Raw genomic sequence first — 60860 nt, forward strand, 5'->3', positions numbered from 1 at the left:
GCATTGAGAAGTTTTCCAGGCCCCACCCACGCCTTGGGGGCCAGGGTGTTAGGAGGGCTGCCTTTCCCATCAGCCATGGGATCTCATCCTGAAGGCCTCTCCTCCCCCAGCAGGGAGCCTGGGCCATGTGGCCCTGGGCATGCACTCAAGGCTTGGTTGGGATTGGCTGGTAGGGGCAGAAGGAAAGAGGACTGTCCCCTCCTCTGCCCTTGTGAAGCTGGCGAGAGTTTCTGGGGTAGTTGTTCCAACTGGGGCAATGCAGGCATTTCCCAATCACAGGCATGATCAGCCATATGGCGTTTAGCCATCTGACCGCGGGGACCCAGTGTAGTGGAAGCTTCTGGGAAATGCATGGGTCAAAAGCTCTTACCGAGTTTCAGATCTTTGTGAGCCCAGCATGCACTGCATGGCTTTTCTCCTTCCTTGCAGGAACCAATTACCCTTGGTAAATGGTCCACTGTCTATTGTTCCTAAATCATGCCAATCTCTCTGGGCTCCTTTTCCAACAGGCAAATTATACATATTAAACCAGGGAGGAAAACACATCTTGCTTGAAGCATTCCTGGAAGAAGGCTTTCTCTGGCCTGAAATAATTCTCACTGGCTGTTTAATGTGCCCTATTAAAGACGTTGAACCCAATCTGTGGTGTCTGCCCCTTCGAAGCAGGTGGGGCTGCAGACAAGTTTGTCTGGTTCTTTCTTCTTCAGTGAAGTCAGTACTGCCAGCTTGGAGAGTCTTGCCTATTGGAGGGACCCAGACCTCCCCAAACAATGACAATATACATTCATCCCACAAAAATTCATTAAATATTTACTACAAGCTTGGCCCTACTTAGCATGCTGAGGACACAGCAGTGACCACAATAGACAAAGTTGCTGATTGTGTGGAATAGACTTTTTTTTTAATGAATTTATTTATTTTATTTATTTTTATTTTGGGCTGCGTTGGGTCTTCGTTGCCGTGAGGGGGCTTTCTCTAGTTGTGGTGAGTGGGGTTTACTCGTCGTTGCGGTGCGCGGGCTTCTCATTGTGGTGGCTTGTCCTGTTGCAGAGCATGGGCTCTAGGGGTGCGGGCTTCAGTAGTTGTGTCACATGGACTCAGTAGTTGTGGCGCACGGGCTTAGGTGCTCCACTGCATGTGGGATCTTCCCGGACCAGGGCTCCAACCCATGTCTCCTGCATTGGCAGGTGGATTCTTAACCACTGTGCCACCAGGGAAGTCCCTGGAGTGGACATTTTTTGAGAACTTACTTTCTCCTTAAACCTCATAGCCTCCCGTGACTTGGGTTCGCTGTGTGCCCACTTTCCAGACTCTATCTTTGTAGAGATTTGGGAAACCGAGTGTGTCAGACACAAAGTGGGTAGTCATTTATTCCTCAGGCATTTATCGTGCAACTACTGTGGGCAAGACACTGTTCTACATGCTCTATGTACACTCACAGAAGTCTCACAGCTGAAGTAAGGATTACCACCCATTGTACAAATGAGGAAACCGAGGCCCCGAGAGGATGAGCAACTTACCCCGGGTCAGGCAGGTGAACCACGAGGATGGGTAATGCTCTTAAGTCTACGGTAAACAGTCTCTTACGAAGAAAAAATCTACAGAATTGAATTAAAGCCTGGATCAGGGATGCAGGTGAGACCTAATTTAGAAAGTTCTAGAACACTGGTGTCCATTTGGTGTGGCATATTCCACCATTCTCCCAGGCTCTCAGGGAACCTCCAGTGGTTCTGTTCAGCTCTCTCTTGGCTGGGGGCGAGCTCCCCCCCTTCACATCTTCATTCTTATACCAGGTGTCCACATCCCTGCCCCCAACCCAGGGGCTCCCAGGTGTCCAGGACGGGGGATATCCAAAGGTGAGGGGCTTGAGTTTTCTTGAGTTTCTTTTCTTTCCTTTTTAATTTTTTTTATAACAATAAGCAGAATTTATTTATTTATTTATTTATTTATTTATTTATTTATTTTGTGGTACGCGGGCCTCTCACTGTTGTGACCTCTCCCGTTGCGGAGCACAGGCTCCGGACGCGCAGGCTCAGCGGCCATGGCTCACGGGCCCAGCCGCTCCGCGGCATGTGGGATCTTCCCGGACCGGGGCACGAACCCGCGTCCCCTGCATCGGCAGGCGGACTCTCAACCACTGCGCCACCAGGGAAGCCCCTATTTATTTATTTAGACCACACTGCAAGGCTTGTGGGATCTTAGTTTCCGACTAGGAATCGAACCTGTTCCCCCTGCAGTGGAAGTTGTTAGCGTCCTAACAACTGAACCATCAGGGAATTCCCTTGAGTTTCTATTTTGACTTGGAGGTGGGTCCAGGAAGGGAAAACTGCCCTTGGGTACCGATAAGCAGCAGAGGAGGCAGGAGAACAACTAGTGTGGGGTCCTTTGGGATACAGCCTTGCCACCCAGTGAACTAATGGATGGAGTCAAAAATGGATGCTTAAAAAAAAAAAAAAAAAAGAAAAGAAAAAAAAGGGCTTCCCTGGTGGCGCAGCGGTTGAGAGTCCGCCTGCCGATGCAGGGCACATGGGTTCGTGCCCCGGTCCGGGAAGATCCCACATGCCGCGGAGCGGCTGGGCCCGTGAGCCATGGCGGCTGAGCCTGCGCGTCCGGAGCCTGTGCTCCGCAACGGGAGAGGCCACAACAGTGAGAGGCCCGCGTACCGCAAAAAAAAAAAAAAAAAAAAGAAAAAGAAAAAAATGGATGCTGAGTGAATGAGTGATAGCAGGAATTCATATCTCATGCACCTGATCCCTCCACCCACCCCAGTCCAGGTCCCCCAAAAGAAGAATGATAAGCATTTGCTCAATAATTAATAATGAAATAAATAAAATAAATTTGAGCACCTACTGCATGGCTCACTTTGTTGCTGGGGACACAGCAGTGAACAGGATGGAAACGCCCCCTCATGGAGTGGTTATTTACTGTAGCCACGTTCACCTGGACTCTCTCTTTGAATCCTCTCAGCACTATAATGACCCACTGACCCATTTTGCAAGTGAAAAAATCACAGAATGAAGTGTCCTGCCCAATACTGTACAGCTAGGTAACTGAGGCACAGAGAGGTTAAGTGACTTGCTCAGGGTCACACAGCAGGTAAAGAGATGGAACTGAGCTTCTGAATCCAGGTTTAAGAGGGAGCCCAAATTAGCAGATACAAACCATTATATATAAAATAGATAAACCACGAGGTCCTGCTGTATAGCACAGGGAACTACAGTCAGTATCCTCTGATAAACTGTAATGAAAAAAATATGAAAAATGGGCTTCCCTGGTGGCGCAGTGGTTGGGAGTCCGCCTGCCGATGCGGGGGACACGGGTTCGTGCCCCGGTCTGGGAGGATCCCGCGTGCCGCGGAGCGGCTGGGCCCGTGGGCCATGGCCGCTGAGCCTGCGCGTCCGGAGCCTGTGCTCTGCAACGGGAGAGGCCACAGCAGTGAGAGGCCCACGTACCGCAAAAAAAAAAAAAAAAGAAAAAGTATATATATATAATCACTTTGCTATACACCAGAAACTAACACAACATTGTAAATCAACTGTACTTCAATAAAGCAAAACAAAACAAAGAGGGAGCTCAAAGAGGGTAGGAGGTCGGGAGAGTAGCTATGGGCTCCACCAAGGTCTGCTGGCCGCTGTCAGTGGTCAAGTCCAACCTCTCGAACTTGGCCACGAGAGGGCGCCAGCGAACCTCCGGCCAGACGCAGAGTAGCGCTCGGCCTCCTCCCGCAAGAATGTCAGTGGAGAAGGGAGGGGACTTTGGCCTCTAGCTTAGAGCAGCTGCTGCTGCAGCTCAGATTCCGTCCGCCTTCCCCTCCCTGGGACAACAGGTTTGCAGCGAGCCCGGGGCGGGCGGGACGGCCTTGCAGGGATGTGTGCCCTCTGTTTTCACCCCATCCTCCTGGGCTCCCAGCCCGAGGCTTCCCGGGAAAGGCTGGGCAGGACCCAGGTGTCAAGGAATAACACCCATAGCCACATAACAGCGAACGTCTGTCATTGATGGTACACCTACTAAGTTCCTGCACTTACTGGGACTTTCTCTCCATCAACTCTTCCATTCTACGGATGAGAAAACTGAGGCTCAGAGAGGTACAGTTGATCGCTCTGGTAGGAGGTGTCAGGAGCTTCTTAGCATGTACGGTATGCCGGGATGTGCCCAGTTTGGTCACTTCCAGTCCCAGCCACGGCTCCTTGGGTCATTTCTTGGTTTCCTCAGGGCTTCAAGAACTGGCTTTGCTTCCAGATTCCTCAGGGAATCGCATGCCTCCTCTGCGGCTCAAAGGAGGTTTCTGAAGGCAGTGAGAGTTTTCAAGAGAAGCTTATTGCTAAGAGGGGATAAAGAATAATTTAGCAATCATGTTTGGGGTTGATTACTGGGTCTGAAAGCACCATGGAATTTCAATGATATGTGTCCCCACAGAGCTCACAGCCGGGCCAGGGAGAACTACCCATAAATAAGAAGCTGCAAGGGCCCAGAGGAGCCTGCTCATCTCATCTAGCCTGGGGAGTAAAGGAAGGCTTCCCGAAGGAAGTGGTATTTAGGTTGAGACCAAAAAGTTTCAGTAAATTAAGAATAATTGGATGGGACTTCCCTGGTGGCGCAGTGGTTAAGAATTCGCCTGCCAATGCAGGGGACATGGGTTTGAGCCCTGGCCCGGGAAGATCCCACATGCCACGGAGCAACTAAGCCCATGTGCCACAACTACTGAGCCTGCACTCTAGAGCCTGCAGGCCACAACTACTGAAGCCCACTTGCCTAGAGCCCGTGCTCTGCAACAAGAAAAGCCATGCAATGAGAAACCCACACACTGCAACAAAGAGTAGCCCCCACTCACCGCAACTAGAGAAAGCCCGTGCACAGCAACGAAGACCCAACACAGCTAAAAATAAAATAAATAAATAAATAAAATTAAATTAAAAAAAAAAAGCAGGTTCAGGGGATAGAGAGGGGGCCTCTCTGAGGAGGTGACATTTGTGTCCCTATGTCAGTTGAAGGAGGGAGACATGTGGATATCTAGGAAAAGTATTCTAGGCAGAGGGAAGAGCAAGTGCAAAGGCCCTGAGATGGAAGTGTGTGTGGAGTGTTTAAGAAACAGCAAGGAGGTCCGTGTTCTGGGAATGGATTGACTGATAGGGAGAGAGTGGGATATAATCTGAGCTGAATATTCAGGGATCAGATCGTGTAGGAGGCCACATCTTTGTGGATCTGAATCTAAGTTAGAGAGAGAACCAGTGGAGAGTTTTGAAAAGGGGAGTGACATTTTCTTTCTGTGTTAAAAAATTAGTCTGGGGATGTCCTTTGTTCCTATGACTCAAATCCAAAAGTAACAACGCCGAAAAAGATGAATAATTCCACAGCATAAAAATAAGACCAAACACCACCACAGAAAAGTTTAAAAAAAAACTGAGAAAAAGTATCTGCACTTCCTACTATAGACCCCTTAATGTTCATAATATGTAAAGAGTTTCTAAGAATTAATAATAAAATATAAACAATTCCATAGAAAAAAATTGAGCAAAAGTTGTAGTCAGAATGTCCACAAAAAATGAAACACAAATATTCTTTAACGCACTAAAAGACACTGGGCTTTACTCATGATAAGAGCAATGCAAGTTAAAATAAGAGAAATGTGAGATACTAATTTTTATGCATTAGATCAGCAAAACTTTAGAAGATCAATGATGCCCAGTTTGGTGAGGCTGTGGGGAAGTAAGCATGTTCACATGTGGACATCAGTCCTCCCCAGTAGAGGTGAAATTGATGATGTTCATAAAAATTACAAATGCTTAGTTTCTTTGGCCAAGTAATCCCATGACAGAAATGCTTGCACATGTGTGAAACGAAGTATAAACACAAGGTTATTCATTGCAGTCATTTCTATCATAGCCAAAGATTGGAGAGAGCCCAAAGATTCATTACTACACGATCAGTTGCATAAATTATTGTCCATCTACACAGTGGAATATACTGCAGCTGGACCAAAGAATGAGGAAGTCTTTTCGGGCTGCTGTGAGAAACTCCTAAGACGTATCACTCAAGGAAAGAACCAAAGTTCACACTTACGTGTATAGTATGTCGCTTTTTGTGAAAAAGTTAAAAAAAGTGAATATTCATGTTTTTCCACTCCCAAACTAAAGTTCTGTCCCCGTTAAACACTAACTCCCCATTCCCCCTTCCCAGCCTCTTTGAACCACTATTTTACTTTCTGTCTACAAATTTGCATACTCTAGGTACCTAATATAAATGGAATCACGCAATATATCTGTCCTTTTATATCTGGCTTATATTGCTAGGCATAATGTCTTCAAGGTTCATCCATGTTGTAGCACATGTCAGAATTTCCTTCCTTTTTAGGGCTGAATACTATTCCTTTGTGTGTATATACCACAGTTTATCCATTCATCAGGGTTTTTTTTCCTTGCATAATCAGAAAGAAAACCTGGATAAATAACTCATGCAAGTTATAACAGGCAGTGGTGGGGGATCAGGAATTGGGCAGTTGAGGAAAGATGAAGGTAAGAGAATTGTTTAACAAATATTTCTTCATATATATTTTTTATTTTTAAAAGCATTGTGAGGGCTTCCCTGGTGGCGCAGTGGTTGAGAATCCGCCTGCCGATGCAGGGGACACGGGTTCGTGCCCCGGTCCGAGAAGGTCCCTCATGCCGCGGAGCAGCTGGGCCCGTGAGCCATGGCCGCTGAGCCTGCGCGTCCGGAGCCTGCGCTCCACAACGGGAGGGGCCACAACAGTGAGAGGCCCGCGTACCGCCCTAAAAAAAAAAAAAAAAGCACTGTGAATGTTTTACCTCTTTGAAATATATTTTTATATCTATAGGCAGGGAGGAAAATGCAGAAGAGGAGGAGGCTGGTGCGATATTCCAGGCGAGAAATCATGGCGGTTGGAGTAGGTTAGGGGCCAAGAAGGTGTTTTGAAGTGGTTCGTTCTGAATATACTTTTCAGGTCAGGTGAAAAGGATCTCCTGATAGATTAGCTGTGAGGTGTGAAAGAGAGAAAGTAGAGACGACGCCAAGATTTTTGGCTTGAGCAGCTAGGATGTAACGATGAGGTGGGGGGGGGCATGAGTGTAGAAATAAAGAGTCAGGGCTTCCCTGGTGGCGCAGTGGTTGAGAGTCCGCCTGCCGATGCAGGGGACGCGGGTTCGTGCTCCGGTCCAGGAAGATCCCACATGCCGCGGAGCAGCTGGGCCCGTGAACCATGGCCACTGAGCCTGCGCGTCCGGAGCCTGTGCTCCGCAACGGGAGAGGCCACAACAGTGAGAGGCCCACGTACCGCAAAAAAAAAAAAAAAAAAAGAGTCAAGGGTTCGCTTGTTATTATCACCTTCTGAGCTTTGGCCAATCTCTGCTGGTCACCAGCAGCATCCACCTGGAATTTAATAACAGTATCCCTCCCCACACTGCATTTGTTTTTAGAGTTGCCACCTGGATTGATGATGATTCTTCCTTATATGCAACAGAAACTGACTCAGTGTGATTTAAGCTGCAAAGGAATTTCTTGGGTAGATCCTGAGGGCTCACAGAATCACCAGCCTTGGAAGATTGAAAGGGGACAAAGTGGCAGCTCAGGGCAGCAGCTAAGATCCCAGCTTAAATCATCCCCCTGAAACCAACCAGAGGCTCTGGCTTTTGCTGCCAACGCTGGCAATGCCACGCTCCTGTCCCTTCTGCTACCTCCTCTTCCTGACCCCTTCTGTGGGTGGCCAACTCTCAATTCTAAATCCTGTGCATCTGCAGAGTGGAATCAGGGTCACATGCTCACCCTCTAGCTGCAAGAGAAGCTGGGAGAGAAGGCCTGGTGTTTTCTTGCACTAAGAGTCTATACGTAGGGGGTTTGGAATACTGTACGCGCCATGTGCAAATAAATATCGAGTTCAGCTTCACTCATGGTGGGTATGATGGCTTTTCCTTCTTGGTAAGGAGGTAAATGTGTCTTTTAAAATAAATTATTTAAAGGAATTTTTAAAATACTTTTTCAAATTTAATTTTTATTTTTTATTGGAGTATAGTTGATGTACAATGTTGTGTTAGTTTCAGGTGTATAACAAAGTGATTCAGTTATGCATATACATGTAACCATTCCTTTTCAGATACTTTTCCCATATAGGTTATTACAGAATATTGAGTAGAGTTCTAAAGGATTTTTTTTTTAAAAAAACAAGAGAATGCTGGACATAAAATTCAGGACAGTGGAGACCTTTGGGGTGAGGCAGACAGTGAATATCGATAATGTTCTAATGGTAGAGTCTGATGGTGGGCTAGTGTGTATGCATTTTGCTCCTCTGCTCTGTCAAGTGCATATGTTACATCAGTCAGCACCTTGGATGGAAAGAGACAGCACACTCACAGTGGGTAATTTGGGAAGTGATGAAGACAGGAACAATGGTTAAGGGAAGGGTCGGGGGTAAGGAGACGTGCCGCCCTGCTGGCAACCGTGGGGTCCCATCACCATCTTTAGTTGAAAGGGGCAAAAGGAGGGAGTAGTTCTCAGAAACTGGAGCTGGGGCTGAGATAGAGGGATGCCGCGAATCCACAGTGACCTGCATGGAAGGAGCGTGAGGGACAAACACCGTGGCCTTTCCTCTCCCACTGGCAGAACCCAACGTAACCCGAAGCCAAAGGTGGAGGAAATTGATTGATGTAATCCTGGGGTGAGCCTCCTGGGTAAAGACCTCTTGCACGTGTGCATTTCATCTATTCTTTTAAAAAATTAATTTAATTTAAAAATTGACACAGGGAACTCTACTCAATACTCTGTAATGACCTACATGGGAAAAGAATCTAAAAAAGAGTGGATATATGTATATGTATAACTGAATCACTTTGCTGTACACCTGAAACTAACACAACGTTGTAAATCAACTATACTCCAAAAAATTAATTAAAAAATCAATATTCAGGTCATGTGAAATAGAATGACTGGGATAGACTCCAAAAAAATAAAAAAATAAAAATTGAGATATCATTCATATACCATAAAATTTGCCCGGTTTAAATGCACAATTCAGTGGTTTTTGGTGGATTCATAAACTTGTACTACCATCACCACTATCTACTTTCATATATTCTTTTTCAGGTATTACAACATTGCTTCAAAAGTCCAGTATGGGATAGGGGAAAGGAGGAGTTGATTTGAAAAATTATTCAATAGCCCCCATTATCTCTGCAATGACTCAAAGAGACCTCTTCCGAGGGTCCTGGACTCAGTTTCTCTTTTCTTAGAAAAGATCACAAGAGATCCCTAAAGACCAGCATAGACTGAGTTGGACAGCCCCAGACTTGATTCCTGCCCCTTCCCCTCTGCCCCTGGCAAATGGGGATGTTCTGAGTGGCTTCATCTCATAAAACTGCAGAGCAAACATAAATTAAAAAACTTTGCCCAGAGCTTGGCATTCTAAGGTTTGAACACAAACCACAACAAAAACTGCAAGTGAAAGGAAACAGTCCAGAGGACTTTCGCTTCAGCACTGTTATTGCTAACCCTGCTTGGTAGAAGATGACATCAGGGGAGTCACCTGCCTGGGGCCACCCACTGAATGAGAAGAAGAGCCAGCATTTATGCCCAGAGTCCATTCACTTCCGAATTCTCAAGAGGAGGGCCAAGAAATTTAGGGACACTGTCTCAGGGGTTCAGATGAGACCCCTATTGATTTAAATTTTTAAAAATTGGGCTAAAATACACAGAACACAAAATTGACCATCTTCACCATTTTTAGGGGTACAGTTCATTAGTGACAAGTACCTTCACATTGTTGTGTAACTGTCACCACCATCCATCTCCAAGAACTCTTTATCTTGCAAAATTGAAACTCTGTCCCCATTAAACACTAACTCCCCCAGCCCCTGACACCCACCATTCTACTTTGCCTCTATGAATTTGACTCCTCTAGGGACATCATATAAGTGGAATCACACAGTATTTGTCCGTTTTGTGTCTGGCTTCTTTCACTCAGCACAATGTCCTCAAAGTTCATCCATGTTGTAGCATGTGTCAGAATCTCCTTCCTTTTTTTTTTTTTTTTTTTTTTGGTACGCGAGGCTCTCACTGTTGTGGCCTCTCCCGTTGCGGAGCACAGGCTCCGGACGCGCAGGCTCAGCGGCCATGGCTCACGGGCCCAGCCGCTCCGTGGCATGTGGGATCTTCCCGGACCGGGGCACGAGCCCGTGTCCCCTGCATCGGCAGGCGGACTCTCAACCACTGCGCCACCAGGGAAGCCCAGAAACTCCTTCCTTTTTAAGACTGAATAAATATTCCATTGTATGGGTGGATCACATTTTGTTTATCCAGTAACCCGTTGATGGACATTTGGGTTGCTTCCACCTTTTGCCTATTGTGGACAAGGCTGCTCTGAACATGGGTATACAAATATCTCTTCAAGACCCTGTTTTCAATTCTTTCAGGTAATATCCAGGAATGGAATTGCTGAGTCATATGATAAATCTATTTCACTGTTTGAGGAACTGCCGTACTGTTTTCCATAGTGGCAGTACCATTTTATATTCTCACCAACAGTGCACAGGGTTCCAATTTCTCTACATTCTTGTGAACACTTGTTATTTTCTGGGCAATTTTTTTTTTTGATGTAGCCATGCTAATAGGTGTGAGATAGACCCTATTGCTTTTTAATTTTTTATTTAGATGTAAGAAATTGAACTTTATTAAATACAGTGATTGCTAGTGGTTACAAATATATATTTTGTGAAGACATATACATACATTGCTGGTGTATGCACAAACACATTTTACTGATGGAGTATGTGACCAGAAAAGTCTGGAGACCCCTTAGTGAAACCAGCTTTGGCTGTGTGTATAGGCGGGGAGGAGGGATGGTGATGTTTGGATCATCCCAGAATCCACAGACCGAAGATAGCAAAGTCCAGAGGTTGACTGAGGCAGTCTATCTCATCCTTCAAGGTCCAGCAACAATGCCCCCTCCTCCAGGAAGCCTCCCTTGCCTTCCCAGACACAACTCCAGCTCTCTGATCTGGGCTCCTCAGCCCAGGGTTCCAGAGTCCCAGGGTCCCCTCTCTCTGCCCCAGCCCTGACCGCAGAGGGGTCTGTGTCTAGAGGTTGAGGGCTCTCTGGGGTCCCAGCAATGCCCAGGCACAGAATGGGTCAAGCAGAGTTTGCTGAATGAATGAATGAATGAGTGGATAGTCTGTATGGCCTGAGATGGATGTGAACCAAAGAGGCTTGGCTGTTCAGGGGTGAGGAGGGTTGGGTGAGGCTCTGCTCACCGGGGCCACACTGGGGTACGGAAGCAGCTGCAGGCGAGACATCGAAGGCCAAGGTTGAGGAGGCGTGGCCAGCGGAAGAGCAGGCGATGGGAGGTTTGCACATACAGGCTGCCAGAGGGGTCCACGGCTTTGAGGGCGGTCAGCGGAGTGTAGCGGGCGTTGGTCTGTCTGCGCAAGGGTGGTCTGGCTGAGCCGATGACCTTGACAATTACCTGCGGGGTAGAGCCCTGAGCTTTGGGACCCACGGAGAGGGGGTTTCTGTAGGGAGGGGCCCCCTCACATACTTGAGCCATGTCCTGGGGCTCTGGGCCCCCCACTCACCTTGGCCACATCCTGTGGGCTCTGTCCCACAGAGTGAAAGAGCTCCCTGGAGGCCGGGAGGTACAAATCCCGAAAGTAGCTCAGGGTGTCAGCGTCAGTGCCTGGGAACTCGGCTGTGGAAACCTGCTCCAGGAGCTTCCCTTCAAATTCGGTGGCCACCGGGCCCGGCTCCACCAGGGAGATGCTGGGAACAGGGGTAGGGGGAGAGGGTCTTGAGCTCCAACACACTCGCTGCCCCATTTTACCCATTACTGCCCATCTCTCCTCTTCACCCCCCTGCTTCTCCCATCATTGTTTCATGCCTCCTTGCTCCCCCATCTCCTCGCTACTCCCCTTCCCTTGTCTGTCCCATCACTGCCGTCATTCCCCTGTCACTGTCCAAGTGCCCGCCTCACAAGATGTTGAACTGAAGCAGCTGGACAGCCAGACTCTCGAAGAATCCCTCCATGGCGAACTTGGAGGCCGCATAGACTTCATTGAACACGACACCTGAGAGGATTACAGGAAGGTGGGCTCTTTGGGGGTCTGGGTGATGGGCTTTGTGGGTCCAGAGGGATGGGGTCTTGGGAGACAGAGCAAAGAGGATTTAAGGATCACAGCAAATCTGGGGTCAAGCTGATGGGTGTATGTGATGGGAGCATATGGGGTCAGGATGAGGTTGTCTTGGGGTGCCAGGTCCCATCTCTTCCTGGCAGTGTTCCATCCACCCTCAGCCCAGGGAACTCTCCTATTTCCCTCTATCCTCTAAACCCTTGGGCCACTTGGGCATAGGATGCTCAGGGTCCCCAAGGGCAAGCACCATTCAGCAGGATCTTTACTGGTCCCTGTTGAGCAGTGAATGTGTCCCCCTTCCTTCCAAGATCAGGAGATCCAGCTGGAAGAGAGGCTGAAGGGATGGGGCTGAGTGAATGCAGCTTTTCCATGACAGGGTAACAAGTAGGGTGGATTCCTTAGGGGACTGCTGGGGAGGGGGGCAGATCTGAGGAAATTTCCAGGGAAAGGAAGGGAGTCTAGAGAGGTTCAAGGAGAAAGGGCCCGGGAGAAAGGATGGCAAGTAGATGGCCTCCATAGTAGGCCCATAGCAGACATCATTAGTCGATCACTGCTCTTTTTCCTGCAGAACCGCAGAGTCCCAAATCCAGACATCTCTGGAGCCTGGTGGGAGGTGTTTGGCAAGAAGGAGCCTCAGGAGGAGTGCTGATGGTTCCTCTGAGTTTTGTGGGATGGTTGGAAGAAATTTTTGGAGGTTTCCAGAAGTGGGGTTGAAAATGGATGTGGATGGCCTTTGGCAGCATCTATACCACCCCTGTCTACTCCTGTACCATGGTAGACATAGTTAATCTATCCCAGAACTTTTTTTTTTTTTTTTTTTGCGGTATGTGGGCCTCTCACTGTTGTGGCCTCTCCCGTTGCGGAGCACAGGCTCCGGACGCGCAGGCTCAGTGGCCATGGCTCACGGGCCCAGCTGCTCCGTGGCATGTGGGATCTTCACAGACCCGGGCACGAACCCGTGTCCCCTGCATCGGCAGGCGGACTCTCAACCACTGCACCACCAGGGAAGCCCCTATCCCAGAACTTTTTCCTTCTGAGCTGCAGAATGCTTCTCAGTGCAGGCATATTGAGGGAATATGAGCTAAAACCTAGTTGCCATCCTTCCAGCCGGGGGAGGGTCAGACGCTGGGAGGATTCCCAGGGGTGCATCCCCAGGGCTCACCTTGCAGCCCCATGACACTGCTGACCACCACGATGTGGCCCTGTCGTCTCCTCTTCATGCCAGGAAGTACAGCTTTGACCAGACGGACGGCCCCGAAAAAGTTGGTATCAAAGACGTTCTGCATGGCAGCTAGGCTGAGCCCCTCCAAGGGCCCCACCAGGCCCACTCCAGCATTATTCACTAAGGGGGTAGGGCTGAGGGTTATTTTGAAGTCCCCCAACCCTTCTAGTGTCACTCCCCCAGGGACACTCCCTAAATTACCCCACCCCTCCCCCACTCCAATTTCAGGGCTAGTCCAAGGTATCTTGGGCGGACAAATATGTAGCATTGATAATCTTTAAATATAGTTCAGCATTTGTTATAGGGGACTCTGAGCCCTGGGTGGGGAAGAGGGCTGCTGGGTACAGCCTCTACTTTAATGCATGAGCAATTCAGCTCTGACCCCAAATTGCATCAAAACAGCCACACCCTCCTTAGAAGACCGTTTAGGGACCATGAGTTTTTCTTCATCATGCTCCTTTCCCACAATGACTCATCAAATTAGTTTTCCCAACCACATATGGTTTTCTCCATATGTGAGAATTTCTATTTGATAAAATCCACCCTATCCCCAGGTCTCAGTATATTTCCTATATCTCTAATAAACTGAATGGTATCCTGGGCTCTTAGCCAACTGATCTACCCCTTCTCTCCAGGGTCAGAGGTTATTAGGGAAACAAGAGAGTTAGTGCCCAGACACTGGAAAGAACTTGCTGTGATGAGGATCTATGCTTAGGCCAGGGAGGGGGCGAGTGACCCCAGGGGATGCTCAGACTCACCCAACACGTCCACTTCTCCTCCCTGGATGCAGCTGAGACACTGGGCCACTGACTCATCACTGCACACGTCCAGCTGGGCCACGGTGAGGGTCTGACCCAGAGCCTCCCCAGCAGCTGCCTCCAGTGTCCCCTTCTTTCCCAGGTCCCTCATGGTGGCCACCACTGGGGACAGAGAACAGAGTTGGAGCAGGCACTAGGTTCCTTTACCCTGTGTGTGGACTTACATGTTCCTGTGATAGTTTGCATGAGTAGTCACAGAGGAATGGAGACCCACAGATTTATACACCTACATTTGCCATACAGCCACAAATGCACACTTGTGTACAGATATTTGTCTATACTTCCATCCATCTATCCACTCATCTAGCAAACGTTTATTGAGCATCTACTACACCCTATGCACTATTCTAGGTGCTGAGGCTATTGCATGAAATAAGATAAAGTCCCTGCCTTCACAGAATTCAAAACCAGTAGGTAAGACAATAAAATAAATACAGAACAGATGGCTTGAGAAAAGAAATGCATGCACACCTAAAGTCAACATAGGTGCAGATATGCACATGCAAGTATGGATAGCCCCATTTACATCGTCAACGTAGGTTCCAATTTATTGAACACCTACTATATGCCAGATAATATGCTAAACACATTTCTAAACATTAACTCTAATCCTTGCAAGAATCCTATGATCAGGTCACTGACTTATTTTCCAAAGATGGCCTCAACATCTTTTATCACACATGCTGTTCTAGAACCTAGCTGCTCACCCATCAGCCCATGAAATCTGATTCCTCTCTCCTTGAACCTTGTGGCTAGCTGGGAATCAATAGACGATGGGAAAGGTAACCCTGTGTGGCTTTTGAGATTAGGAGGGAAAAGATGTTGCAGTTTCTGCTTTGCTTGCTGGAATACTCACTCTTGTAGGCTTCAGCCACCCTATAGGAGCCCAGCTGTCCTGAGGCCACCCTGCTGGGAAGAAGCCCAAGCTGAGCCCAGATAGAAAGACCACATGTTCCAGTCTCCTCTGTGAGCCTTTCACCCTGAGCCCAAAGCGCCCAGCTGAGCCCTTCCAAATTCATGACCCTTGTAAACCACGAGACATAGACAATTGCAGCTGTTTCACGCCATACATTTTGGCGTACAGCTGTGTACGCCATACACCCCATGCATTTTGGGGTGACTTGCTTTTAGCGATAGGAATCAGAACACGTAGGCAATATTATTATCCCCATTAACACACTGAGGCTCAACACAGTGAGGTTTCTTGCCTGCTCCAACCCCTAGCAGGTGTGAGAACTGAGATTTCAACCTGGGTTCGTCTGAGTGCTGAGCTCACGCACCTGTACACATGTTTGCACCCGCCCCCCCCCCCCCCAACGCCTGCACCCACAATCACACACACATTTGCATGTTGTCTGTGAGCCCATGTAATTCGCAGGTGCTGCACACATGAATAGGACCACGTTCATCTACATATGGTGACAAGCATGGGCCCGGGGGCTGGGCTACCTGAGTTCAGATCCAGACTCTGCCAAGTTCCAGCTTGGGCAAGGACCTTTGTCAGTCGGTGCCTCAGTTTCCTCATTTCTAAGATGGGGCAAATGATAGTGTCCACCTTATCGGGGTGATGTGGGGATTAAATGACTTTCTAATATGCAAAACACTTAGATGGAAGCCTGGCACATTGCAAACAGTCAATAAACATCACCCTTCAGCAGTGTTAGACACTCATCTGCCAGCCCACAGGGGCACACGCTGCACAATTCCCTCTCTGCACACTGGCACCCAGACTGTCACACCCGAAGCTGTGCACGTCTCTAAGACAGAGGGTAGAGGGCTGGGAGAAGCAACTCTGCCAACTGGGGCAATGCCCTCACGCCTCCATCCTCCTCTTAAGTAATGGCCCTTTGCTTACTTCGACTCCAGTGTGCACTGGGTCAGAGGTTCCCATGGGTGGGGTGAAGATTGGGGCTATTGATCCCAGAGTGGCAGGGGGCCGAGTCTCTAGACCTAGAGCCCCCTCCTCCTTAAACCCTCAAGGTCAGGGTCACTTAAGAGGCTTATCTTGGAGCGTTAATCTGAGAATGAGTGGGGGTGGGGACTCTTAGGGAATGACTAAGTGAAACCTCAGAAAAGCCCTCTCCAGCCAGCTCTTCTAAAAAATAAATATCACCCACACCCACCCCACTGGCTTTATTTTGCTTCTGACCACTTATCTGCACTAGCCACCTAATACGATTTAAAAATCTGTTTATTGTTTGTCCTCCCTCACCTCCCCCACTACATCACTACCTAGAACAGAGATTTTTGTCTATTCTGTTCGCAGCCGTGTTTCTAGCACCTAGAATCTGGCACCCAATGGGTGCATTAGAAATATTCTTTGGATGAGGGGATGATTCACAAGCGGAGGTGGGAAGGGGGCCTCCGTGTGTCCTGGGTCCTCCCCAAGCCCCCAAATGCAGTCGAAGTCATGGACTAGTGGAACTAGTGCTGGGAGAGCTAAGGGTCTTGGGAAGCCATGCCCACTCCTGTCCTTCCCAGCCTCACCCTGGTCCCCTTACCCTGGTAGCGCTGCCTGGGGTCACGAGCCAGCTGCACTGCGAGCTCCAGGCCAATTCCCGAGGAGCATCCTGAGATCAGTACAGTCCGGGGTGCGTCGGCCATGTTGATCCCTTTCTGGACGCGTGACCTCTGCTGGCCGGCACCTGACTCCCGCCACCCATCCTCTGCTCATCTGTCCCCTCCTAAGCACACCCCACCTGCAGGATGAATGGGCCCTGGGAGCCCTCAATTATGAACTGACTTTGGGCAGGCAGCTGGGGGGAATCCCTTCACTTCAATATAGTGCCTTCCTTTTATCTGTCAAAAATGTCCTCTCGCTGCTACACTCAAAACTGGGTGCTTTTGTTACGATGATAAATTATCCAGGGCTGGGGGGAGTTTCAGGCAGTGTGGGGAATAAGTGGAGGTGTTCTCTTGCTGTCTCTACTCTGGGCAAAGAATCTGTGATTGGAGAGAGGTGACCGAGAGTGTGGTCCCGTTCAAAGAGAATGGGCAGAAATGTCAGAAGGTGCGATAGACTATAGGAAGAACTTCCCAACAGACCAAGGCAGGGCACGAACTTTATGAGCGTTTTAGCCAGAAAAGTCTTAGTCTCTGATGTCCCTGGAGAGAAAGGAGGAGCAGCTTGGGGAGATTCCCTCTCCTCCCCCTTCTCAGGGCCCCCCTCCCCCTCAGGCCAGATGGGGCCCCACCCCCTCCTCCCTAAGGACACAGAGTCCCTTTGTCTGAGGAGCCAGAGGCTGGGAGGGAGACACTGCCGGCTTCTCCCTCTTGGCCTCGGGGCGGGGGAAGTGGGCAGTTCAGGGCCCGGGATATGCCCCTTGGGTTCCTCCCTGCGGAAGCTCCTTCAGATCCAGCATGTCTGTGCTTGTTCAATCGCACAGACAGCTCCACCTGACCTGACCCGCTGGGGCCTCCTTACATGGGGGCGGGGGTGTCCCAGTGGGGTGAGGGGGGGTTCCGCCTCACCCCAGGAATGGCAGGGGTCCACCCCTCCCTGTGGCAGTGCCCTGCTTAGGGTAGGGCCATACTCCCTGATTTAATGGGCCATGTGTGAGAATGGAGCTGGGGCCTCCATCTGGGGCCTGAGTCAGGGAGAAGAGGGCTAGGGATGGAGGTGGGAGCCTTTATTTGAAGATTAAGAGTTTGGGGGAAAGAAAGAACTGTGTCTTGGAATCTGTGGTGAGGGTTTGGGGGTGGGGCTAGGGACCCCATTTTGGAATCTGGGGTGGAGTTTGAGGCGGGGTGAAGATCCCTTATTTAGGGACCTGCAGGGAAAGTATGGAGTGAGGTCGGTACCTCTTATTGTGGGACCAGGCAGGTGGGTGAGAATTTGGCATCAGAATTTGGGGGCCTGGCTGAGACAGAAAGGATCTGGTATAAAGCTGTACCCCTAATTCCAGGGCCTGGATGGAGGCTGAAGGTTAGGAGGCCTGTTAGGAGAAAAGGGTTTGGGCTAAGGCTGGGACCCCGGATTCTAAGGGTGGGTGGGAGTGACCCTCCTCCGACCCTGTGGGGTGAGGCAAGAAGGGCCCAGCTCCCGGCCCACGGCTCCACCCCTAGCTGGGCAATCAGAGCTCAGCACAAACTTTCCCAATTCCACCCACCAGCTGTCAGCTACCCCCCCCCCCCTTTCCGCGAGCTCCGCCTGGCCCGGAGCTGGAGCGCAGGGCGAGGCCAGGGCGGGGTCTCGGGCAGTCTCCTGTGGATCCCGAGTGGAGCCGGCCGCCGCGAGAGTGCCCTGAGCCCGTGGAGTCGCCGCGCCCCGCAGCCGCCCAGGCTGGTCCCCCGCCTTGAGTGTGGGTCCCGTGGGAATGGGGAGTCGCTGGGCCCTGGGCCAGCCGCGGGCCGGCCTCTGCCTGCTCCTGGTGTCTCTGCAGCTTCTCCCCCGGACGCAGGCCGGTGAGCCGGGAGGGAGAAAATAGGACCCGGAGTGCAGGATCCATCGAGGCCCCCAAAGACGGCGTGGAGTCGGGAGTCGGGGGCGTGCATGGGGGTCGTGCACGTTGCCCGTGGCTACGGTGTGGTGTTGCGGGGCGAGTGTCTGACTCTGGGCGGTTTGTGAGTGTGACAGCTTGGTGGGGGGGGGGGGGGCAGGGAAACGTGTGACCATGTTTCCTGGTGGGTGCGTGGCAATGAATGCAATTTATAGGTATACATGTGTGTAACAATATGCATGCGGCCATTTGGAGTGGAACTGTGTGTGTTGGGTGTGGGAGATGACGATGATTGTACACCTGGGTGATGGGATATGGCCTCTGGGCGAGTATGTGATTGAGTTGTGGGTAGGGGAGTGTGTCTGTGTGGGGGGCTGATTTTGAGAATAACCGTGTGTGTGTTATGCGTGTGATTGTGTGTCTCTGGGTGACCCTCTGAGGACTGTGGTTGTGGTTTGGGAAGCTAAATACTTGCCCATGAGGATGAGTCCCAGGGGGATGGGGGATGGTGAGCGGGGACTAGTAGGGAAGAGGGTTGATCTGGGATTCAGAGTTCCCTTTGCGTCTCCCCAGATAGCTTCACCTTATTCCCCCTCTTTCCCCTCTGCCCCTAATTAGCGCGCGCCCACCTCCTTACCCCGCCATCTTTGCCCCTTTCCCCCCTCCCCTCACTCCCCTGAGCCGGGATCAGCACCATGGACAGGGCCTCGGGAGGGCCTTGGTGAGGGGCGAGGCGGGGCGGGGCGCGGGGCGGGGCGGGGCGGGGCGCGGGGCGCGGGGCAGTGCACGGGCGGGGGCGGGGGGAGTGGAGGTTGCTCCCCCAAGCTGAGCGAGCCTCGGGTGTTTTTCCTGAGGAATGTCTCAGGGGCCCCCCAGGGGTCCCGGGGGCCGCCGGATGGGTGAGTCAGCGCTGACGCACGCCCAGCTGCACGAATCTGGCTGGACGCCGCGCCCCGCCCCCGAGGGTTCTGGGTCGGGGGCGCCCCGGGGTTCGGGAAAGTTGTGGTCCCTCAAGTGGTGATTGAGGGGGACTTCCCTGGTCTGAGATACCCCAGGTCAGGCCCTCCCCGTAATCCCTCCCTAAGGTGAACTCAGGACCCCAACACACCCACCCCCACTTTCTCACTTTCTCCTTTTCTCCGTAGTCCAGAGAGGTGTGTGTTTACGCGGATAATCCCAAAGTGGCCTATGCCCCACTCCCACGGTCACACATCCGCACAGTCGTGCGATCTCAGGCGTGCACTCAGAATAGAAGGCCGCTGGGACACGAAGAACGTTAAACACCTGGGGCCCACGCCAAGGCAGCCCCATCCGCCACCCGCCCCACGGTCACAGCTTTTGTCACCCACCTACACTTTCAAACTCTCACACACGCTTCCACTGGCATCCATACAACGTAGTCGATGTTCTCAACCCGTCACCCACTCGCCAACTTGGCCACACTCTCACGTATAACCACACTCCTCCATCTGGAGTCTGAGCTATTACTATCACAGGCTCCCGTGCACCACCTGCAGGACCTCGAGCTCACTGCCAGGACCCCAGGACAAGTCAAAGGACTGCACCTAATCCCTCCATCAGAGGCCAAACACCCACAGACATCGACACGCCGCAAAGCACACGCTCAGCTAGTCCCTGGTCCGTACAGAGTCACACACGTGCTCGCACAGTCTCATGCATGTACACAATCGCGCATGTACCTATTTGCACAGACACTCACACCTAGGCTCTCCTACTCATCTGAGAGGGTCCCAGCCATGTCCCATCCCGGTCCCTGCCTGCCTTCTTCCACATCCTAGACCCCCACCTAGCCTCTCCCTGGGGTCCTGACCAGCGCAGGGGAGAATCTGTGGGGGAAGGGCAAGCCAGTTACTTGACAGACTGCCGCCCCCTGGCCCTGCAGGCAGGACTCAATGCCTCTTGTGTGTCTCCTTGTCACAAAGCCAGCCATGGAAAGAAAGGGCAGTTGGTTTCTGAAAGGTCATTACAGAAGGAACACAGATTGAAGCAGGAGACATTTGGGTTAGATGCTGGGAAAGACTTTTAAAATGTTAACGAGCAGTTGCTCAAGGAGAGACCCCCTTCCCAGTGCATAGAAAGTGGAGTCTGGGTGAAAGGAGAGCCTGGGAGAGCCACACGGGGGGGAATCACGGACCTCAGCCCTCCCCTGGGCCCCCGCCCGGAGAGGGGGCAGCTGGGATGATCATTCCACGGGAGAATGACCCTTGTGGTCAGCAGAGCCTGGGAGCCCAGATTTTAGCCCCAGGGGGCTGTAACCCAAATACCTCTTAATAACAACCCAGCCACAGAACAGGCAATTAGAGATGGGGCCGGTGGAGGCAGCAGGGTTAGGGGAGAGAGAGAGAGAGAGAGATGGAGGGAGTAATCCACACACAGAGATATAGAGAGGCACAGAGATAGAGGTATGCAGAGAGAAACAGATGTGAGACCGAGGGAACTACCAATAGGCAGAGACAGAGAGCTAGAGAGTGAGGGAGAGCTGGGAAGTAAGAGAGGGAGGGAGAGAGAAAGACTGATTCAGAGTTGGACACAGAAAGTGGGACAGAGAGAAGGCAGGGAGGGGGAGAGAAGAAAAAGAGAGCAGAACAAGGTTGGGGGCAAGAGAGAGCTGAGGTTGGAACAGGGCTCTGGAGAGTCTGAAGACTGAGGGGTCTGACCCAGGAGGAGCTGGGATGGGGGCGCCCTCATCCAAACCCCTGTCTCCCCCAAGTCTGGCCCCCTACCCTGGATCCCAATGGTGAGATCAGTAGAGCCGCCCCTGGGGTGAGGTCATGGCAGAATCCGGCTCCTGCCAAGAGGCTGGGTCAGGGGGTCAGTGGGACAGTCTGCTGTGGGGAGGGGAGATCAGGCAGGAGTTTGGGGCTCAGGGGAAGACCCCGCCCACCCTTGCCCAAGCCATGTGGTTCCACTTAGCACTGGCCAGGCTGCACCGGGTGGGGCTGGTAGGACAGCCTGGGTTAGGATCTCACTGGACCAGTCCCTTCCTTTGCTGGGATCAGAGGGAGAGGGTCAGAGGGAGGAGGTCAGGAGGTTATCAGAGAGAGGTGATCAGAGGATAAGGTCAGAGGGGGTGATAAAGTGGGGAGGTCCACAGGTCAGATGGAAGAAACTGGGATAGGAAGAGGGAAGAGGTCAGGTGGTAGTCAGAGGGAGGTGGTCAGGGTCAGGTAGAGGAAGGTCAGAGGGGGTGGCCAGGAGAAATCAGCGGGGATCAGGGAAAGAATGGTCAGAGGGAGGAGGTCACGAGTGATGAAGGTCAAGGAGGAGGTCAGAGGGAGGAGGTCATGGGTGATGGTGGTCGAGGAGGAGGTCAGAGGGAGGGGAGCCCAGGGAAGAGGTGGGGAGAACACACTCAAGGAGCCCCTCCTCTCTAAGCGGGTTTCCCCTGGCAAGGGGGGCTTCAGGCCTGGGAAGCAGCCCCAGGGAGCTGGTGCGGGGGAGTGTGGAGAGGGGGACAGTTTGGCTCTGGGGCTCAGGCCAGGAAGCTTTGATTCATCCCAGAACTAGGTCAGCTTTTTTTTTTTTCTCACCGAAAACCAAGGGAAAAAAACAGGAGTCAACAGGCTGATGAGGCTGGAACAGCTGTGGAGTGGTGAGGGGGGTATGCGTCCCAGGCCTGCTCCTTCCCCCTGACCCACAAACATAGCTGGGGGGGGGCTGAGTCCCCCAAACCCGAGCCACTCACGCAGAGTGCTGGGCTTGTTGTAACTGCCCCGCACCCTGGCTTCTTTCCGCAGCAGACCCTGTGGATGTGCTGAAGGCCCTGGGCGTGCGGGGGGGCCAGGCTGGGCTCCCCGAGGGTCCCGGCCTCTGCCCCCAGAGGGTCCCACAGGGCGACCGGGCATTCAGGGTGGGCAAGGCCAGCACGCTCAGTGCCCCCACGTGGGAGCTCTTTCAAGGTGAGTCAGGGTGAGAGGGGCTGCGGTTCATCGTGGGAGCATGGGTCACAGTCGGGCCATCTGAGCTGCCCCTTTTCCCTCTGCCCTCCCAGCCGAGCACTTTCCCGAGAGCTTCTCCGTGCTGATCACTCTGCGTGGCCGGCCAGCCAACCAGTCTGTCCTTCTATCCGTCTACAATGAGGCCGGTGTCCGGCAGCTGGGCCTGGCGTTGGGGCCGGCTCTGGACCTCCTAGGTGACTCCTTCAGCCCCCTCCCCCAGCAGGTCAACCTCACGGATGGCAGGTGAATATGGGGAAGGTGGGAGTCCCGGGAGAGGTGGGATGAGCGCGCGCCCCCACTGAGACTGTCCCCTTGCAGGTGGCACCGTGTGGCGGTCAGTGTGGATGGTGGGATGGTGACCCTGGTGGCTGACTGTGCACCTCAGCCCCCCGTACTGAGCCAGGGACCTCAATTCATCAGCACGGCTGGACTTACTGTGCTGGGGACCCAGGACCTCGGGGAGGAGACTTTTGAGGTAGCGCTTCAGTGATGGGGGAAACTGAGGCAGGAGGCAGGAGGGAGATCGGTCCACAGCCTGAATCTGGAGAAGAGAATGGAGAAGGGAACTATCCAGCTTCAACTTAGCGCCAGGAAGCTGAGGAAGGGAGCGCCGGGCATCACGGGTGCATCTTGGTGGCATGTGCCTGCGAGACTGTAAAGCCGTGAACTGATCATTTGTGGTGGTGCCTACTTGGCTTGTGGTGGAAGGATAAGGTCGTGATGTGTGACGGCGCTGCTGGTTGTGATGGTGTGCGATGCCAGCAAGGCACGGAGTCGTGTGGCTCTGGGACAGATGTGTTTTCGATGTGGTGATTGTTATGCGTGTCATGACAGTCCAGGGACCTCATCCTCTTGCTTCCCTCCTTATCCCCAGTACCTTGAAGGGCACCTGGCACACAGTAGGTGTCACCATGTGCCGCGAGTGAAGGAACAATTGTGCCTCTGATGGGACAGAGGTTGTGGGGTGTGGCTTGTGGTTGTGGTTTGGTGTCACCCTGATAGAATCTTCCTCCTCTCAGTTTTTTGGGGCAGAGGGATTTCTGGGGCTGTGGTGGGGCTTCCTCCTCCCTATACTTAGCCTGCTTTGGGTGGAAAAACACCAGACCTTGATGCTTGGAATGGGGGTCGGAGTCAGCCTGCAGACCCCTTCCCAGACCCCCACTCTCTCCCCAGGGAGATATTCAGGAGCTGCTGATAAGCTCAGATCCTCAGGCTGCCTTCCGAGCCTGTGAGCAGTACCTTCCTGGCTGCGACGACCTGGATCCTGTAGCCACAGGGGTGAGTAAGGGGCTTGTCCTGAGGTCGCTGGCTGAGTCATCCCTGGCTCCAGGTCTCAGGAATGAATGAATTCTGAGCCCTATCCAGGGGGCTGAGTGACCCCTGCCCTTAAACTGTTCTTAGGCATGAATGACCTTGACTTCAGGTCACATAACTGACCCTTGGCCCCTCATCATATGATTTACCTTGACCCCAGGTCCCAGGGCTGAGTGAGCCCTGGCTTTAAAAGATAGGACCAGGGCTTCCCTGGTGGCGCAGTGGTTGAGAGTCCGCCTGCCGATGCAGGGGACACGGGTTCGTGCCCCGGTCCGGGAAGATCCCACATGCCGCGGAGCCATGGCCGCTGAGCCTGCGTGTCCGGAGCCTGTGCTCCGCGACGGGAGAGGCCACAACAGTGAGAGGCCCGCGTACCGCCAAAAATAAATAAATAAAATTTAAAATATAATATAAAATAAAAGATAGGACCAATGGACCATGTGCCAGCATGACCCCAGGTGATCTGAGCGATGGGGCCTCCACTCAGGGAATCTGGACCCGACTGGAGTCCTCTTCCCAGGTACCCCAGGGGGAGCCGGAAACCCCTCCCCGTCGGCGGAAGGGGAAGGGAAAAGGGAAGAAAAAAGGGCGAGGTCGTAAGGGGAAGGGCAGGAAGAAGAAGAACAAGGAAGTTTTGGCCCTGAGCCCACCTCCCGTCTCCCTGGAGAACCAGGTAAGGGGTCTACGGTATCTTCCCTCTGTTCTTTGAGATACCTCTGCTTCTGGCCTCTGATCCCCACCGATCCCTTGTGCCTCATGCAAGATCTCTGCCTCTTGTCTCCAATACTGACCTTTGACTTCTCTCAGCTGACCGATCACTTGTCGCGGGGGGGGGGGGGTCTGGTCCTGTCTTAGGAGCTCTTTCATATCTCCCTCCCAACTCCCAGTTCTGCGGGGGGACTAGAGAGAGGGAGCGCACCCCGTCGGGTACCTTATGATGAGGGGGCTCTTGATGAGGGCTACTGTTTAAGGGGAGCCACTAGCTGGGGTGAACGATGGGTTCGTTAGCTAGTGTGTCATTGTTTGGGGTTGACTGGTTGGGGTCATGGGGGAGGGGTATTCATTGGGGGTCGCTAGCTGGGGGGGACACTGATAGAGATTGCTGGTTGGGGGATCATTGTAGAGAGATACTGACTGAGGTTGATGTTCAGGGGTTCCCTAGCTGGAGGTCACTGTTAGAGGTCACTGATGGAGGCCGCTGTTGGTGTTATTGGGGTCTGTAGTTTAGGGTTAATGGTGTGGGGCTCATTGCCAAGGACCACTAGTCGGGCAAGTCCCCAGTGGGGGACCACTGATTAGAAGGCACTAGTGGAATCACCAGCTGGGGTCACTAGCTGGGGGAGTGCCTTTCAGGGGGTCATGGATGAGATGGTTAGTTTGGGAGTCCCTGATGGGTAATTAGTTGGGAAGTCATTGATGGGTCACTGGTTATAGGAATAACTGGTGGGAGGCCAATGATTTGGGTTATTCGTAGGTGTGTATGGGTCATTGGTTAGGTCCCTTAGTGGGGATCACTTGTCACGGGTCATTAATTGGGGGTCATTAATGGGTCACTGGCTGTAGGAATAATTGGGGGCCATTAGTTGGGGGTCACTGGGTAGGTGTCCCTGGTGTGGGCCACTGGTCAGGGTCCTTGGTTGGAGGGTCCCTGGTTGCACTACATCTGCTCGCCGCATCAGTGGGGAGAAAAAGGGTTATCACTTCAGCCTAGAACAGAGACACCAGGAGTAGCCTACCCTTTCTCAGCCCCTTCCTTAGCCTTCACCTGGGCCCCCATCACCTGCTGTGCGCCCTTAACCCAGTTCCTCTGCAGCTGTCCAGGCCAGGAGGACCTCCCACTCCTTCTCTGACTGTGGCCTGGCTGGCTGACAGACTGCTGAGATCTGCCTTGAGAGGACATATGGGATAGGCTTCCGGGAGTCTGGCCCTGAGTGGTGGACATTGACCCTGACCCCTGGGCTTTGGAGCCAGCCCCACTCTGCCTTCCAGGCCTTCCAGACCTGCCAGCCCTGCCCCTCCTCCACACACAAGGGCTCTCCCTGCTGGCTGTCCTTGTCCAGCCAGCACACCTTCGCCTGCACTGGCCAGCCCCCTGCCCCATACCCCTGTGATGTTTTTTTTTGGGAATCCTCCTCTGTCCCCCTCCCTAGACTGGGTGCTCTGGGAGGGAGAGTCTGTCTCTTCCTTCGTCTCCCTTTTGTCTTGATTGTCCTGACCCCAGACCTGGTACCTTCTCTGTCCTTCCTCCAGACCTCCACTGACATCCCCAAGACAGAGACACCAGCTCCAACTCTGCCTCCAACTCCCGCGCCTTTGGTCATCACCACGACTGTGGCCATTGGCAGCAACGTCACCGTCCTAGAGGTTGTGGGAAGTGGACGAGGCTGGAAGGGAAGGTCCTGGGACAGTGGTGGTGGCAGACAATGAAGAGGCCAGGGGTAAACTTTGGTCTGTCCCAATGTCCTCAGGAGAGCTTGGACCCCGACAATGGAACTGAACTGGAGACCGTGGAGACTGAGTTAGCCAGAGAAGAAGAAGAAGAAGAAGGTGGTCCCACCATGGGCCCCCACTTCCGGGCAGCAGAACAGTCATGGAGGACTGAGTTGCAGATCTTTCCTGTGCGTCTGGGTGGCTGGGTTAGGTGCAGGGGGAGGGACTCCTACCTGGAGCCACACATAGCTGCCTTCTCTTTTTTGCTTTCTTTTTATCTTGCCTAGAATGCCTTCCCACCACCCCAGTGCAGTTGACAAATATTTATCTACAGACACTACGCTAATGTGACAGGCATTGTGCTAATGAATGGCTCTGTGGGTAGGGTGATTCATCTGGTTTCTAGCCTAAGCGTGATGAGAAGCCACTTGAGATGGAATACGATCTGACTTGGGAGTTTTCAAAGCTCTCTCTAGCTGCCGAACAGCATATGGACTGTAGGGGGAGCCAGAGGGGCAGCAGGGAAACCAGTAGTCTATGCAAAACAGAGTGGTGACCTGGATGAGGGTGGTGGCTGTAGTGGTGTGGTGGGGATAGAGAAAAGTTGGACAGACTGGGGACGTGCCCCGTTTTGCTCTTGCTGCTGTATGTGGAGAACAATTCAAAAATGACCGGGTGGATGCACAGTGGCGCCACTGAGTAGGATGGGGAAGCCTGACGGAGGAGCAGGTGGAAAGTGTCAAGGATCTCATTTTGGATGTGCTCAACGGGCAACCCTTGTCTGATTGTCAGTGCAAGTGATGGGTTAGAAAATTCTGGAGTTCAAGGAAGATGGTCTAGCCTGGAGATAAAGACTTGGAACTCATCAGCGGAGAGACGCTATCTTCAGCTAAGGGATGAGATTGCCTAGGAGCTTAAGGCAGACAGAGAAGGTGTCTAGGTTCTAGCTTTGTTGTTGGACAGGGGAGAAGGTGAATAATCCTAACCATCTTACTCTGAGTGCCTGGTATGTGCTAAGCATTGTTTTAGCTTCTTTATCTTCCCGTGGGATGTATACAGTCGGCGTTCACCCACGCACCATGCAGGTGAGGCCATAGGAGTTGAATAAGTTGCCCGACATCACTCAGCTTTTGAGAGGCAGCTCCAGGATGAGGACTCCACAGTATGCCCCAGGGTTCATGTTCCTTACCCTGCTGCAGCGTGGCCAGCTTGACACTGGAGGATGAGCTGCTCAAAACATACTGGTTGAAGAAAGGACAGCAGAGACAGCTCAGAGGGTGGACTCTGCACGCATGTGTGCCTGTGTGTGTGTGTGTGTGTGTGTGAGAGATGAGTGGAAGGTAAGTTAGCTGAGAGTTCTATGTCTGAGTTCCAGGGCTCACACCTCTTCTCTTTCCATCCCCTGCCCCAGGGCGCTGGGGAGAAGGGAGAAAAAGGAGAACCGGCAGTGATTGAACAGGTGAGGGGCCTGGGGCTGGAGGACGTGGCGGGGTCTGTGCTAGAATGGGGGTCACACTTATTTCTCCCCCAGGGACAGCAGTTTGAAGGACTTCCAGGAGGCCCAGGACCCCAAGTGAGCCATGGCTGCATTCCCCTCTTCTTGTCTTTTACTTCCAGTTGGGGTGTTTGATCCTCTGGGGTGGGGAGTTAGGGTGTAATGTTGCCAGATCATTTGAAGACGATTGGATATTTGAGGCTCAAAAGATGAGTAAAAATAGGGGTTGAGATGTAAAGTTGGGGGTTTATAGGTGTCAGTATAGTATTGAGGGGCCAGGGGTGGCTCGGTGATGGGGTAGGAGGGTCAGTATGGGGTCAGTGTCAGTGGTGGTTTGGAAGTCAGCCTGGCTCAGACTTTGCATTTGTCATGACCTCTGTTCCTCTGTCCCCAACAGGGGGTGGTTGGCCCCTCAGGTCCTCCTGGCCCGCCAGGATTCCCTGGGGACCCTGGTCTACCGGTAAGAGACTTCCTGTGTGGTGTAAACTCCTGGGAGAGTGAGGTTTCAAGTTGGCAGCATGGCTGCGACTGGAGCTGGCTCTGACCCTTCCTCTTCATCCTCCTCCCCGTCTGGAAATTATCATTCTGTCTCCTCTTCTGTCTCTGGGAGGGGGCGCTCTCCCCTGCCTTCCTCCTTCTGTCTCTATCCCTGAGTGTCTTTCATCTCTGTCTTTCTCCCTATGTCTCTGTGCCCGTTTCCTCTTTTCTCTTTTGTCTGTCTGTCTGTCTCTTTCTGTTTTTGTCTCTTCCACTTTTTATGACTCTTTCTCCTTCCCTCCATTTCTCTTTCTCTCACCATCTGTCTCTTCTCTCTCTCTCTCTCCCTGCCTCCATCTTTCTCTGTCTCTCCCTCCTTGCCTCTCTCCATCTCTCTACCTCCATCCCTCTCTGTCTCTGTCCCTCTCTCAGGGCCCCGCTGGCCTCCCAGGAATCCCTGGCGTTGATGGGATCCGGGGTCTACCAGGCACTGTGATCATGATACCGGTAAGAGGGAGAGAGGGTGGCACAGCCTTGGGGAGTAGAATCCTGACCAAGGAGGAGGGCCTCTCCTGGAGGCTTCCCTCACTACTAGTTGCCCCCTAGTTCCAGTTTGCAAGAGGCTCCCTCAAAGGACCCCCAGTCTCCTTCCAGCAGGCCCAGGCTCAGGCAGTCCTGCAACAGGCTCAGGTGAGTGGAGGACAACTGGGAGAATGTCAGGGGGTGATGGGAGGAAACTGAGAGAATGACAGAGATGGGAGATGGTGAATAGTCAGGAGACAGGTGTATATTTAACTTCTGTTGATGGCTTTGTTCCCCTGTCTCTTCAGCTCTCTATGAAAGGCCCCCCTGGCCTGGTGGGGCTCACTGGGCGCCCAGGCCCCGTGGTGAGTAAGGAGGCTGTGTGGAGTGGGGAGTACATAAGCGGAGATGACTCTAACTCAAACTCCCTCTAAATGCATTACCTTATCTTTCTTCCTCCAAGGGTCTCCCTGGGTATCCAGGTCTAAAAGGAGAGATGGGAGAAATGGGGCCACAGGTGAGATTTGTGGGGGTGGGGACAGGGTTGATGGGAAGGGTCTTCTCACAGGGCTACAGGATAGAGTGCTAGCTGGGGAAAATGGCAAAGCGGCTGCAAACCCTTGCAATTACTGACATTTTTCTTCCTCATTTCCTTTCTCTTCTAGGGCCCCCGAGGACTTCAGGGACCTCGTGGACCCCCTGGCAGACAGGGAAAGATGGTGAGTGACTCCTAGGTCCTCAGGTCATCCCTTATCCATCTCCCAACACCCAACAGGAGCCTCAGCTCTGTGCTCCCAGGGTCTGCTGGTGTCATTGGTGGGATAAGAGCACTGAGGACAGGGAATGACAGTACACTGAGGGTGTGACAAAGGAATCTGGCCAAGTCCCCGAGTCTGGGAGGACTTGCAGAGGAATGATGCTTGAACTGAGATCTGAGGTATAACCAGGGAAAAAGGAGAGGAAGGGCATTCCAAGTAGAAAGAACAGCACATGCAAAAGAAAAGACTGGCACATCGGGGGAAATGATGAACAGGATAATTCCAGATAGGTTTTTTAAATTTATTTTTTGGCCGTGTTGTGTTTTTGTTGCTGTGTGCATGCTTTTCTCTAGCTGCGGTGAGCAGGGGCTACTCTTTGTTGCGGTGTGCGGCCTTCTCATTGTAGTGGCTTCTCCTGGTGTGGAGCACAGGTTCTAGGTGTGTGGGCTTCAGTAGCTGCAGCACACGGGCTCGGTAGTTGTGGCACACGGGCTTAGTTGCTCTGCGGCAGGTGGGATCTTCCCGGACCAGGCACCGAACCCGTGTCCCCTGCATTGGCAGGTGGATTCTTCACCACTGCGCCACCAGGGAAGCCCTCCAGATAGTCTTAAAGCGCCATGAGGAACATACAGCAGGGAAATTAATGGAGACTGAACATGAGTGTTCTTAATTTTTGTGATGATGATAACTTGAGCTAGAGAAAGGGCACTAGGGCTAAAGAATAATGGATGGGTTTGAGATATATTTAAGAGGTTAAATTGGTACATATAGAAGCTCCCAGCATAAGACACTGCATGAGGAAGGTGCTCGATACATGGTAGTAGATATCTTGATGATGTCATCTCCCCCATAGGGCCGCCCTGGAGCAGATGGGGCTCGAGGCCTCCCAGGGGACACAGGACCTAAGGTAGGTGATGGGGCCAGGCCTGGGACTTGGAGGGACTGTCAGGGTAGAGGATTCAAAGCTCAGCTGGCGTTTCTTTCTTTCTTTTTTCTTCCAATTTATTTTAATTCATTTATTTTAAAATATTTATTATTTATTTATTTATTTTGGCTGTGCCAGGTCTTAGCTGTGGCATGCGAACTCTTAGTTGCGGCATGCATGTGGGATCTAGTTCCCCGACCAGGGATCGAACCCGGGCCCCCCTGCATTGGGAGCAAGGAGTCTTTCCCACTGGACCCCCCAGGGAAGTCCCTCAGCTGATGTTTCTTTGTGCAGGGTGATCAGGGCTTTGACGGCCTGCCAGGGCTGCCTGGAGAGAAGGGCCAGAGGGTGAGTGTGTGAGACCCCTCCCCCATATGCAAGCCCCCTCCCAATGTTCATAACACCCTCCCCACCCCCAATATCAGAGCCTCCGTTCCTGGGTCTGAGTCCTCACCCCTAATACCCCATCTCCTTTCCTGGGGGCTGGTCTCCACTTGTTGACTCTGAACTGCCCTCTGTGTTCCCCACTCCAGGGTGACTTTGGTCATGTGGGGCAACCTGGCCCCCCAGGAGAGGATGGTGAGAAGGTAAGTTTGGAAGAGAGTTAGGGGGTGGTTTGGAAGCTAGAAAGCCAGAACAGGAGGAGTAGAGCATTCAGGAACCTGGGGGAGGGGTGAAGGTCTGCACTGGAGAGTCAGGAGACCCCGGTGGGGCTCAAAGAGACAGGCTGAGAGTTGTGGGGTTAGGACTAGAGTTGAGGGGTTAAACCCAGGATTGCAGGTCCAGGATCGGGGTCAGGGGCCTGAATCAAATCACGTATACGCAGTTGGCTGGATCCTGCCACACACTCTGACTCTGAGAGTCCCTGGAAGGGGCTGCCGATATGAGAGAAGGTGATTCTCTGAGGGTTATACCTCCCCCCTCCCCAAGTCATATGCTTTCCCACAGGGAGCAGAGGGACCTCCTGGGCCCACCGGCCAGGCTGGGGAGCCGGTGAGTATCAGGGACCCCTGGGCCCCTTGCCTGGCACAGGGGAGGGAGTCAGCACTCATAGGACCTCAGAGCAGTGATGCTGGAATAACTTTCCTACCTCCTTGCAGGGCCCCCGAGGACTGATTGGCCCTAGAGGCTCCCCTGGCCCCTTGGGACGCCCGGTGAGAATGTCGCTGTCTCTCTACATCCTGTTTGTCTTTTTCTCACCTTTATCTCCTCTGCATGTCCATTTCTGTTGCCTGGATTCTCTGTCCACTCACCTTTTCACCTGTGCCTCTCAGTGTCTCAGACGCAGGCTCCTGTGCCTGGGTCTGCCCTGGTCTCACACCCTCTCCTCCCCCAGGGTGTAGTTGGAAGTGACGGTGTTCCAGGTGCCAAAGGAAATGTGGTATGTGTTCTGATCCCTGATGCGTTCTGACACTCTGACCCTCGGACCACCCATATCCTTGTCCACTCCCATGATCCCCCGTTTCAACTTCCCTGACACCTCAACACCATAATCCCTTCCAGCTTCACAGAACCCTCACTTTCTCCCCAGGGTCCTCCAGGAGAACCAGGCCCCCCAGGACAGCAGGGAAATCCCGGGTCCCAGGTTTGAGCTATCTTTCCTGACAGAGGGGGCGGGGTGTCGTGGCGCTCAGCGGAGGTCATAGACCACTCCTGGCTTCCCCAGCCTCTGTACTTGCTGCCGCTTTCTCATGCTTTCCTTCTCCCCTTTTTAAAAAATATTTCCAGGGAATCCCCGGCCCCCAGGGACCCATTGGCACTCCTGGGGAGAAGGTGAGTGACAACTCTCCCTCCCTTCCCTCTCCTCCCCCAACATCTTTTCCCTTCAACTCTGCCTGCAGGAAAATCTTCCCACCAGGGCCCCTTTTGTAAGCCCTGGATAATGCAACATTCCCTAAATAAGCTCAGAGTTACCAAATGTCATTGCTGGGGAGGGGTTGATGGCCAGAAACAGAACTGCACCAAGGCTAGATCAGACGGGGATATTGTCAGGAGAGAGGAGAACCCTCAGGAGCCAATCATAGAAAATATTACCAAGGCTCACGGGCCAGGAAATCCATTTGTCTCGGGTCTTGTGGTGTCATCTTTCTTCCTCTGCACATCTGTTTCCATCTCCCATGAAAAACAGGCTTCTTTCTATTTCCATCTTAGTCTGTTCTTACCCCAGCTTCTGTTTCTACACACCCTTGTGCTGCTCTGTCACTATTTCAGTCCCCAGTTCCTTATGACCTTACAGTTTCTTTATCCAAATCCATCTGGTCATAGTTTCTATTAGCAAGATATCCCTTACCTCAAAATTTCAGGAGAGAATCTGATTGGCTTATCTGGGCCAAGTGCCCGCCTCTGGACTTGTCAATGGTTTGCAGGACATAGGGGGTCACCTCAGGCCTGCCTAGGCCCACACCCACACCTCTTCAGATGGAGCTGTGGGTTGGAGGTGCTTCTAAAGGAAGAGATGTGGCTGGGGAGCCCCCCACCCCAGCATGTCTCTCACACTGTTTTTACATCCCTTGTCTCAGCCCTCCCAGAAGCAGAGGATTTCTGAGGCACAGAGAGGGGAGAGAGCTTGTCCAAGGTCACACAGCAAGTTTGGAAGAGCTGAGGATAGGTTTCCTGGCCAGTAGGATCTGTTTTTTCTCTAACCTTGAGGTAGCTGTATGTCTGAGTAGGGGCGTTCCTGGTGGAATGGCCAGGCTCTGAGACCCTCTGTCTCCCCCTACTGTTCATCTTCTTTCAGGGTCCCCCTGGGAACCCAGGAATTCCAGGCCTCCCAGGATCTGATGGCCCTGTGGTGAGAACTAGATTCTGGGAGAAGGAGGAAGGAGAAGTGGGGAGGCTTGGGAATTTGGATGGCATATCAGGTCTCGGACAACTTAGAATGTTTATCTCCTAGGGTCACCCAGGTCATGAGGGCCCAACAGGAGAGAAAGGGGCCCAGGTAAGTGACCTGGAGACGGGCTGATTTGGGGATGAGGGTTGGCAGGCAGGGCCAGGAGTCAGGGGCTATTAATGAGAAGAGAGATGAGGGCACTGGGAACATGGAGGGGGGAGAACAGGATGGCACTCATCTTATGTCCATCTCAGGGTCCAGCAGGGTCGGCAGGCCCTCCGGGCTATCCTGGACCTCGGGGTGTGAAGGTAAGTGATACTTGGGACCTGCAGATAGAGGTTTTTTTTTGGCCGTGCTGCACGACTTGTGGGACCTTAGTTCCCCGACCAGGCATCAAACCCAGGCCCTCGGCAGTGAAAGTGCGGAGCCCTGACCACTGGACTGCCAGGGAATTCCCTGCAGATAGGGTTGATCCATCAGCATGGACCTCTGGAAGCCAGCTCTATCAGAAACTTCTGTGTGTGTGATGAGAGGAATCAGTCTGCCAGGCAAGGTGTGGTAGAAGTGACAATATATAGCTACTTTGGAGCTGAAAAGCCAAAGGGTAACAGTACAGCATGGTTGTCACCTCGTAGTTGAGAACAGTTAAACCCATTAGAGGCTGAACCCATTTCACTGGAAGCACACACATCACGTCCAGGTCCAGGTCAGCACACTGTAATCAAGCAGAGGGTTTTTGAAAGCTCAAGCCCAGAGCCATACCATGTGCAAGCCCAGAAATGCTAAGACGAGCTGAGAGCTGAACTGAATAGAGATTCACTGTTGACCCAGCGCAGGGACATTGGAATTCACATCTATATGGTAGCTAAGTCCAGTTACATTGTAGCCAAGTACAGGTATCCATTACCTGTAGTCTAAAAACAGAGTTTGATGGTAGCCAAGAGCTGGCTCCTCCTATTTTTGCATTATAGACAAGCTTAGTTACACTATAACCAAGGAGGTGGTTCTATTGTAACTGGCCACAAAATCCTGTGTCCAAACTCAGAGTTCCATTGTAGCCAGGCATGGTTTTCTATATATAGTTGAAGGCTATGTTGTTGCTGAGTCTAGTTACATGGTAGCCGTGGCCAGAGAACAATTGTAGCCAAGCTCAGTTACACTGTGGCCAATGAATTGCCCTGTGGCTAGAGACAGTCATGCTATTGTCAAAACGCACGGTTAGGGCTTCCCTGGTGCCGCAGTGGTTGAGAGTCCGCCTGCCGATGCAGGGGACACGGGTTCGTGCCCCGGTCCGGGAGGATCCCACATGCCGCGGAGTGGCTGGGCCCGTGAGCCATGGCCCCTGAGCCTGCGCGTCCGGAGCCTGTGCTCCGCAATGGGAGAGGCCACAACAGTGAGAGGCCCGCGTACCGCAAAAAAACAAAAACAAAACCACATAGTTATATTGTATCCAAGTATAATTTTGTTGTAGTCACTGAGTTCGGTTAATATCGTGTCTCCCTGTGGCTGGAAACAGTCATGCTATTGGAAAACACAGTTGTATTGTATCCAAGTACAATTTCATTTTAGTGGCTGAGCTCAGTTACACTGTAGCCAAGTGCAGCTTTTCTTGTGGCCCAAGTCCAGAATTTGGCTAGAGCAGCATCTGGGCTTGCGCTGAGCAGTCTTGCTGTAGCCAAGCACAGACTCCCCTTGTTGCCAGGCACAGAGTTGCATTGTAGCCAGCACAATGGGAAACATTCCTTTGCCTTTAGAATGCAGCCGGGGCCTGGAATGTTCATCCTCTTTCTCCTGCCAGAAGGAACCGTGGACACAGTGTCCCCGGGAGATGGGAATCAATTACTTGGAAATTTGGCCTTCCCTGCACTCCCCCACACAGATGACCTTGGGAGGCTGCCAGTGGGAAGGGGTGGGGGGAGAGGCAGCCTCTTGCACACCATACTAGCAGACTTTGGGGAAAGATAATTTCCTCTGGGGCTGACCCTCACCCCCCTTCCTCCAGTCTGACATCCGCTTGGGACTCTCCTGGCTGTTTCAGGGCAAGGGACTGAGTCCGGGGCCCGAGTCTGGGGCCCTTCTTAAGTGGGGGGAGTGGGGGACCTGAGAGCTTTTATATTTTTCAGGGTACCTCTGGCAACCGGGGCCTCCAGGGGGAGAAAGGAGAGAAGGTGAGAAGGGAGGGGATTCCTTGAGGGGGGAACCCTAATAATGGGGCTCTGGCTGTGTCCCTTCCCTGAAGCCCTGACATCTGATCTCTGTACTGTCTTCCACCCAGGGAGAGGATGGCTTCCCAGGCTTCAAGGGTGATGTAGGGCTTAAAGGCGATTGGGTAAGATGACCTCCAGAGGAGGGGTCTGGTGGATCTGGGGGACTTGGGAAAGAGAGGGAGGGGGTGAACTGGGGCAAAGACAGGAATGACAAAGGGACTGATGTCAGGGCTTCTCCTTTTCTATTCCAGGGGCAACCCGGACCCCCAGGTCCTCGGGGAGAGGATGGTCCTGAAGGGCTGAAGGGGCAGGTGGGGCTTGCTGGTGAGGAGGGGCCCCCAGGCTCAGCTGGGGAGAAGGTGAGTGGACCTGGTCACCCCCTCCAGTCTATACCCCAGCTTCTAGCCTGCAGGCAAGGTGTTCCCTGGCCCTTTGCCTTCTGCCCTCTGCTCTTTTATCTCCAACTTCAGGAGGCTCTCAGCTCCTTCAATTCCCCAGCTCAGCATTACAGAGCAATTCCATGCACTTTATCTTATTTTTATCCCCATAACCACCACAGGCAACAGACTTTTTTACCCCCATTTTACAGACAAGGAAACTGAGATTTGGAATGGTTGAATGAGTTGCCCAAGGACATACCCCTAGCAGGCAGGGGCCAGGACTTGAACCCATGTTTCCCTGAATCCCCCACCCCTACCCCTGCAACCATGCCCCAGCCTTCCTGCCCCTCCCCCACTTACCTCCAAGTTGCAGTCTCTGACCTTTGTCCCATAATCTCTCTGCAGGGCAAGCTTGGGGTGCCAGGTCTCCCAGGTTACCCAGGACGTCCAGGCCCTAAGGTCAGAAGCTACCAGGAGGGTGGTGGGCAAGGGCAGGGTTCAGAGACTGATTAACGTCTGGGGGTCCGGGCTGTGGTCTGAGGGTGTGAGCTGTCCACCCCATGGGGCATTGAAAGTGTAAGATGTGGGCTTTGGCATCAGACAAACTTAGGCTCAAACACCCAGCCTTATCTGCTAAGTGACCTTGAGTAAGTCACACCTTACCTGCTAAATGATCTTGAACAAGTCTATTGAACCCATTTTCTCAGTTACGAAAGGGAGATACCAGTAGTATCTACCTCATCAATTTGATGATGATAAAATTGATGATTTTGGTGATAATAAAACTGTAGGATCCTTCTTATTTGGTATGATTGAGGTTGGTTCAAACAAGTCAGTAAGGAGGAGAATCATAAAAAATACATATTTTACATATCTTGAATTAATTATAACTTAGAATGTACTTATGTAAAACTGTACATTTGGCTGCCAATGTTTTGATGAATGAGGCTATTGGTAAGACATGTCTTTCTGCCTAAACCACACCCATATTACATCACTGATGATTTATAGTTTTTATTACATAAAGTGGAGCGGAAACGCAAAGACACTTGGGAAGAAATCTGAGTGCAGAATCCTTCTTGAGTTCCACACTTTTGGTATCTCGATCTAGCAGTTATCTTGCCCGTGCCTAATTGGACAGTGTTTTTTTTTTAGTGACTTCCCTTTACATTGAGTCTTTTCCATTTAACCTAGATTTTACAGATCTCTTTCTTTTCCCTTTCTACATTTCATCAGTTTTTGTAAGGTTTCATTAAGTCACATGACCCCAATAGCAAGGGCAACTGATATAAATAGGTTTGGGATTAACTCAAGGTATCAAAACGAAGAGCAGAACTCAGCCTGTTGGAACAGAAATTCATGGGAGTTAGAACAAAGTCTCGTAGCCAGGACTGATCAGTGTGTCTTGGGCAACAAGCAATGAATACTTTACAGGAGGCCTGATATGTCGGCCTGGTTGAGGTCAGTGTCTTATTCAGCTTGGGTTGCTAGAGTAAAAATACCTTAGACTGGGTGATTTAAACACAGAAATTTGTTCTGGAGGCCAGAAGTCTGAGATCAGAGTGCCAGCATGGTTGGATTCTGGTGAGGGCTTTTCTCCTGGTTTGTAGATGAACATTTTCTGTCTTTGTCCTCACATAGGGGAGAGGGAGAAGGAGAGAGAGAGAGAGAGAGCGAGAGAGAGAGAGAGAAAGAGAGAGAGAGAGAGAGAGATCTAGTCTCCTCTTCTTCTTATAAAGACACTAATCCCATTCACGAGGGCCCCACCCTCATGACCTACTTACTTCCCAAAGGCCCAACCTCCAAATATTATCACACTAGGGACTGAGGCTTCAGCATATGAATTTTGGGAGGACACAAACATTCAGTCCATAGCACTTACTAATAATCAGCATGAATAACAAAGACAGTGAATATTTCTCGAGCACATACTATGTGCCAAGTACCTTTAAAAAAAAAAAACCCACTTTCTATATATATCCCATTTAATCCTAACGAAAACCTTGTGAAGGAGGTATTGTTGGTATCCCCAGGCTACAAAGGAGACTGATGCTCAGAGGGCTCAATCCATTTGTCCAGGGCCACACAGCTAATTTAGTGATGGATCTAGGATTCAAAACACAGTGAGGGGTGAGAGGGGATATCAGAGCATATGATGTTTTCCCCCAGGTCAAGGGACGATGGGCAGGAAAGCAAGTACTGGAGGCAGTCAATTAACAAGTATTGAGTAAGACACCACCATGTGCCAGGCAGTAGGGAATAAGACCAGAGCATTATGTCCTAGTCTTCGAATAAGTAAACAGATGAGCAGGGTCATTTCAATACAAATATTATAGGGGAAACAAAATAGGACGTGATAAACAGAGCATGACTTGAGGATGTGGTGGTCAGGATGATGGCGGAAAGCTTCTCTAAGGAGGTGATGTCTGAATGAGATTTAAATGATGAGGAGTAGCTGGCTTTGTGGGGATCTGAGAGAAGAGCATTTTAGGCAAAGGCAGCCAGTGCAATGGCCCTGAGGCAGGAATGTACTGGTATCTGAGTAGCATTAAAGAGGCCAGTGTGGCTGGAATGGAGTGAGCAAGGGAGGGGCTGCTCACTGGGGCTGGAGGGGCCAAAGACTTTCTGGAATCACTGGCCTGGAAATGCCTGAAAAGATGGGGTGGCTGAATGCGGTGAGGGGCTAACGTCACCCACTCCTCACACCCATGTCTTCTCTCTCATCCTCTTTACTCAGGGATCTATTGGCTTTCCCGGGCCCCTGGCACCATTAGGAGAAAAAGGGAAGCGGGTGAGTCGCAATCCAGGGGTCAGGGGGGAGGGAAGGGCTTGCATGAGAGGAACAGAGCGTATGGCTGTGCGTGATAGCACGTGGGGCCCTAGGTGGCTGTGTCTATGCCTGGAAGCACTTGTGTGCACACATATTGCCATGTGCAATGCAGGGCACACGTAGGTGATCCCACCTGGCATTACAGCAAACGTGCCTGCGTGTCTGTGTACGCATGTGCCTCCCGTGTGCCTTTCAGTACAGATTAGATGGGGTCTGGGTGCTGCAGCCTAGGGGCCTGTGACTGGGTGAACGAGGGCACCAGCTGCACGTACGTTGTGTGACTATGGGCATACATGTGTGAGGGGGTATGTCGAAGTGTGTGAAAGAATAGGGAAATACACATATGTGTGTGTTTCTGCACACCTGGGGGATTGTGTATACATGCATGCGTTGTTTCGCTATGGGTGCACTGTAGCTATGTAAATGGACATTGTGTATATGCACACAAGGGTTTGTATACTGCTGTGTTTATCAGGACCGTGTCCTCACATGAATCCATGCACATACGTGTTTACACTGGATAGACACGTGTGCAAGGGACATATTACATGACAGGCTCCGAGTGTCATCTCGAAGCTGCGGTCCCCCCTTGCGTGCTGCGTTGGCATGCAGTCATGTGTGCATACCATGCAGCTGTGATAAATAGGTGTCTGTGTGAGCAGATGTGCTTGTATGTGTGGACCTGTAGGTGCAATCATAATATAATTGGGTGCCTGTGATCTTTGCGTAGTTGCAGGTGTAAGCTGTACTGATGCGTGCGTGTGAGTGAAAGGCTTGCAAATGAATGTGGGGCAAGCATCTTTCCATGTCTCTGACTGGGTGCATTTGTGTGTTTGTGTCATGTATTTGCACCATCACCCTCTTCTGCTTCCCCCTCATCTAATTTACATTCCAGGGGAAGGCTGGGCAGCCAGGCCTGGAAGGAGAGCGGGGACCACCAGTAAGAAAATGGGGGCAGGGCTGGAAGGAGGGGCTACGAGAGGAGAAGTGGGCGGGAAGAGGGTTTGGGTTACTTCAGGTAGTCATGGTGGGGGGACCCAGAGGACTCATCCTCATCTCCTAGGCTCCCCCACCCTCTCACTTCCAATGTTTGCTTCTTTTCTATTCAGGGCTCCCGTGGAGAGAGGGGGCAACCAGGTGCCACAGGGCAACCAGGCCCCAAGGTATGGGGTGGGTGGGTGGTCAGGCCCCCCAAGCAGGCCCTCTGCCCCGGGCTCACCAAGTCCCACCCAATACCTCCTCGTTGAGTTCGTTCTGCAGCCTGAGTCTCATTCATTCCATCCTAGGGTGATGTGGGCCAGGACGGAGCCCCTGGGTTCCCTGGAGAAAAGGTGAGTGAGTGAGTGAGTGAGTGAGTGTGTGTGTGTGTGTGTGTGTGTGTGTGTGTGTGATTCTGGGTAGGAGACAAGCCCAGAAGGTGGGGAGACATTATAATGCAGAAAAAGCACAGCCTCTGAAGTCAGAGAGCTGTGAGTTCAAGTCTTAGCTCTGCCATTCACCTGCGGTGTGACCTTGGGTGAGTCACTTAACCTCTCTGTGCCTCAGTTTCCAACTCTATCAAATGGGAATAACCACAGTCCCCATCCCAAAGGGCTGCAGTGGTGAATGAAATGACTTCCTGTGCATAGAATGCTTGACCCCATGCCTGGCCTGCAGGAAGCACCCAACATGCTGTTGTCATTATGTGGGACTCAGGGGCAGGCGGGAGGGATGAGTGAATGATTTCTGCTTCCATTTCAGGGCCTCCCAGGTCTGCAAGGCCCTCCTGGGTTCTCTGGACCAAAGGGTCCCCCTGTAAGTGAGCTCACCCTGCTGGGGGGAAGGGGGAGCCAGGCAGTGGGGGGACTCCTTGTTTGTGCCTCAACTCTCTCCCACCTTGTCCCTCAGGGCCCCCAAGGGAAAGACGGGCAACGTGGGCACCCTGGACCTAGAGGAGAATTGGTGAGAAACCCTTTGACCTCTGACCCATGACCCCATTAGGCTCTCCATTTCTTCCCCTCCATGACACCTCCATTTTGTTTTTGTTTTTGTTTTTTGTTTTTTTTTATGACACCTCCTTTTAATGTTTCTCCTCAGGGCTTCCAAGGTCAGACAGGCCCACCTGGACCAGCTGGTGTCGTGGGTCCTCAGGTCAGAGTGGACCCCACAGGTCTCCCTAGTTTTGTACCAGTTCGGGGATATTTGGGGGAGGGGGAGGTGATCTCAGGCAGACCCCCACCCCAGGCCACCTCCATTCAAGATGAGCCTTCTTCCTCTCCAGGGAAAGACGGGAGAAGCAGGGCCTCTGGGTGAGAGGGGGCCCCCAGGCCCCCCTGGATCTCCTGGTGAACAAGGTCTTCCGGGCCTGGAAGGCAGAGAGGGGGCCAAGGTGAGACCCTGCCCCACGGGAGATCTCATCAAGTGACCCCAAAGGTCCCTCAACATCCCCACGGCACCTCCAGGCTCAGAATCAACACCATGGGGCAGGGGGCCCAGACTCACAGATTGAGGGGAGACGCCCTCTTCTCTGGAGTCTGACCTCCCTCTTCTGCACTCCTCCAGGGGGACCTGGGACCACTGGGACCCTTTGGGAAGGAAGGGCCACCTGGACACAGGGGCTTCCCTGGTCCCCAAGGAGCCCCCGGGGACCCAGTGAGTATCATTTGGAACCCCTCCTGAATGTGCCTGGCTGGGCTGTGAAGCAGAGGAGGAAAGGGGGGCCCAGGGGAGGGGCAAATGTGATAGTAAAGTAATGGCTGCAGGAGGGACAGATCCCTGAACCTCAGTGGCCGGGAAGCGGGTGGGAACTCTGAGCCCCCCAGAGTGAAGACAGGACTCAGGGGCACCGCTGGGAGTCTCTCGACTGTGAATCATCTCCTCCTCAGGGACCTACTGGTTTGAAGGGTGACAAGGGCCCCCCCGGCCCCGTCGGGGCTAACGTAAGTGTAAACCCGTCTGCTGTGTGGCAGGCAGGGTGCAGGGGTCTCAGGGTTTCTGGGAAGCTGGGTATTGTCCTCATCAAGTCTGTTATTTGGGGAGCCAAACAGGTCGGGGTCACGGCCAACTCTGCCGCTCACTGGCTGGGCAGTCGTGTCACTGTGCGAGCCTCCGTTTCCTTGTCTGTAAAATAGTCCCATCTCCTAGATGATCGTAAATCTCAGTGAGATGATCCGTTGGGCACATACTTACCTGCGTAGCAGACATCAGCGTTTAAAAACCTTCTTTCAAAAACAAACAAACAAACAAAATCCTTCTTTCTCCTGGAGTTTACTACGATCTAGCCAGGGAGATAGGGATCAGCTGCGATGAATGCCACAAGGCAAAATAGCGCAGAGTAGAGGGGAGAAGGGGAGAGCCGTTGAAACAGGCAGGCCAGGGAAGGCCTCCTGAGAAGGTGACATTTGAGCTGAGACCTGAAGGCGGTGAGGGAGGAGCCATGTGGGTGTCTGGGCGGAAGAGTGTGCCAGGCGGAGGGAACGGCATGTGCAAAGTCCTGAGGCTGGAGGAAGCAGTGAGCAGGGCCGTGTGGCTGGAGGGGAGTGAGCCTAGGGTGAGTGGGAGGAGATGAGAGCATAGTCGTGCAGGACCTTGTGGGCTGCCAGGAAAACCTTTTTTTCAACAAGTGGGGTGGGAGCCCCAGAGGGATGTGGGCAGGGAGAGAGGGGAGGCACGTGCGCTGACTCAGGTGTTCACAGCGCCCTCTGGCTGCTGTCTGGGGGAATAGATTGGATGTGCTGGTAACCACCTAACTCAGGGCCTGACTGCTTGAAAACCCTCCAATAAATGAGAATTACCACTGCTGCTATTATCCCTGACCCTTCACCGCTGTTTTCAGGGCTCCCCTGGGGAGCGTGGTCCTGTAGGCCCAGCAGGGGGCATTGGACTTCCTGGCCAAAGTGGAGGCCAAGGTCCTGTTGGCCCTGCAGGCGAGAAGGGGTACCCGGTAAGTGTCTGCCCCCCATCCCCCAGGCATCCCCCAGACCCAGCCCTCTACATATCAAGAGCTCATTTCTGCCCTGGCCCAACATACCCCTTTCCACTCCGCCCATCAGGGTGAACGCGGCCCCCCTGGTCCCACTGGCAAAGACGGGATCCCAGGGCCCCTGGGGCTTCCTGGATCCCCTGGAGCTGTGGGGCCTTCTGGCGAGGAAGGGGACAAGGTGAGAGAGAGTTCATGGAAGGGGAGGGGCTGGGGGGGGGATGGGGGTAGAGGGAGGCATGAGCCTCCCTCATCCTGTTTCCTCTGCAGGGAGAAGTGGGAGACCCAGGTCACAAAGGCAGCAAAGGCGATAAGGGGGATGCGGTGAGTGGGGGGCCCCAGTGAGGGGGGTGGTCTTCGGGGAGGGGAGAGGGATGTGGAGGATGGCCAGGGGGAGGCCACGGAGCTTCCTGCCTTCATGAGACCCATCTTGACACCTGCAAGTAACAGAAGCCACTCAGGCTACCTGGAATAAAGGGGCTAACTGCACCCCCAGCTTCCCTCCGGAAGTTCAGCCGCAGCGCCCAGCGTCAGGGAGCCAGCTCAGTCCCTGGGTCCTGGTGGGACTTTGGGGCAAACGTTCTGATGGGCCAAACTTAGGACACATGCTCTGTCTGGTCCCATGAGTTGGTAGCTAGGAAGGCAGAGTTGGGGGAGGGAAATGCAGCTTCTCTGTGGGGGGAGTGGACAGGGGTGCAGTGATTGACATCTCTAGTGTTTCCAGCCCCCCAATCTTGAACCTGAGGGGTTTTGGGGGTTTTTTTGCGGTACGTGGGCCTCTCACTGTTGCGGCCTCTCCCGTTGCGGAGCACAGACTCCAGACGCGCAGGCCCAGCGGCTACGGCTCACGGACCCAGCCGCTCCGCGGCACGTGGGATCCTCCCGGACCGGGGCATGAACCCGTGTCCCCTGCATCGGCAGGCGGACTCTCAACCACTGCGCCACCAGGGAAGCTCCTGAGGGGTTTTTGACTCTGTTCCCTCCTCCAGGGCCCACCTGGACCAACAGGGATACGGGGTCTTGTGGGACACCCAGGCTCCCCGGTGAGTGATCCCCATTTTGTGGCCATCCCTTGGATCCCCAGTGGGAAGGGACAGTGTTCTCCATGGTGACTCAGGCCCAAACTCAGCCCTGACACTGACCTACCCCTCCATGCCAACACTCAATATGAACTCACCCCAGAATCTGACTCAATCCTGACCTCAACCCCTGAACCCCATCACAGCCCTAATCTCAACACTGCTTGTGACCTTAACCTCAATCCCATCTCAGACCTGACCTTCACATCCAACAGTAGCCGAACCTGACCCAGTCTTACCCTTAACCCCAGTCCTGACCCACCCTCCAATGCAGACCCCAAACCTGGGCTCAAACTCTGATTGTACCTTGGCCCTAACCTCAAACCCTACCCTACATCTCAACCCCATCTGGACCTTCCCCTCATCACCTTAACTGACCTCAACTTGACCCTGACTCACCACCGAATGAAAAGTTTTTAGAAAAACTTTGACTCAACCCTTGACTTCATTGCTCATCTCTGATGCTTAACCTGCATCCCCAGCTTCAAACCCAGTCCTGACCCTCTCCAAACTGAATCCCAACCCTGAGCCTCAATCCTGACTTTGACCTTGAGCCTTTCTCCGACCCCTGACACAGACCCTAACTGTGCCTTGCCCTGTCCTCCCCCCAGGGGGCAGATGGGGCTCAGGGACGCCGGGGACCTCCAGGCCTCTTTGGGCAGAAAGGAGATGATGGAGTGAGAGGCTTCATGGGGGTGATTGGCCCCCCTGGCCTGCAGGTAGGTGTCTGAGTTTGCGGATACAGCCTCCGGTCCTTCCCACTTTGTGCCCCAAGTTTTCTTCTTTGTTCCACAGGGGATGCCAGGCCCTCCTGGAGAAAAGGGGGAAGTTGGAGACGTAGGGTCCATGGTATGGACAATGGGGGAAAATGGGGTTGTGGTGGTAGGTAGGGGGTGGCCATTAAACCAGTTTGGGGGAGTCACAGGTCACACTGTCATTTTAAGGGTCATGTGGGTCACCAGCATCAAGGGTGGTGTTTGTGATTAGTGGAGCTTTGAAGGACCATGGGGTCACCGGATGCTCTTCTGACTGTCCCACAGGGTCCCCATGGAGCTCCAGGCCCTCGGGGTCCCCCGGGCCCCAGCGGATCAGAGGTGAGGACTCTGGGGGAGGGCAGGATGCCTCAGAGGTGAGGACATAGCTTTCCCAAGAAGGGGCTGTTGGGACTGCACAGTCCCAGCTGTACCCCTTGCTGTCTCTCCAGGGTCCTCCAGGGCTGCCTGGGGGAGTTGGTCAGCCTGGAGCAGTGGGCGAGAAGGTGAGAGAGAGAGAGAACCAAAGTCTGCCTGGGGTGAGGAGGCACAACCAGTCCTGCCTGGGGGTGGCTGCCAGGATGGGAACTCTCCTCACCTTCACTTTGCCTCCTGCAGGGTGAGCCAGGGGAGCCTGGAGACCGGGGACCCCCAGGAATCCCAGGCATCCCTGTGAGTGACCTTTGTCCAGTGTCCCTGCACCCATCTCAGGGAATCCCTGACCCCTGGGCATCTAGGGTCACCATGACCTCTGCAGCCCTAGGTCACCCACTGACCCAGGACCTACAGGCATCCCCTGTTATCTTGACGACAGAGCCCTGAAAGGTATCAGGGTTGCTACACAAGTTCTCTAGGTTGTACACTGCACAAGGGTGTAGGGCTGAGGAGGCAGGTGGGGCTCAGATCTAAACCACAAGCCCTGGCTTGGGGATGAGTTGCCCAGAGGGGATCCCTTTTCTGATTCACTCCAGGGTGGCACATGGGCTAGCCCAAATTTGCCCATGACCTCTGGGCAACTGGACCATCCTGACCCCTGACTCCTATAAATCCTAGATTCCTCTGACCTCTGACCCTTGGGCAGTCTAGGCTACTCTGACCCCTAACCCCAGGAAAGCCCCAGGCCACCCAGATTCCCGAGTCCAGGTATGCTAACCCTTGACCCCTGGAGAGGCCAGGCACCTCTGAACTCTGTTTCTGAAAAGGGGCCCAAGGGAGAAATTGGTGAAAAGGGGGATGCAGGCCCATCTGGGGCAGCTGGACCCCCGGGCAAGAAAGGCCCCCCCGGAGAGGATGGAGCAAAAGGGAACGTGGTGAGTCCTGGGGGACATGGAGGGAGAGACTCGGGGAGGAGCACATGTGTCACTTTGAACCTGCTCCCCAACTTCCAGCCGGGGGGGGGGGCTCCCATCCTCCAGTATGCTGATTCCACAAGCAACCCGGAACATGGCTCAGTAAATGAATGATTGAATGAATCAATATAAAAATGGAGTGGTTATATGTCATTGCAGTAGGGGAAACTTGATTCCACACTGAGTTGTTCTAACAATGCTGGGAAGGTCAAGGTTGAGACTCATGCTGGGTCAGAGTTGGCTGATGAAGGATTTGCCATCAGGGCAGAGGTGGAGCCCCTCCCACCATGGTGATGGGGCTCGGGGTTGGGATGGAGGACAGCAAGGAGCTTCGGGGTCTGAGGGACCTTGACTTGAATCTTACCACCCCACCACTCGCTGAGTCCTTTCTCTGAGGTCAGTTCTGTCTGTGAGTCCCAAGCCTAGAGGATGCAGTGAGATGATGCATGCAACATACTTAGCTCACATTAAACACGAGAATGTTCCTTCTGCCAGGGCTGGGATTCTGTGTTTTGTTCACCAGTGTATCCCAGCAACCAGAGCTGTGCCTGGGCACAGTTAAATGAATGAATGAATGAACGCTCCATCATTCAGAGATATAATTATCCATCATTCTGTGTTCCAGGGCCTCACAGGGCTCCCAGGAGACCTAGGCCCCCCCGGAGACCCTGGGGTTTCGGTGAGTGTGACCCCTCCTTACTCGAAAGCCTAGCATATTCCCTATTCTGTTCCCATCTCCACAACACCCCCACAGACCTGGGCAAGGTCGATGGAGGAAATAACCTTCACATTCCTCCAAACCTCACTCCTAAATTCTCATGTACCCCCATGACCCCTTCCGACTTTGTTCCTTCCACCACAGGGTCAAGACGGCCCCCCAGGGGAGAAGGGAGACCCTGGAGATGTGGGGGGACTGGTGAGTAGGGGAACAGAGGATGTGGTGCGTGAAGAGGGGGGTTGGGGCTGGTGGGTGGGTGAACTGGGGGGTCAGGAGAGTGGGTTAATGAGGTACCCAGGGCCCTTGTAGATGCACCTGCTTTGCCTCTCTGGGTCCTCGCCGTGAATGTGAGTAGCTTGAGGGTAGAGGCGGGAGATGGCTGGTGCCGGGTGACATGTGGGGAAGGCTGTCTTCACATCAAAGGCATCCTGATGGGGACGTATGTATACGTATAACTGATTCACTCTGTCTGTTATAAAGCAGAAACTAACACACCATTGTAAAGCAATTCTACTCCAATAAAGATGTTTAAAAAAAAATAAAAAGGCATCCTGAAATCATCATCCTCAACTACCCTGCTGGTTATAATCTCCAGGGTCCACCTGGTGCTTCTGGGGAACCCGGTCCCTCTGGGCCCCCTGGCAAAAGGGTGAGTGATGAGTACCCCACCACCACCTCCTGGCTGCCCTGGCTCCAACTTTGTTCCATTCACTCTCACAGCCCCCCGCTCCCCCCTACAAAACCCCCACTCATCCCCAGAGCACCCACTCACCTCACAGCTCCCCACTCACACTTTCTCCCCTAAGGGTCCTTCTGGTCGCACGGGTCGAGAAGGCAGAGAAGGGGAGAAAGGTACCAAGGTGAGTGCCCCCTGCCAAGGGGTGGGGGGGCCTTGTCCTGACCTGTCAGCCAACAGTTGGGCCATCAGAATGGGGAGAGGCCTGGGACACCACGGGTGCTCCAGTTCCGACCCCTCCCTGCTGGTTCTTGGCTGGCGGGTCGGGAGGCAGCCACCCCCTGACTCTCTCTGCCCCCTCCCTTGCCCCTGTGCTTTTCAGGGGGAACCAGGTCCTGACGGGCCCCCAGGGAGGACAGGCCCAGTGGGGACTCGAGGGCCCCCTGGGCGTGTCGGGCCTGAGGGTCTTCGAGGGATCCCCGGCCCTGTGGTGAGTGGGGTGGGAACAGGGACAGGGCGGCGGGGGGGATCCTGCCTTCCTTATGTGCTCCCATCTTGTAATTTCTCACCATAGTTAGAAGGAGCCGACCCTGGTGGGCAGCGGGACATCCACACTGAGTTCTGACAGAGTTCAGCCCCCCATGTTCTGCTTTGCCCTAGGGTGAAGCAGGCCTGCTGGGACCTCCTGGACAGTTGGGCCCTCCTGGCCCCCTGGTAAGCGACTTCTTCGTCCCCGAGGTCCCAGCACTGGGAACCACACTGGGCATGGGTGCTGACGCTGCAGACTGACCACTCATTGACTAGCCATCTGATGGTCAACCCTGACCCTCTATACTAAGCATCTCTTCCGATCACTCATCTCAATGGTCTACACTGACCGTCCACACTGACCCTCTATCTTGATGGTCTACATTGACCAAACAGACCACCTATCTTAATAGCCTACACTGACCATCTACATTGATATTGACCACGGACCATCCAAGTTGGCCGTGCTCCAACAAGCCCCTTCATTCATCTCTCATCATCCCTCCTCTTTCTTGACCATCATCCCCATGACCACTTCCCTGGTAATTCCATTTGAAACCTGGGTAATTTCCCATTTGACCATCCCCCAATCACTCACATGGACCTCGAGGCTTTCTGTCTGAGACTCACCAGCTGACCCTAACTCTTCTTCCAGGGGCCCTCTGGCCTCCCAGGGCTGAAGGGAGATGCTGGCCTCAAGGGGGAAAAGGTAAGGATACCTCCTTCCATTATTCTCCTCCCCCACTTAACCCCGCTCTCCTCCACCCTTACCTCCCTCTGTAGCCAGAGGGCTAGGAGATTGGAGTCTCCTCTACTACTCCAAGGCTCTAGGAGAACAATCTCCCAATCCCCCGCCCACACTTCTTCCCCAACATGTGCCTCTTTTATCCTCCAGGGCCACATCGGATTAATTGGTCTCGTTGGCCCCCCTGGGGAGGCTGGTGAGAAAGGGGATCAGGGTTTGCCAGGAGTGCAAGGCCCCCCTGGCCTCCAGGGAGAACCTGTGAGTGTGTGTCCTGCCTCGAGTGGGAAGATTGTGTTCAGAGGGTGGTGGGAAGGCAGAAGTGGGGCTTGTTTGGAGACTGTGGGTATGGGGATTTGGGAAGCCTGGGTCTAGAATGATAGGGGTTGTGTCTGGAGAAAATGGGGGGCTCTCTCTGGGGACTTGAAGCTTGAAGTCTGCATCTGGGGTTTGGGGTCTTCTTTGGAGGGAACTGGAAGCCTGTCTGGGGGATGTGTCTGGACCATAGGGATGAACCCTATCAATGATGACTCTGACGTCCTTTCTCCAGGGTTCCCCTGGTCCCATCGGCTCTCTGGGCCACCCTGGACCCCGAGGTGTGGTGGTGAGTATGAGGGATTTGTGGGGTGGGGTCACCTTGTTGGGCCAGCCAGGACTCCGGCTCTCCCTGTCTCTACCCCACAGGGTCCTCCAGGACAGAAAGGTTCAAAGGGGTCCCTGGTGAGTACTCACTGTTCCCTTGGGCTCCCACATCCCAGCCCCCTTCACTGCGCTAGAACACTCAAGGCCTTTGCATTCATTCATTTATTTATTCAGTCAGTCAGGCATTCAACAAGTATTTCTTCAACACCTGCCATTGTATTTTTTTTTTAACATCTTTATTGGGGTATAATTGCTTTACAATGGTGTGTTAGTTTCTGCTTTATAACAAAGTGAATCAGTTATACATATACGTATGTTCCCATATGTCTTCCCTCTTGCGTCTCCCTCCCTCCCACCCTCCCTATCCCACCCCTCCAGGCTGTCACAAAGCACGGAGCCAATATCCCTGTGCCATGCGGCTGCTTCCCACTAGCTCTCTACCTTACCTCCCATTGTATTTTGTCAAATCTAAGATGCCATCCATTGTAAGATGAGCCATTGTTTTATAAACTGCTATGGAAGAAAACAGTTCTACCAAGTAAAGTATGACTTGTCACAGATGATGACTTCAGAGGTGTTCACATATAGAAAGAAAATGTGCAGTTTATGCTTGGTGCTGAAAATTGCATGTCCTTACCCCCAGTGCTGTGTGTGTGTGTGTGTGTGTGTGTGTGTGTGTGTGTGTGTGTTGGCAGGCAGCGGTCTCCATAGACAGAGTTCACACCCAAATGACTTCTCTCTACAGGGATCCCAAGGTCCCCGCGGAGACACTGGACCCCCAGGTCCCCCCGGCCCCCAGGTGAGTTACCCAGGGACTATGTTGGAGTGTGTCCCCCTTGGGTCCCTCAGTGCCCAGAACTGGGCGGAACACCAGGTGTTCAGGGGGTGCAGGTGGGGTGGGAGGTGGCCCCAAAAGCTGAAGGAGGATCTGGGCTGTGTGTAGGGCGTTGGGGGGGACATCCATGGGGGCTCTGACAGTATCTCTTATGTCCATCTCTCCTGGCCTTTCTCTGTCTCTATCTCAAACACTTGTTTCACTATTTTATCTTTGTTTCTCTCTTCCGGGCGCACCCTCTCTCTGTCTCTCTCTGTCCTTGTCTCTCTCTCTCTCCTTTGCCTGACTTTATGGTTCTGTCTCTTTTTATCCTCTCTCCACTTCGGCCTCTCCCCATCTCTGAGCCCTTCTGTCTCTCTCCTTCCCGTGTCTCTGTTTCTGACTGTCTATCTCCCCTTGTCCCTGTCTCTATCTCTCCCTCCCCTTTCTCCTCTCCCCCACCCCTGTGTCTTTCTGCCCCCCACGTCTTTCATTTCTGCCCCTCTCTCTCCCTGTCTCTTCCTCCTGCGTCTCTGATCTCCTCCTCTCCTCCATCCCCACCTCCGCCCAGGGTCCATCTGCGCAGCTGCACGGGCTGCGCCGGCGCCGGCGCTCGGTCCCGAGCCCGGGAGTCCCGGAGGGCGGCCTGGAGGAGGTGCTGGCCTCGATCACGTCGCTGAGCTTCGAACTGGAGCAGCTGCGACGCCCTCCGGGCACGGCTGAGAACCCGGGCCTCGTGTGCAGCGAGTTGCACCGCAACCACCCGCATTTGCCCGACGGTGAGGTTCCGTCTCTCCCCCGGTGGGCGGGGAGCCTCGGGGTCCGCCCGGCTCATCCGCCCTACCTGGCTCTGCGGCAGGGGAATACTGGATTGACCCCAATCAGGGCTGCGCGCGGGATGCGCTCAGGGTTTTCTGCAACTTCACGGCGGGAGGAGAGACCTGCCTTTACCCAGACAAGAAGTTTGAGACCGTGAGTACCTCTGGGGGTGAAGTGGGAGGTGGTGGTGGTGGAAGGAGGGACCAGACTCTGGAAACCATTTCATTCATACCCTGTCCACACACACACACACCAGGCGTTGACTGGGACTTTATTTTTCCTTCAACTAACATCTATTGAGCACCTACTGTATGCCAACTCCTTGAAATGCTGGGATTACAGCAGAGAATCCAAAAAAAAAACTGCTTTGCTTTTATGGAGCTCATTTTCTATGGGGAAAGACAGATAAGAAAATCTAGTAAAGAAATCAATAATGATGGAGAACCTTGAAATAGCAGGTATGTATGCCAGCCCTAAGCGCTTGGCTGCATTAACAACCACCAATGTGGCCATCCTGTTATCATCCCTAAAATAGGTCACCAACAAGAACCTACTGTGTAGCACAGGGAACTATACTCAATATTTTGTAATAACTTATAAGGAGAAAGAATCTGAAAAAAAAGATATGTATGTATGTATAACTGAATCACTTTTCTGTAACCTGAAACTAACACAACATTGTAAATCAACTATACTTCAATTAAAAAAATAAAATTCTGTTATCATCCCCCAGACAGGGAAACTGAGGCACAGAGAGGGACAAGATTACCCACGACAGTCTGGCTCTTGTCCCAGCCCTTACCCATGCTCTATTGTGCCTCCTAACCTGCTGTCTTATAGGCCCCATGGGCTCACTGCCCTCCACCTGGTTCCCCAGAAATCCTGGGGTTCTCCATCGGGGAGCCCTGAGCCTAACAGCCTCTGACACCAAGCCCCAGGCTTGGCTATAGAGGGCAGTGGGTGTGCAGTGAGCTTCTGAACCCTGGACTGCTCAGACTGGAATCCAGATCTGTCACCTCAGTTTTCTCATCTGTAAAGTGGGGTTCAAGAAAGTATCTACCTCATAGGGTGGTTGTGCCTTTGAGGCGCCAACGAACATATCAGGGGACACTGAATGAACACTGACTATGTGCGTCGCTGTGTTAATACCTCTACTGCAGGGAAAACACGTTGGAAGCTCAGGGCCTGCAAAAGTGCCCAATAATGTCCTTCTTATTTATTCTTATTCTTTACTGGTCAGAGCCCTGGTTTAGTGGGAACTCAGATACCCTAGTGGATGCAAATTTAGACGAGCTCACCCCCACCCAATTTATGGGGGCTTGAGGTCAGGGCTTGGTCTGTAAACAGTTGCTGACAGCTGAGGCCTGATCTCTCACCAGCTCATCTTCCTTCTGCCCAGAGAGAGGCTGGGGCAGGGAGTGAGGAACATTCTTGGTTTGGGTTCCCCAGACACAGACCCTGAGATGAGGGTTTGACAAGGGCAAGTCATTTATTTAGGAGGTGATCCCAGGAGGGGTAAGTGAGAGGGGCCAGGGGAGGCAGCCAATAAGGGGTGTGCTGTTAAAACATCACCGTTGGACACCCAAGGCTCAGTTCCACTGGGGACTTCCAGGAGACAGTGTAGGGTAGGCTCCTGGGAGCTGTCCCTCACCTCGGGGAGAGGGAGCCGGGGCATTTATCCACCAGCTCTCATCGATCATTGGTGGAGGCTGCCTCAGAAGGCGGGAACACCCAGCCTCTTGGGTCTGTCCTGTGTACCAGCCAAGTCCAGTCCAACAGTCAGAGAACAGACTGAGAGTCCCTGATAATTACAGTCAGTAGCTTTCATTGTGGGGAGGTAAATGCAGAAAGGACATGGTGGCCCCCTGGGGCACCTGCTACACCGTCCCCTCCACTCCCCAGGTGAAACTGGCCTCCTGGTCCAGAGAAAAGCTGGGAAGCTGGTATAGCACATTCCGTCGAGGGAAGAAGGTGAGTTGCCCTGGAGGCCAAGGTGGGGATGGTATAAAAATTGGTGGGAACCAGCATGGGAATTGGAGGAGGTGAGATGAAAAGGATAGACTCGCTTTGCCTCTTGATGATCACAGCATCAGATGTATGACAGGGCAAAGCACAGGTCATGGTGGCGATCCAGAGGCAGTGCTGGAAGGACCTGAAGGCTTCCTGGTAGAAGTCACAGCTCAGCTGAGGTCTAAGGAATAAGTTGGGTTGCAAGTTTGGGAGGACAAGGAATAGTGTTCCAGGTAGATGGAACAGGATATATGAAGGCTCAGAGTCAAGAGAGGGCCTGGTAAATTTAAAGAAAAGGTGACTTGCTCTGCTCTAGAGAGTGTGAGGGGGAATGTGGTAGGAGAAGAGGCTGGGGAGGGGGGTGTGAGCTAGGCCCACTTCCTCAGAAAGATCTATGAGCAGTAGGGAGCCATGGAATGTTTTTAAGTGAGGGAGGCACCGAGATTAAATCTCTGTGATAGAAAAATGCCTCTGAGCTGGTGGTGGTGGTGATGGGGAACTTGGAGGCTGGGAGACCCAGAAGACTGAGGTGTTGGTCCAAGAGAGCAAGGAAGGGACCAGGCTGGAGGCGGTGCTATGGGGATGGAGAGGAGGGCATGGCTTAGAACAACCTCTGAGAGGGGAAGTCAGTACGACCTAGTAATTGATGGGATGACAAGTCAATAGGACCTAGTAACTGATGAGATGGCACGTGAATAGGACCTATCAGGTGAGTAATTGATGAGATGAGTAATTGATGAGATGGAGGGGAGGGAAGAGATAGGGATGACACCCAGGTTCCTGGTTTGAGGGACTGATGTCTAGTGAGGTTCTGAGATATGTAAATGGGAAGAAGGTCAGGTTTACGGGATGGAGTGGAATCTTGGGTTCATTTGGGATTTGTTTATGTAACATATATGTGTATGCTAAACATTGGGAACATAGCAGCAAAGAAAAGTTCCTAACTTCATGAAGTTGATATTCTACTGGGAATAGGACCAAGGAAGCAGACAGACCATAACCAAGGAAACAAAGCTATAATATAATGTCAGGGGGTATCTTGGTTTGGGTTCCCCTGAAAGAGACCCTGAGGCAAAGACTCAATTGCAAGGGGCTTATCTGGGACGTGATTCCAGAAAACATCAATTGTGGAACATGAAAGGGTACAGGGAAGAGAAGGAAGCCAGGACGCGTTACCAAGCCAGTTATCTCAAGTTAATACTATATTTTATGTAACCCAATATATCCAAAATATTGTCATATCAATATAAAGATTATTGAGGCATTTTAAACTTTCCCCCTCTGAGTTCTTCAGAGTCTGGTGCATATTTTATATTTATAGCACATCGTAATTTGGACACTAACTTCCCTTGGAAGTACTTAGATTGCATAAAACCTGCAGTTGAAAAAGTATATTCACATCCTCAAGTTGTTCCAAACCTCAGTTTTCTGATAAATGGATTGAAGCTCAGTTATTAGTTATAAATTAACGTTACAAGTTTTAAATTAAATAATTAAATAAAAAATTAAAATTTAAATGGATGGACCTAGAGATTAGCATACTAAGTGTAGTAGGTCAGACAGAGAAAGACAAATATATGATATCACTTCCATGTGGAATCTAAAACAATGATACAAGTGAACTTATTTACAAAACAGAAATAGACTTACAGACATAGAAAAAAACTTACAGTTACCAAAGGGGAAAGGGGAGGGAGGGATAAATTAGGCGTTTGAGATTAACAGATACACACCACTATACATAAAATAGATGAGCAATGAGGACCTACTGTATAGCACAGGGAACTATATATTCAATATCTTGTAATAACCTATAATGGAAAAGAATCTGAAAAATAATATATATATGAGTATATGTGTATATATATATATATATACACACACATACACAAATAACTAAAACTTTTCACTGTAAATCTGAAAATAACACAACATCGTAAATCAACTATACTTCAATTTTTTTTTTTTTTTTTTGCGGTACGCGGGCCTCTCACTGTTGCGGCCTCTCCCGTTGTGGAGCACAGGCTCCGGACGCGCAGGCTCAGCGGCCATGGCTCACGGGCCCAGCCGCTCCGCCGCATGTGGGATCTTCCCAGACCGGGGCACGAACCCTTGTCTCCCGCATCGGCAGGCGGACCCTCAACCACTGCGCCACCAGGGAAGCCCTTATACTTCCATTTTTTAAAAATGAGTGCCGACAGAAAAAAATTAACATTTAAATAAAGTTTTGAAAACTTTCTCAGTCTCACCGGCTGCCTTTCAAGGGCTCAATGGCCACACGTGCCTAGGGGCTTGCAAGAGAACCGTGGACGGCCGGATGGCTGGTGGGGCTGATAAAGATGAGGACGTGGCAGGGCGGGCAGGTCTGCGGTGGGTGGAGATCCTGGGAGGTGGGTACCTCAGAAGGAGTAGAGGCGAATGGAGCACGCTCGCCTCTTCTTTGTCCCACCTCCAGTTCTCCTACGTGGATGCGGATGGGGCCCCGGTGAGTGTGGTGCAGTTGACCTTCCTGAAGTTGCTGAGTGCCACAGCCCGCCAGAGCTTCACATACTCCTGCCAGAACTCGGCCGCCTGGCTGGACGAAGCTGCAGGAGACCATGGCCGCTCTGTCAGTTTCCTTGGGACCAACGGGGAGGAGCTGTCCTTCAACCAGACGGCAGCAGCCACCATCACTGTCCCCTACGATGGCTGCAGGGTAAGGGAGGGGTGAGGGGCTGGCCAGAGCAGGGCGGGAGGCTGTGGCTACCCTCCCCCTGACTCAGCATCCGTGTCTTCCCACGGTCAGCTCCGGAAGGGACAGACGAAGACCCTCTTCCAGTTCAGCTCTTCCCGAGTGGGATTTCTGCCCTTATGGGATGTGGCGTCCGCTGACTTTGGCCAGACGAACCAGAAATTTGGGTTTGAACTGGGCCCCGTCTGCTTTAGCAGCTGAGAGCTTCACGGGTGGGAGGGAAAATGAGGGAGCCCCAGATGGGGCACATTTGGTGCTGAGGCTTTGAAGCCATCACATTTATCGTCTCCTGGGACTGTGGAGCCAGGAGACAGTCTGCTCATCACCGTCAAACAGTATTCCTTCTCCATTCCGGGGGTCTGGAGGCTGGACTCCCCTGGCCCATGAGTCCCATTTCCCTGCACTTCACCCCGGCTGGCATAACTGTAGTCTGGCTCTGTCTCCCCTTCATGCTCACCCGATGCTCAACTCCCTCCCCTGACCCCCATGCAATGGACTTCTAACTCAGAGCTGATGAATGCCCCCCATGCCTGCCTCGCACCCCTCAGTCAGTGCTCTCAACACCCTTTGGTGCTACCTTCCGCATAGTTAAGCACTGGATGTCTCCTGATCCCAGGCTGGGACCTCTTCACTCATTCCTATTTTCAGGTGGGTTCACAGTGAATGGACTGAAGTCAGACGACAGAGGGAAGTGGGATTTCCCTGGGCTGAGCTGTGTGTTCCTTCTGTTGCCTCAGCCCCACTAGCTCTGAATACTGCTTCCCCCCATATCTCCCCAAATGCACCTTGCCATGCCAGATGGTTTGGGGACCAGGATGGTGGAGGGTAAATCAGGATCCTAATGGTGCTGCCCTATTTATACCTGGGTCTGTATTAAAAGGGAAAACCCCCTCTGTTGTATATTTAATCTGCTTCTTCCTTAGGGAGGGCTGGGATATGATGAGAGAGATTCTAGCATGATCCCCAAGTCCACCCCCCACCCCGCCCCAGGCCATAGGGCATAATTGGCTTCTCAAGTCTGAGAATAAACCAGTGAACTGTGTCCCTGTCTGCCTTTCATCTGACGCTGGCCATATCTCTCTTAGGGTCAGGCTCTTGTCTCACCCAAGGAATCTGCCACCACCTGTCTTAATAATTGAGTCTTTTGGTAGAGGTAACTTTGGGGGTCGGGGAACCTAATTATAATGGGATTCACTGGAAGTGATGGGCCTGTTTATTAACTTAGGCTGCTAGAGGAAAAGTTGAAAAAATAGTCAGATCTCTAAGAGAGCAGATCTTAAATGTTCTCAGGACAAAAAAAGAAGTGGTAAATATGTGACGTGAGGGAGGTGTTAGCTAATGCTATGGTGGTAATCTTTTTGCCATATATAAGTGTATCAAATCAACATGTTATATACACTTTAAACATCTACAATGTCATATGTCTATTATATCTCAATAAAGCTGGGAAAAATTGTGAACCTATTAGGAAGACATTTAACTTTAAAAAAGAAAGTAGACAGATCTCCATGTTGACCTTGATTGGTCTTGGAATCACTGCCTGAGTTGAGGGGATGTATCAAGAGGTGACATGGAATGTGGTTTTGGTTTGAGATAAAATGACTAGGGGTCAAAGGTTTGGGTGGCAGGTCAAGGGAGTGAGTTGGGGGTGAAGAGAATTGAATTATGAGTTGACCCTTGTGGTGAGTTGGAGGTTAGGGGTTAAGGGTAGGGTAAATTACGTTGAAGTGGGTTGAAGATAAGTTGAGTTGGAGGGTGGTTTGAAGCGTGTTGAATCAGTTTGGGGATCTGTTGAATTGGGGGTTGGAATGATGAGTGGATTGCATTAAGGGTTTGGAATTGGATATTGGGTTGAATTGAATTAGGGTTGATTTAAGAAGTAGAATGAACTGAGTAGAGGTAAGTAGGGGTTACTATGAACATGGGGTAGGGATTGCCAGTGTGGTAAGTTAAGATGTAATCAGTTAAGATGAGAGTTGAGTTTGGGGTGACTTGAATTTGGGGTTAGATGTTGGGTTGAAGGTTTTAAAAAACAGATTTATTGAGATATAATTCACATACCATATAATTCACCCATTTAAAGTGTATAATTAAATGGTTTTTAGGGTATTCACAGACTTATGCAACCATAACCACAATCACTTTGGAACATTTTCGTCACCTCAGAAAGAAATCCCATATCCGTGAGCAGTCACCCATCATCTCCTCCAAACTTCTCAGTGGTAGGAAACCACTAATCTTTCTGTCTCTGTGGATTTGCCTGTTCTCCACATTTCATATAAATGGAATCATACAATATGTGGTCCTTTATGTCTGGCTTCTTTCATTTAGCATAAGAATGTCACAGTTCATGTTGCAGAATGCATCAGAACTTCATTCCTTGTTATTGTTGAATAATAATTTACTGCATTTTGTTTATCCATTCAGCACTTGGTAGACATTGTTGAGTTAGGAGTGATGGAGGGCTGGTGTGAGTTAAGTTGGATCAGGTGGGATTGTGTGGGTAGAGGTAGCAGGTTGGAGTGAATTGCCTCCCTCAAACCCAGGGCTTGGGACTTCCCTGGTGGTGCAGTGGTTAAGAATCCACCTGACAACGCAGGGGACATGGGTTTGAGCCCTGGTCCCGGAAGATCCCACATGCCGTGGAGCAACTGAGCCCGTGCGCCACAACTACTGAGCCTGCACTCCGGAGCCCGCGAGCCACAACAACTGAAGACCGCAAGCCACAACTACTGAAGCCCACATGCCTAGAGCCCGTGCTCTGCAACAAGAGAAGACACCGCAATGAAAAGCCCGTGCACCGCAACAAAGAGTAACCCCTGCTCACCGCAACTAGAGAAAGCCCATGCCCAGCAACAAAGACCCAATGTAGCCAAAAATAAATAAATAAACTTATTTAAAAAAAACCCCAAACGAGAGCTTACTCTGCTATTCCCGCCAGCAGCCCTCTAAGGCCACCTGAATACTTGCTCTAGATTCCTTTATTCATTCCATAAATGTTACTAAGAGTGCTAACTCTATGAAGAATATTGGTGCCCAGAGGTTAATCCATGAGTTCATCCCTTTATTCACTTATTCATTTGTTTAGCTCTATTGAGTGTGTAGTAAGCACTAGGCATTGCTCCAGATGTGGAGATAGAAGAAAGATGCCATATCTGCCCCTCAGGACCTTACTTCTGAGGAAAACAGATTATACACAAATCTCTCTGTAATGTGACTTCAGGTAGTATTAATTGTTGTGAAGGAAAATCAAACAAGTTACGTGGAGAGTGATGGAGTCGGGGGCTTATTTGAAATAGGTTGGTCAGAAGAGGCTTTGCTGAGGAGCTGGTGTTTTAGCAGAGACCTGAAGGATGTGAGGGAAGAACCAAGTGGAGTCTTTTTTTTTTTTTTGCGGTACGCGGGCGTCTCACTGTTCTGGCCTCTCCCGTTGCGGAGCACAGGCTCCGGACGCGCAGGCTCAGCGGCTATGGCTCACGGGCCCAGCCGCTCCGCGGCACGTGGGATCCTCCCGGACCGGGGCATGAACCCGTGTCCCCTGCATCGGCAGGCGGACTCTCAACCACTGCGCCACCAGGGAAGCCCCAAGTGGAGTCTTTTTTTTGGCCGAGTAGCTTGAGGGATCTCAGTTCACTGACCAGGGACTGAACCCAGGCTACAGCATACAGCAGTGAAAGCCCAGAATCCTAACCATTAGGCCACCAGGGAGCTCCCCATGTAGAGTCTTGAGGAAGTATCCGACACACAATGAAGAACCCAGAAACCCTCAAATACCAATGAGGGCTCTTGAGGGGGTGGTGTTTCTCCTGGTCATCTCTTCTCCAGATGTGTTGCTTTCGCTGATTTCTTCACCTTGGGTTGATGTCTATCAACCCAAATGTAGACCGGAGCCTGCCTTCCTTTTAGTTCCTCTCTCAAACATCTTTAACTCAAGAATGCTTATGGTGGGCTTCCCTGGTGGCGCAGTGGTTGAGAGTCCGCCTGCCGATGCAGGGGACACGGGTTCGTGCCCCGGTCCGGGAAGATCCCACGTGCCGCGGAGCGGCTGGGCCCGTGAGCCATGGCCGCTGAGCCTGCGCGTCCGGAGCCTGTGCACCGTAACGGGAGAGGCCACAACAGTGAGAGGTCGCGTACCGCAAAAAAAAAAAAAATAGTGTAATGACTCTTTAATTACGTAAAAGCTCATTAAAGAATTAGAAATTCAGCCCTGCTAAATTAAAGAGTAATTGACAAAGGTGTAAGGAGGGAATCTTAGGCCTTGCACGCTCAGCTCTGTGTATTTACCCAGCATCGTCGCCGGCACCCTGGCGGCTGCTGGGAAATTCCCAGCTGATTTGCATATTCAGCAGCCATAATTAATCACACTGCTTGTGCTTCAGGAGCAATTACTCCAGAGCTGGGGGTGGGGCAGGGCGGCCAGCGTGGGGGCCCGGCTGCAGATTCAGACCGGGTTGTAGGGGGTGGGTGGAGCAGGGGATGTTACACATACACACTCACAACATTGTCGGAGATAATGCTGCTATGAATATGAAAGTGCAAGTATCTCTTTGAGACCCTGCTTTTGATTCTTTTGGATCTATCTCCAAAAGTGGAATTGCTAGATTGAGTATTATTTCTTTCTTAGCAATTGTTTTCATCCAGGCACACAATATGTACAATAAAATGCACTGATCTTAAGTGTTCTGTTGGAGGAGTTTTGACAATTGTCTACACACCCTAAACAAGATGCAGACTGTTTCTAGCACCCAGAAAATCCTGATGCCCTTTCCCATGCCCCCCCACCCCGGAGACACACCTTCTTCTCGGATCCATTCCAAGTGTGGCAACACTGATGAATGAAATATGGAAGGTTTATGGAGGTAGTGTTGTGTAGTGGTTAGAGTCAAACCACCTGGTCCAAGTTTCAGCTCCTTTGCTATATCAGATGTGACCTTCACCCCTCTGAACCTCAGTCTCCAGAGCTGTAAAGTGGGGTGAATAATAGCACCTACAGCGTCAGATTTTGTGAGGATTAAAGTCGTTAAAATAGATCACATACTTAGAACAATGTCTGCCATGTGGTAAGTGCTACAAAAGTGTTACATTTTAAGTGTTGCATATATAAAAATATGCATACATATGCAACACTTAAAATGCAACATACATATAAATATATGGGGAGAGAGAGAGAGGGAGAGATAGAGAGAAACTTCATAATGAACACTCATGTGCCCACCACCCAACCTAAGAAATAAAGCATCATACCCACAATTGATGCCTCCTGTATACATTTCTGCCATTGCATTCCTCTCCCTTCCCCAGCAAGGGTAGA

At 52.1% G+C, this 60860-nt stretch overlaps 2 protein-coding genes across 19 annotated transcripts; one reads left to right on the forward strand and one right to left on the reverse strand.

The window, feature by feature from the left end:
- Positions 1 to 10638: 10638 nt before the first annotated feature.
- Positions 10639 to 16848, reverse strand: RDH8 (retinol dehydrogenase 8). Of its 2 annotated transcripts, none has more exons than XM_033855172.2 (6): positions 16667 to 16848; positions 14106 to 14267; positions 13288 to 13467; positions 11969 to 12062; positions 11574 to 11757; positions 10639 to 11464 (listed from the first exon to the last, which is right to left on the reverse strand). In XM_033855172.2, exons 1-6 carry the CDS (start codon positions 16767 to 16769, stop codon positions 11249 to 11251), a joined length of 939 nt encoding a protein of 312 aa, XP_033711063.1. In that variant the 5' UTR covers positions 16770 to 16848; the 3' UTR covers positions 10639 to 11248. The 2 variants fall into 2 exon arrangements, with proteins under 2 accessions (XP_033711063.1, XP_073658039.1); XM_073801938.1 differs by lacking the exon at positions 16667 to 16848 and adding an exon at positions 15022 to 15345.
- Positions 16849 to 18062: 1214 nt separating this feature from the next.
- COL5A3 (collagen type V alpha 3 chain) lies at positions 18063 to 58456 on the forward strand. 17 transcript variants are annotated; one of them, XR_012331088.1, is made up of 68 exons: positions 18352 to 18569; positions 22363 to 22524; positions 22617 to 22806; positions 22882 to 23038; positions 23737 to 23841; positions 24398 to 24550; positions 26128 to 26241; positions 26346 to 26495; positions 27719 to 27880; positions 28200 to 28262; positions 28712 to 28786; positions 28886 to 28969; positions 29110 to 29166; positions 29265 to 29318; positions 29467 to 29520; positions 30413 to 30466; positions 30779 to 30832; positions 31018 to 31071; positions 31433 to 31477; positions 31585 to 31638; positions 31821 to 31865; positions 32016 to 32069; positions 32213 to 32257; positions 33222 to 33275; positions 33378 to 33422; positions 33569 to 33622; positions 35438 to 35482; positions 35590 to 35643; positions 35773 to 35880; positions 36307 to 36360; positions 38639 to 38692; positions 39627 to 39671; positions 39841 to 39894; positions 40018 to 40062; positions 40472 to 40525; positions 40619 to 40672; positions 40808 to 40861; positions 40992 to 41099; positions 41273 to 41362; positions 41596 to 41649; positions 42546 to 42653; positions 42763 to 42870; positions 42960 to 43013; positions 43679 to 43732; positions 44380 to 44487; positions 44564 to 44617; positions 44809 to 44862; positions 44973 to 45059; positions 45139 to 45192; positions 45723 to 45830; positions 46495 to 46548; positions 46732 to 46785; positions 47183 to 47236; positions 47394 to 47447; positions 47646 to 47753; positions 47924 to 47977; positions 48447 to 48500; positions 48687 to 48794; positions 49084 to 49137; positions 49218 to 49253; positions 49921 to 49974; positions 50561 to 50768; positions 50849 to 50961; positions 52711 to 52779; positions 55274 to 55513; positions 55604 to 56197; positions 57666 to 57771; positions 58096 to 58456. XR_012331088.1 is itself a non-coding variant. In XM_033854393.2 (67 exons), exons 1-67 carry the CDS (start codon positions 18482 to 18484, stop codon positions 55748 to 55750), a joined length of 5277 nt encoding a protein of 1758 aa, XP_033710284.1. In that variant the 5' UTR covers positions 18352 to 18481; the 3' UTR covers positions 55751 to 56591. The 17 variants fall into 17 exon arrangements, 12 of the variants coding, with proteins under 12 accessions (XP_073659367.1, XP_033710284.1, XP_033710285.1 ...); XR_012331086.1 differs by having other exon boundaries at positions 57655 to 58456; XR_012331087.1 differs by having other exon boundaries at positions 57666 to 58456.
- The last annotated feature ends 2404 nt before the right edge of the window (positions 58457 to 60860 follow it).

This window comes from Tursiops truncatus, chromosome 3 (assembly GCF_011762595.2).
Source record: "Tursiops truncatus isolate mTurTru1 chromosome 3, mTurTru1.mat.Y, whole genome shotgun sequence".
NCBI classification, from domain to species: Eukaryota; Metazoa; Chordata; class Mammalia; order Artiodactyla; family Delphinidae; genus Tursiops; species Tursiops truncatus.

Excerpts from the sequence above, each read along its gene's own strand:
- COL5A3 (XM_033854387.2), top strand. The coding sequence starts at position 18,482 with ATGGGGAGTCGCTGGGCCCTGGGCCAGCCGCGGGCCGGCCTCTGCCTG. Across the intron at positions 23,039-23,736 it reads TCGGGGAGGAGACTTTTGAG|GGAGATATTCAGGAGCTGCT; the intron begins GTAGCGCTTCAG and ends CTCTCTCCCCAG. Across the intron at positions 48,501-48,686 it reads CTGGCCTCAAGGGGGAAAAG|GGCCACATCGGATTAATTGG; the intron begins GTAAGGATACCT and ends TTTATCCTCCAG.
- RDH8 (XM_073801938.1), bottom strand. The coding sequence starts at position 15,271 with ATGGGGTGTATGGCGTACACAGCTGTACGCCAAAATGTATGGCGTGAA. Across the intron at positions 14,268-15,021 it reads GGTGGCTGAAGCCTACAAGA|TGGTGGCCACCATGAGGGAC; the intron begins GTGAGTATTCCA and ends CTCTGTCCCCAG. Across the intron at positions 13,468-14,105 it reads AGGAGAAGTGGACGTGTTGG|TGAATAATGCTGGAGTGGGC; the intron begins GTGAGTCTGAGC and ends CTACCCCCTTAG.